This window comes from Lytechinus variegatus, chromosome 15 (assembly GCF_018143015.1).
Source record: "Lytechinus variegatus isolate NC3 chromosome 15, Lvar_3.0, whole genome shotgun sequence".
NCBI classification, from domain to species: domain Eukaryota; kingdom Metazoa; phylum Echinodermata; class Echinoidea; order Temnopleuroida; family Toxopneustidae; genus Lytechinus; species Lytechinus variegatus.
The window spans coordinates 25,408,651-25,480,739 of NC_054754.1; the positions used below are offsets into that span (position 1 = coordinate 25,408,651).

Sequence of the window (72,089 nt, forward strand, 5' to 3'; positions counted from 1 at the left end):
TATATATATATATATATATATTAATATATTTATATACTAGTATATTATCATTTAAATATAAACCGATGAGGATTAACATGAAAGTGATAAACCGCCCTTTCACACGGTAAAAAAAAATTGTAATTTGAATGATGATTCCAGTGAAGACGAATTTTTAGCACGTGTAAAACCAAACTAGAATCGCGAACGCTTATCACAATCACGAAATGAAATTCTACTCCGGAGTGAATTCCAGTTCAGTTTCACTCAATTTCCAGTTGAGTTTCACTCAGATTACGGTACAAATTTTTCATGTGAAAGGCGTGACCTCCAAAACACCTTTTGGGGCGGAGCTCAAGCACTTCCGTAGATAATACAAGCACTCATCGTATCGATGCAGTGCTTTGACTGACAAGTTTAGGACACATATGGTTTTCGAGTGAGCGTGTGAAAGGTCTGATGATACTAAAGACGGATCGCAATCAATACAATGATGATTCAAGATTTGCGTGTGAAAAGGCCCAAATAGGTCTGTGTGATTGTGTAATAATGAGAATTGAAACTAAGGAGTCGGGTGAGAGATGGAAAAGTGGAACACCTGTATCGAGAAGGTATGAAGATGACAAACGAGAATCAGAAGAAAGGAATTCATTTGGTCTAATTTTCATTTACTATCTAATTATTTTGCACGTTGTCAAATGAAAAAGTTAGACCCAGTGGATAGCCAATTTACTCTAAATGGATAATGGGTTGAATGGAAATTAGACCAATGGTAAGAAGATGAGTTGGTTGTAGTCAAACTACATGCAGCATTAGACCATGTTGGGTGACGACAAAAACAATGGTCAAATAGTTTTCATGGTAGAATTAGAATGATGTATTCTTCAATTATTTCTTCAAGTTTTAGAAATGTCTGGCAATCTTGATTCATCATCGCCATTGTCTAATAATGTGATATTCATCGATCGGCATGCCATTTATACAGTATAATTATTTGGATATATTGGAAAATAAAATGGACTTAAATTAATTACTTGGAGATAGACAAGACATTGAACATATTCTGCATCTATACTGTGTCTATACTGTCTTCTTTTCTCTCTTTCCTTTTTTTAATCACTTGACAAATCATTGCAAGAAAAAAAAATTGAAATTTGGTTTCCTCACATTTCTTTTATCTACGAATCAATTTTTGTTTTATAGGCGTATTTGTATGGATTCGGTTTATAATTAAGAACCATGTTTTTTTTTTAATAACATTCATCTCTACAGTGCGTCCCACAAAAAGGAAACCCATTTTCAGAGATAGATTTCACAATTATTAAATATGTTTTTACTATAAATTTGATAACAATAAATACTTAGGCATATCAAAAACGATTTGCGCAGAAACTTACGTGTGAATCCGAATCCTTTTTCATTTCAGGGATCAGTGAGAGAATACAAAAATGATGAGCCAAAATCGTCGAATAAGCACGGTCGTCGTATCACGAACCAATCTTGTCCAATATTTCTGCGCAACCTGGTTTTGACATTAAAATTTCAAAATCATGTTGCTAATTAATGCGCGAAGTGTTTGTCACATGTTAGGTATCAAAATAAGGATGGATAAATGAATTATATAATTATGTAAATTAAATATCATAAGTTATTTGCCTTTGAAGAAAAAGACAATGGAATCCCCGTTTCCTTTTATCTGGGATGCACTGTATATAAAGTACAGTAATTTCAATTAAAGGTACCAAATATATTCAAACTCTAAAAATCAGAATGCAACACAAAACCAATTTTATCTGGTGCATTTTGCTTTTATTCAAAAGATCTTTTGAGATATAAATACATACAAGGTTTTGAAAACATTTAAAGACATAAACTTTGAATGAATGTGACCAAGATACATGAGATTACTCAAGCTAATCCTACTCTGGGTGTCTAGATTTACACATAACAAAAGTATACCATTGCACTGAGTAAACCTAATACTCTTTTTTTCTCACTTATCACAATTAAACTGAGTAATAAAAAATGACACTTTCAGGTCACTCTTTGTGCAATACTTACAAAGATAATAAAAGTAAAAGTTAATGTAATGATTTCGACTAAAAATACCAATTAACAAAATCATAAAATAGATATTGGAACATACAAAAGTGAGATTTTGCCATAGCAATGCCAAAATGGACATTTCAAAGATTAATTATAGCTGTGGATGTGATCATGAAATTAATTATCACAGATTAAATACAAATAACCACTGATTGTTATAAGCAATGAAATACCAACCAAATGATTTGTACAAAAAAATAGTCAATTTGTAATTCCAAAATAAGCAACAAATTCTACCATCATATAGGTTTTTTTTTCTGAGTGATTATCAATGCACACATGTAATGTATATTATCCATGTCAGCAAGAAAGAGAAGCTAGTTATCATAATTTAAGTGATTCGCATACTTTTAACTATATTTCCTTATGATACACATGTAATGACAATTCACCTTGATTTTAATCAATTTATATTCATATTATTGTTCATTCCATAGCTTAGCTTTGATGCAAATGTGAGATCTACATAATCAAAACAGACCAAATTAATTACAAGACAGCAACTGTCACAGTACACAGACACCCCCTGCAATATTAAACAAGAAAACATCAAACCACTAAATATGCAAAATAATCATAAGAACCAAGACCTCCACTCAATTTCCATTTCTTTGAAAGTACTGGGATAAGGCTTTAGTCACCACTCAAGAGCGGCGACCGACCGATAGCCTGCTCGGGCGCCGCTGGAATTTATGCATCGTCGAATGATTTTTGTAGAAGTCGAGCAGGCTGTAAAAATACTTAGCAGTGGCCAAGCAGTGCCCGGTCGATTACCCATTACTCAATGCCAAATCTGGGTCAAATCGGGGAACTTATCTGTTTGGCGTCCGGGCAGTGATTGGCTGAGGACCCACCGAATCCCGGGCGGTCCCCAACCAACCTATTTTTGGGTAATCGTCCATCTGAGCTTGAATTCGCCGCAAGATTATCGACCAATCTCTGACCAGCCAGCGGCCGGCTGATAACGTCGGCAAACGGACGGCGACCAACCGGGCGCCGACCGTATTTCGGGCGGCAAGCAAAAAGTGAGCAGGCACCGCCAGAAATTTAACTCAGCGCTAAATCTTGAGCGGCGACCGAGTGATGCCCCAAAAACCAGTGGTGCCCGGACAGCCGCCGGACGGTGCCCGGGCAAAAATGGCTGAAACTCGCTGCCCAGGCGCAGAGCAGGCTAAATTTTGGAGTTGTGACCTTAGCCTTAATTAACCTTAAACATTTTGAATATTCATCCTTCCATTAGGATTGACATAGACCAAAGGTAGCGAACACGATCAATCAAAGCTGATCTGCCGAACACTTAAAATACATTAAGTTTATGAAGGTCTACATGTAGAATTGATTATCAATTGAGCCAGCATGTCAAAATGTCACTTCAAATGACCATGGCCCGTATTTTGAAGTCAGGTTGAACTTAGACCATGGTCTAACTCTGTGCTAAAATCATGGACAGCCAAAAATGTCAAAATTTTCCTTAAATTGTATATTTCTTATGTTTACTGTGCTCTTTCTTCAGTTGTGAATGGTGAAGAAAGGGATCTTATTTATCTTTCTGCAACAGTTAAGAATGATTTGAGAGAAAAATGAGCTGATACAGTAATTATACTGTTAGAGATTTTTGCCACTATTGGCTATCCATAGTTAAACCACAACTCTAAACCAGAGTTTAAATTAAACCCGACTTCAGAATACGGGCCTGCAGGTTTAAGGCCTGTCAGTCATGAGTGTCATTCTCTTAATTCAAACTGCTATTATAACATTTTCCATACAGATTATCTTGTTAACGCACTACACAATGACAATATGCAGTCAATAAGACTGATGTAATTATACTGTGTATACACAGTGACTCCGCTCGGGGGGGGGGGGGGGGGGGGGGTGCCACACGCGAGTCGTGCTCAACGCAGCAATTTTGTGCTGTGTAAACGCGATCAGTTTGATCCGTGTGCCAAACACAGCTTTTTTTGATCCACCACAATTGTAGGTTTCAGCAGCAAGCCGAGTCAGACTAGTCTATTTTTTCATGTGTAAACGGAAAGCTGTATCGGACCGAATGACTTAGGTCGAACATGGCATATATTTGTGACGTCTATTCTACTTCTGTTCGTGATCCGCGAAATTGCTTTTTTGTTTCAATATAAACACGATCACAGTTGTCCTCTTCGCAGCATTCGACCCTGCTTGAGGATCCAACACTTGAGCCTAGTCGTGTGTAAACAGAGTATTATTGTCTCTATTGCTGTCTATGCAGCTTACTCAACAATACTCTCTTCCATTGAAAGTTCACATTCAAAAGCAACTAGAGATTTCCAAACAAGAGGTCTTAATTGGTTGGTGATTGAGTTGAATAGGTAATTTTTCAGTTGCATTTGAACAAAAACTCTCCTGAACATATTATGAATATTTGAAACTATCATTACATTTAGTTCAATAAAGAGAACACACCCACCGCCCTCACCAATTCAATAAAATCTTAAGAAATCATTAAAAAATGATATGTACCTCAAATACCCAACATAAATCTCACCCAAATCACAATTATATTCGCAGTCCATTTAATCTGAAATAGACTATATACATCAATAAACTACTATATACTACTAAATCCTAGAAATAGTATTATGATATACATATACACAGCTTCACTTTGCTTTACTAAGTGTGTCTACACATGTGGAAATTAATGATGAATAGGGTCGGCACTTGTGTGTGGAAGATATGAATACATTGAACACAAAGACACTTATTGAGCTTCTACACCATCTATCTACAACATCATTGGCACGTTCCACAAAATGACAGAGGGAGAAAAAAAACTTGCTTTCCCCATTTAACTCTGCCTAAATTAAGTAGCATAATCACTCCTCATTATCAAAGCATTTGAATGTCCATTAAAATAAATCATATAACAGAGAAATATTCCTCTTATTTGAGAAGGTAATCTGACTGAGCTTATTCCCCAAAGGACTAGACAATTAAAAAAGGAAGTCTTTAAATAGGAAACATAACCTGCATGGCAATAATAATCTACCTGTAATGACGTAACATGTACAGTCATTGTGCTCCACAAGTTCACCAGTCAAATAGACATTTAATGGAGCACTAATTCAGCAAATTGTTTGGAAATTATATCATCAAATACCTTTTTTCACTTGTAATATTCATCAGCATTACAACAGACACTCAGCCGAATAAACAAAGAAAATCTTATTTCATGTTTTGATACTTATAATCATACACTTGGGTCTCACAGCCCTCAAATATAAAGGCTCCTGAATTGAACTACTGGTCAATGGTGCATCAAATTGAATAAGTTCAAAAATTCAAGGCTTTCAGAGAGAAAAGTAGTTTGAAAAACTTAAATTCTTATTTAGCATAAATCAAAATGATGCTAGGTCAACATTCCTCACTCCCTTGATATGGCAATAATCTATCAATTCCTTAGATGGTCCTATTGGAATACTATACAAATTGTTGTTATCCCATTTGCAACAAGTGGAACGCCTCTGGCAGTCTCGCCTGCATTACGCAATTCGATATAGCAGCAGTGCTGCCTTTGAAAACAGCTAATAAATAATTATTCACAGAAGAAAACACTAATATGATAATGAATTATTTATTTCCATTGATCCAAAATGAACTTTGACCATGTGATCTAAGACATGCCGTAAAACAATCATTCATACTTGATTACCCTTATGTCGACGTTTCATGAGCTAGATCGATAAACTTTCGAAGTTATGATTGCAATTCAAAACATACTCCCAACACGGCTAGAGTTCATTGACCTTTAAATGACCTTTGACCTTGGCCATGTTCCTGAAACATGCACAGGGTATTTACATGTATGGATACATTGCTGCTCTTATGTCCAAGATTCATGAACTAGATCCACAAACTTTTAAAGCTATGATGATAGTTCCACAAATACCCCCAACATTACCAAAGTTTGTTGACCCTAAGTGACCTTTGACCTTAGTCATGTGACCTGAAACTCGCACATGATATTGAGGGATACATGGTTGCTCTTATGTCCAAGTTTCATGAACTAGATCCATAAACTTAGGCCCAAATTCACAAAGGTGGTTTGAAAACCCATGGTTAAGTCCATGGTTTAAGCAGATTTCTTGTATAAATTACGCTTATTTTACTGCGTATATTAAAAAATGTGCGCCTTTGTCACAGTGCGCCACATTGACGCCTGTTGCCGTGGTTATCCATGCTATTTTATTCATGAGTCCACTGTTTTTATTCATGAGTCCATTCTTCAAACAGTGGACTCTTGAATAAAATAGCGTATCTAACCAGGGTAACAGGCGTCAATTTGGCGCACTGTGACACAAGCACGCATCAGCATTGGAATTTTTTATACATGCACCCGATACGCGCTAAAATAAGCGTAATTTATACAGGAAATCTGCATAAAGCATGGATTCAACCGCAAGTTTTCAAAACCACCTTTGTGAATTCAGGCCTTAAAGTTATGACAATTCCTCAAATAACCCCAACATGGCCAAAAGTTGGTTGACCCTAAGTGACCTTTGACTTTGGTCATTTGACCTGAAACTCAGGCAGGGTGAGCAGTAATACTTGATTACCCTTTTATGTCCAAGTTTCATTAACTAGGTCCATATACTTTCTAAGTCATGATGACATTTCAAAAACTTAACCTTGGTCAAGATTTCAATGTTGACGCCGCCGCTGCCGCCGTCGGAAAAGCGCCATCTGTAGTATCGTTCTGCTATGCAGGCGACAAAAAAGTTCACCTTCAAGAAATCATCAATGTGTGAACTGTCTGCCGATACACTAGACTATATTGGGAATTTTGAGATACCATCACTAACGCATGCTCAAGTGCCTCCATTTATATTCAAACATGTATCAATTTTAATAGCCAAATACCAGTTTCTACATTAAAGCTTCTTGATCGTATTCCATGAAAATATAAAAAGTGATATTTACATGTGTAATGCATTGACAAGAAATTAAAGCTTACAATTTGCACATATTTGCTTTTGAGATGAATACTTGGAAGGGAACAGATAACTGGGGAAACATATCTAAAGATGAACCCACTGCCTACAGGAACCAAGCGGGTCCTGTACAAAGTCTATGGGAATAAGAGATTCAAGTAGTCAATGGCTTATTTGGCTAATCTATATCTACTCTGGTTTTATAATTTCATGAACATTCTCATGTAATTACATGATTGAATTGTCAAATTGCAATCAGACATAGGAACACCCTCTTATAATGCATGCTTTACTAATAATCTTACAAAAATATTTCAGAACTTAAAACATTTTCATATACAAAGAAATTACAACGTACAATAGGCTTCCACCAGTCAGATCCGTATCCAATCCCAACAAACAGTTTACAATAAAATATTGTGACATATAACATACACTTTGCTTGAAGGCAATTTAGTGTATTAAGGCAACACTAAATTTAACACATTATTTTTTTAAATTTTGATTTCAAAATATTTTTTTAACATTACAAAATGAAGCTCTCGTCATTTATCATCCCACATTCATGTACTAATACATGCTAGATATTTAAACCCAGAAAGTTGATTTAACAAAACAAGTTTAAATCTCTTTACTTCTAAAATACTTGAATATTAATAAAAAAAAAAACACAATTCATAATTACTTTCACCTATTTTTAACTGAGAAAAAGAAAAAAAAAAAACAGTGAGTGTGTGTGTTGGAGTCTCATCATAAAAAGAACTATGTAAATATATCATAGCTTCAAAGTTTGAATGATCCGTCTTTAATGACGTGATGTGGCGCATAAATAAACATGAAGTACAACAAAAACTGAAAGAAACCACTGGAATGGGCGACATACTTGTTCGTATACATGTACCTCTTCTTAAAACTCCAAGATTGCACTCTCTCCGGATACAAAACTTCATATACTGCATGGGGGGGAATGATGGGAAAGAGATTTTAAAAGGAACATAAATATTAGGATCTATCAAAATTACACTTGTTCTTCGACTTTGAACAATTGGTCAAATCTAATCAAAGGAAAATGTATTTTCCTTCAGTCTAATTTGTCTTAAATCTAATAACACCAACATCTTATTGCTTGTTGTACTCTGAATCCATTACAAAAAGCTATCAGATATCAAAGAAACAGTTCAATTAAAACAAATCAAGGGGGTAAAATTCACATAAACATTTTCTTTCATAAATAAAGTCATTAAAAAGGAAAAAATGAAAGACATCCACAAATAATAAACTTATTTTGTAAACTTTGCAAACCTATCCATGCATCTGTACTTCGGATCACTTGAAATGTTTGACCAATAAATTTTAAATTTTCAATAATAATACTGATAATTTACAGGAACTAGTATCACAAATCTTTAATAGCGATTGAGCGTACAATTGACTTGTAAACATACTTGCACATAATGATCAAAGCAACTAAGCATAAAATAAGCTCTATGACCAAGAATAAAAGCGTGTGTTACCGGGCCTTTGTGTGGGGGTTAACATTACTTGTCACTACGTGCAGCGTTCTCGCCAGTGTATAATACGCATGGTTCAAACACCATGCGTGCGGAAATGGAGACCAAGTGGAACCATGCGTAAAATTTCAGCGACATGCGTGGAAAAATTAAATGGAAATATTCAGAAAAAATAATACACTCCATGAACTCATCTTGGTGATATCAACTTCATTTATCGGGTTGCGCCGAAGTCCCACCAACTTAAGACCACTTACAGGCCTACTACGGCTAGGAAAGTGGCAAGGCGCCCAGCTAGCTCGCGGCTATTGCGGGCATATGACGGCATGGTACGGTCGTTCCGTTGCCCATTCCCCCGTCTGCCCCGCACATCACACCGGCTATGCTCCATGACCTACCGGTAGCTGCGCTTACTGATATGATGGGAGTGGAACTTGGAATAAATGCATTGTATATACAAGGAACATGTACTTGTACTGTGTTTGTCATTTATCCCGCCCTCTATACACACAATGAACGAATAGCAAAGGAGTTGTACTGTGTTTGTCATTTTATCCCGCCCTCTCTGCACACAATGAACGAATAGCAAAGGACTTTGAGAACTGTGCGTGACCGCTATGGTGCATGGATGTTAGGCCTGGGACGATTGTCATTTTTACCATTCAATTATTTCCTGAAAAAAATAATCGAATGATTCGATTGTTCGTCGGGAATCAGGTCTTTTAAGTCACAATAGTTGACCTACTTTATGGTGAAATCTCCATCAAAGTCACATGTTTAGAATAAATGAAAGTAGGACCTTTTTCCCCTTCTCCATGATATTTATATCAAAAGAAACTACATGAAATGAGATTAAAACTTTCAGTTTATTGTTCCAATGAAAATCCTTCCTAAATCCATGCTGGTACTCTGGTATTATGCATGCATCCCTCCAAGTGCCACACCCCTGCATATGAATGAATCAGCCCAGATCAGTCCAAAGTCCAAAGCCCAAAGATGTAAACAACTCATTCATGAACTATTCTTTGAGACTGACCCCAGGTGGAGCATTTCTTGAACAATTTCATCCCTTGCCCACACCATGTCCCCGCCCCACTTGTGGCACTGCCCACGATTCTACACATGTATTTCAAAAAAATATTTTGCAAAATATTTAATTTGAAATACCTTTTAAAATTACGATTTTTTATCATTTGAACCTACATGTATAACTGGGTCTATTTTTGGAGACTAGTCGAGAAAGTACCGGTGAAGACGGGCGCATGTTGGAATGTAGTTTTCATTGTGTGAGGGGGATAGAAAAAAGGTTGCATTATTGTTTTGTAAACATGAAAGGAATTCTCCGGCTCCCACCCTTATCTTTCTCTCTCCCTCACACACACACAGATGGGGAGGGGTCAATTTATTTCTGTCATGACCTCTCCTGATAAGGGAACCACTGCCTTCTTCTTTGTTTCCCAAAAGTTTCATGGGCTATCCGAACGTCCAATCAGCTCAAGTGAGCTTGGTTGTGTGTTTTCTTATTGTTTTGTGCACGCAGACAATGAACTCATTTTGTGTATGGAGGGCAAGGTTGGGTGGGATTAAAAAAAATTCGGAGCGCTTTCATGTTGGTGTAACTGTGAATGTAATACAATCATTGATTATTTTTGAAAAATTATCTCGGTAACATAATTTTTAAACCTGTATGAAGTGTCATCATTGTTTTCTTGTCATTTTGTTATTATTACTTGGGTATTCGAGTTCTCCCAATGTCATAATCGGGATCTGCCAAACATTCGATTTGTGTAAATATTGCTAATCGATTGGTGATTGGCGGCATGCCAATCGAACCATTCGATCAATCGATGTTTACTCCCAGGCCTAGCATTTATGTGCATTTGTGTGGGCTTAAAAATACGCCACAATGGGGCTTCCTTAGCGTCTCTATTTGATGAAAAGGCTGTCGCTTCCGCACCCACCCCCCGGGAGTGGCAGCACAAGTCCCCGACATGGGTGAATTTTTTTTCTGGCGAGAACGCTGACTACGTGTAAAAAAATCTTTTCCGCTGTCAAGAATAACCTTAGCTTTAAAACCACAGCCCTATCAATCAATCATCATATGCAAAATTCTTTTGATCATTTTATATTTCCTGCATGATGCAACTTACTTTGGCTATGGTGTGTTGACTGCTGTAAGGTTCCTAGGGTGGTACCCAATCCCGTCGGTAGCTGTGTAGCTTGGTGCGGTTCTTGAGATGGGTTGCCTCGTGGCCGCATCGCTATGCTGAGCGCTGGCAGGGACGGAGGGCTGGTGGTAGGCGGTCTTGTTATGGTCGTCGACTGGAGAAGGGGTGGAGGCGTGGTCCTTGACGTGTACTACCTTGGTGTCTATGACCTCACAGTCAATTTGCATCATGGAGATGTGATCCTTGGGAGTGTTCCACATTGACTCTAACGACATCAAACAAATTATTACATAATCATAATATTCTACATTTTCAAAGCTTCTATCATGGAGCTTAATTAAAGCAGATACAAACCAGCAGCTATCTCAAGTCCTAAACTACTCAAATCTTGCCAGGTTGCTAACCCATAATGCAACATTCTGCACAGTGTAAGCTTGTAACTCAGGTCCGTTGGAATGAAAACTCACTAATTCACTGCTCAATACATTTATACCTGTAATATTTATGTTTCCAAGTAGGTAAAACAGTAATTTTCCTCCCTAAACAACTTAGTTTCTCTATACAATTAAAATGGCAGGCTAATTTATTCTCCTTATTATTGATAGTCATCTCAATATATATATTTTTAAAGACTAGCTATGTATAACTCGCAGTGAATGAGAGACCATAAACATTTCACCCCCTTATTCAAACTACTGGGTATCCATACGAACTAAAAATGACAGAGCAATTTTGGGGTATTGATATGTAAAGAAGGGGGATTTAGATGTCTGCCCACTGCATGGCCAAGCCCAAATTTGGACAAGACACTTTAATAAGCACCAATATTGTGGAGCATTGTGGCCCAGTGGATTAGTTTCCGGACTTTGAAACAGAGGGTCGTGGGTTCAAATCCCAGCCATGGCGTAGTTTCCTTCAGCAAGAGATGTATCCACATTGTGCTGCACTCAACCTACGTAAGGTGAATGGGTACCTGGCAGGAATTCATTCCTTGAAATGCAGAGAGCTGGAAAGGCTGCTTGAGCTACAGCCAGTGTAATAATATCCAAGTCCTTTGGAAGCACATAGAGACGTTATTCTTAATGTTTTATGTGCTATACAAGAACTGACTATTATTATTATTATTGTTTCACTGTACATAGTGTAATGAAACCACAGCTACATCAGTCAACATTGATTTATACAGTACAAATACTCATTTTTCACTTTCTTGCCTAAAATGTTCTCTTACTCCACTTATTATTTTCAATGACCAAGTTTGGGCAAACCACACTTGTTACAAGTTATATGAAAATAGAAAGTTCTCACCATTAGCAGTGACTGTAGGCATAACAAGAGACATCTTAGGTCTGTGTGTGTTGTTATGAGCAGTAGCTGGCAACAGCAAATGATCCTGAAATATGTATTGACAAACCATATAAGAATGTGTTTATGAGAAGTGACAAAATGCACAAATGTACAAAGAAATAAATCTGACAGTCATTAAAACTGCAGTAATGGCATCACCAACAATCAGCATCAAACTTCATTTATCATTAAAAGAGTCAGTGAAGAAAAATTATAAAGAAGACATCTTTTGATATTTGTGAAATTACAAAGACAATTTCTTCTTCATATTCAAATGAATCACATAACAGATGACATTGATTAATTCAGTTTCCTGGGAACAGTTTCATGACAATTGTAAGCATTGTCAACATCCGGCAGTTACCATAGTAACAGTCAGATGTCTGCACATCTCAGCCAATCAAAACTAAGGAAATCTGTCAGATCAATTTGTCGTATGGCAGTTATTAATGAAACTGAAGACAGTGAAGAGACTTTGAATTTACGAGAATAATTACATTTCTGAAAGACACCACATAGAACGTATCATCCCTCCTATTGAGGGCCTCCAGCAGGTTATCATACGTTCTCTGGAAAAAATGATCGTACAGTTGAAGCGCCCTCTCATCCGACTCCACATGAAGCGCTGGACCTGAACGGAAGCGGCCGTGCTGGGGCTGACGGCGCTTCTTCTTTTTCTTCTGAAACAGTAAACATGGAAAAACTAAGAAATGTAGCCTGGGTGAATCATAAAAAAATGATAATGAAAAATTCAATTCAATTATTTTATTTTCCACTTTCAATTTCATATTTAGAATTATGATACAATTGACATAGTAACATCACATTTGAAGTACATACAAAAATAACATTCTAAAATTACAATAGACAATCATCAAATCGAGATATATAAATAATTGAAAGGGAGGGAGGACCAACTGAAAAGCAGAGCTTGAAAAATGTAGGCCCCCCTTAATGTTGTAATTACGTGTATATAGCAACTGAATTGCTTTTTTGTAAAAACGAAACAAAATAAACAAAATAACACAACAGTATTTACATTATGTAATATTATAATACAAATCATATGCATCATATTTGAAAAAAAAAATTATATATATGAATTATTCACAGTGTATACAAATTATTAAAAATTTCCTACTTAACACTGAATGCTTAATTTGTAATTGATGAATTAAATAACAATTCAGGAGAAATAATTAAAGTCGTTTTTTTAACATTATTGATTTATGGTAGATTGCACAATATCTATATACTGAACTGAGCACTGCAATATATGGTAAAACCTGGAGAATCTAAAAATACTAGTTATTAATAAGATTAACAAATATAAGTAAGTCATAATTAAAGGAGAATCAGGGAAGACTACAAAGGATTCAAGACTTACAAAACCAACATGATAAAATTTGAAAACTTTGAAAACTTTCATTTTATTAAATGGATATAATACCACTAAATTGCTACAATAGCAGGCCAAAAAGATATTTTCAAACATGATACAAGTTTTAAGCCTTGAACTTTATACAAAGCTTGTCAAAGTATATAAATATACCTTCTTTTGTATTTCTTCCTCTTTCTTAGATTTCTTCTGCTCCACGCTTTGTTTTTTAGCCCAGTACTGAAGAACATCTGTCAGCCTGTAATACAACAAATGAAAAGGGAGAAGTAACTGTACATGAATGATTGATTGATAAAATATGCCACCAGAAAAAGAATAATAGAGATTTTGCATCTCCATTTGTATTGTAAAGATAGCTTACAAAAGTGCGTATGACAAATATCCATTTTGGACTATTAACTGAAGTCTGTGTACATAGAAGTAACCTGGTACTTTAATCGGAATGAAAGCAACAGAAAAGCTTGAGAGGGAAAAATCCATTCATCAATCAACAATACATGCTTGTTAATGATTTTGACTAGATTGAAATGAGCTATAAATCAGTATTGAGTCCTACAAACATATGTTATTTCATACTAATATATACTTGCTGGTGGGTGCTTCAATGGCATATGCATCCGTATCACTTCTCATTCTATCATGTCTAATATGGAAAGGACTTGTAAATCAATTTGTTCTGTGACAGTTTCTTTGTTCTGGCTTGAAGAAAAAAAATCTAAATCATAAACCAGTGTCACTTAACCACAATGTCAGTAACTGTTCTTTTCAGCGATAAGTGTCAACAGCATAACAAGATTTTTGCTTGCAGTATGCATTAAGCGAAATAGACTCCGTTCTCATTACGGTTTCTAAAACTAGTTTACTGGAAAGCGATTCAGGAAACCAGTTTGGAAGATTGCTTTGCTAGCATTCCCATTTGATCATCTGAAAGTGGTTTTCCAAACCACTTCTTATAAAGCGGTCTTGTTGCTATGGGAACACTCTCAGTGAGGTCACATGTTTCGCGCGAAATTTGAAACCGCAGCATAAGCATTCTACACAGTGTGTGGAGTAGCGCGCTCAAAATGTGCAAAGATCACTTCCTGAAGAATGGTTCTGTCCTCACGTTAAAACCAGTTTGACGTTAAAGCGATCTTCAAAACTACATCACGAGGTGGTTTTCTAAACCGGCTTAGAAAATTGCTTCAAAGATCGCTTCGACCGTTCTCATTACACGTTAAAGTAGTTTAAGACAGTAGTGAGAATGGTGTCGATGTCCGGAAAAGGAATGTTGGGTAGTACCGTAAGTAACGGTGTATTAACCGCACCTTTTTCTCGGCGGGATAGAAGCAAAAGTCGGGGGTGCGGTTTATACACGGTGACGGGTCTGAGCCGGCCCGCCGTAACCCTTCCCGTACATGTACGATGTATGCCAGTTCACAACACATCGAGTGGCCGGGCGTAGCCGCCCAGGCAATGTCGTTTAGAGGGGTATGAGCCGCGGGTAATGGGAAGCGATTACCGGTATTACGATCTTAATTAAATGTTGTCCATAACAAACGCACCCACCTTCATGACACTAATTTTGACTTTATTCTCGATTCAAAGTAGTGAAGTTCCCTGGCTAATTTAAAAGAGACGCCAAGCATACTCGGTTTGTCACCGATGAGCGAGAGTTGAGTGAGCTTAGAGATTGCGTTGTAATGTGGTTATAGTGCGACTTAAGCTGGCGCTATTCAAAGTCCCGTTTCGCGCCAGCTTTTTTTTTTCCTTCCTGTTTGCTTTTCATAAGATACCATGTAAACCACGCACGAGGGAGACGGCATGAAGCCGTAAAAAACAACTGGAAAAAATGTCAATTTCTTTGTTTCTTGAACCTTCCTGTATTCCCATATCCAAAATTCATGCTAAGACATTAAATTTCTGAAAATGGTAGTGAGGTTGTGATGCAAGAAATGTGAATGTTTCTTCCTCCTACGCTGGGAAAGACACATCATAATTTGATGTACTGGCATGACTGGTACTGTATCGTAGTTTGCAATGTAATAGCAGTGCTGTGTGTGTGCGTGTACACTGTGACTGTGAGGTGAGTGTGTAAGTTGCCAATATTGTCGGGATTGTTCTTTCTTTCTAACATTTGTAGATGAATTGATAAAGAACAGCAGATTTCCGCATACCGGTAATCTCTTTGGATACTTTGAAATCTTAAAATCTTAGATTTTGTTTTTTTTTTTAGTCCAAAGTTGGGGGTGCGGTTAATACACGGGTGCGGTTAATACACCGTTACTTACGGTAATTCGAATTATAGCTCTGAAAAGGACTGTTGGGATATAATTTTTTTCAATGTATAGTTCTTTGTATAATTTTTTTTAAATGTGTCATTGTGATCTGGCGCCCGTTGCAGAAAAAGTTGCGTTTAAACGCAAGCCAAAAAATCAATCGCAAGTCCCAAATGTGGGCTGTTGATTGGTTGAAAATCAGGTTGCGCATGATTTTTAGAGTTGCGATTGATTGCAACTCTTTCTGCAATGGGCTCCTGATCTTATAAAATGATATTACCAGGCAAGTTATTTTCTTCAGTACATTTATTAGAAGAATTGGATTTTTGATCCGGAAACAAACTCAAGACTCTCGATAAGTATATCACGTCATGGTTTCAACATGATGCTGTAAGCCATTCTGATATCATGTATTTGTTTTAAAACCATGAACAAAACACATATAGCACAAACTTTTCATAGATTCCGTTCTATCCAACTTCTACTCTATATCAGCCAAGAGACAAAATAGAAAGGTCTCCCATCCCTGCAACAATTCATGCCGCTTCAGATCTCACAGACTTTGTATGTAAAGTGCAAAAAGTCGCGAAGCTTTGTTAGCCAATGCCAGGGTCTTGTTTAAAAAAGACTTGTTATAATAACAAATGCACAATTTCTAAAACAAATTTATGATTAGCCTATCAGATTGAAGGATTTTAGTAGTATACTACTGTCAGTGCAAATTTGTTATTATACCAACTTTTTTAATCGGCCCTCTAAACTAGCCTTCCATATCAAAATGTCAATCTCATTCACCTGATGGTGTCTGTAACATTCATCTGATGCGGGCAAGACCGGTTACCCTGTGGCAGGAGATAACGGATCTCCTTCATGGTTGCTATGGCAACGTCTGAAGCTGACTGGTTGGCGATGCTCTCCCATAGGTGGACATCTTCCATGATGTCACGAATGGAGGCATGTCTAGGGATGGACTGATTTGATTTGCCATGGAGCTTGGAGTCGTTGGGCATCTCCGAGAAGCCGAGGAGTGCACGACCCGCGTGGCTACCCGTACCATACTCGGAGGCTAAACCCCCATCTTGATTGAAGAGGCTAGATGAGAAAAATAGTAGTACATTAGTACTATTACATAAGACATCTTCATTTCCCCAGAGCAAAATGCGAGGAATCATTAAATAAAATTGTGATATGATATAACATTCAATGATATCTGAAGATTTATTTCCAGTTTGAATACAGATCAGCATTTATTTTTCACAAAGAGTGTTCAAAATAATCTATCAGTATATATCACACAAATGATGGCTCATTTTCTAAGCAGAAAAAGGCTGACTTCAACAATACTCAAACAAATTAAAGTTAACTACAAATAAGATCCCCCCCTCATATAGCGATAAATTGAAGATAATAATAAAATCACATCAGCCAATGATGTTTATATTACCTCAATGGTGAAAGGTTGAATCCAATAATTAAAACTATTCCTAATAGAAAAGTGGCTGTCCTCCCAGGAGATGACAAAACAGATGAATGCATTTTCTTTAGAGTTGTATTCTGTAAAGAATAAACATTACAGAAAAGGAATTGATGTTAGGCATTGAAAGGTTAAAGAATTATAAGAAAGAATTGGCTTTGAGGGCAGAAGATATTCAAAAGTGAACGAGAATAATTGTTAACACAGTGAAATATACAGACCTTGATCTTTTTTTTTCATTACCAAATACAATTTAAATGCAAAGTATAAAGGTTTGCAGGGAACAATTTCTCTGGTATTGCATCACTATTTGCACTCCTTTTTTTTTAAGTGTGCTTCTTAAAAGGTCTTTTTGTGTAGCAGACTTTTACATAGGACTGTACAGAACTTAGTTGAGAGCTTTCCTCTTAGGAACGAAAGTGCTATTCAATATCAGGTAATACTGTAAGCAAAATTGTTCCCTTGTTTGCTCAGTCGGTAGAGCGGGGGATTCGTATTCCAGTGACCCGGGTTCAATTCCCACTTGGTGCGCTAGTGCCCTTTGGTAAGGCATTAATCCTCATTACCAGGTCCTTCAGAGAGGACCTTAAGCCGTCGGTCCTCTGGTTGCTTGCTTACAAGCATCATGCTTTCTTAGCAATCAGGTAAAAAAAAATCACCACCAATCAAACAATTAAACTATTGAACGGTGAAAATATAATTTTTGCACAATCATAATTATCCTATGAAGCCATACTCAACTTGCGAAAGCTTCATGAAACAAACCCTCAAAACATAAATATTTTTATTGCAAAATAATTATATAATATTGACTGGCCTTGAGGGGAACATCAAATATATTGCCAGCAAATGAATCATATTGGCCCGAGTCTTTAGACGAGGGCAATATATTTGATGTTCCCCGAAAGAAGAGCCAGTCAATATTTTTATTATCATCCAAATCAGATATCTAGAGCAAAAATCATGATAATGGGGATATTTCTTTTAAAAATAGAGTTCTATTGTGTCATGTTAATATCGGTCTAGGCTCTGCACTTTACCATTATGACGTACTTGCAAGCGCTCGGATTCAGCGTTGTCTTTATTATGACGTATATTGTTGGTGGGCGGATCCTTATGAAGCGTATCTCTTTATACGCATCCACAAATTCCCGGATGTGAGACCAGGGAAAATACAAAGGTATATTTTGCTTCGTCTCTGCATGCAAAGTAAATACGCGCACTGAGACCGAGGAAAATACAAACAATATACCTACCCTTCCCGATATTCAGAAAATGTAGGGCAATACGGTTTTGTAAATGACCAGCTCAGATGTCTGATACGGGTGATAATGATAAGTATACCATGACTAAATGAAACGTTTAATTCATCAAAAGAATATACCAGCTATCTAACATATGAAGATACAGAGCTCTCTCTAAAAGTTGCATCACAGCATATTTATTCATTATAACAACAGGATAATATACAAGACATTTTGGCAAAGCTAAATCATTGACATCTTACCTCCTTGACCAGTGTTTCCATCTTACTTCTAAGTGATAGATTTTCTGATCTTAACCTCTGGATTTCTTTCTCCATGCTCTGTGCTTTACATTCCAACTCTTGTACATACTGAAACAAACGTAGGTCAAGAGAGAAAACAGAAGGTCAGAGAGAGTGAAAGAGAGAGATTTAGCCCAATAACTGCTTTAGAATATATAAAAATACATTCCTAAAAACATGCATGCAGGCAAAAATTATGCATTGTTTGATTTTGGGGGGCTACTTTTTACTGCATATATTGGGAACATTGGATAAGCTTTAACATTGCAGTAAATGGGGGACTTTCCAGAACTCTCTTTTAATTTCCAAGGCTCTTCTTTAGGGGACAAAATCACCCAAGCAGCATGTGATTTTTCCCCTGCCTACATGTATAATAAAGAGATCAATACGTAACCGTCTACAGAGAGTATCCCTATCATGGCCCGACCATTTTGCATTTGATCATTAAAGAACAAAATAAAATAAAATTCATCATTCAAAGTAAGCAGCGTATTGGTAATAGTTGGTGAAAATCCTTTGAAAATTCATATCAAGAAACCACAATTTCTAACAATCCTGTTTTTAAGATAAAGAATAACTTTGTAAAACTTTTTTTGGTACACAAATGATAGAATTCCTTCTCTTTTTTGAGAAACAACAATCACAAGATGAATCATGTTGCATGTTTTTTCTTTAAAACATAAAAATATTTTTTATAACATAAAAAGATTGGTCATCATTCTTACCTCCTTTTTCTTCTTTCTTGATAAACATGCAGATTCTCTATTTTTGATCATTCTTTGTTGCCTCTTCCATGCCTTTACCTACAATGAAATGAAAGGTAAATGAAAGTAGTTGCAGCATACAATTATTTCATGAGAAAGTCTTTTAAATCAAGGTTAATTGTCAACACATTAATATCATACATGTATATCTGGATCTGGTACATCAATGTTAACTTGTGTTTCTGAAATCATGAAATCTTAGCTCAAAGCTGATCATTCTGATGATCACTAACACAGAAAAGCATATGTGGGACAGTGTATTAATATCACCTGGAAAAATACCCCACATTTGAAGAAATTCTGTGCTTATTTTGCTCTTTTCTCAGCAATTACGCATTTTCTTCCAGAGCCATGTTTGAAAACCATCCGTGAACCCATGGTTTATGCACATTTCTTGCAACTTTACAACTTGATATTTCATGGTATAAAGGTGAAGAATTACTCCTTCAGATGAGCTTTTTTTTTTGCATTTTGAAGACCAAATTACTATTTTGGTTATTTACAGACAACCTTCCCTAGCAAATAATTGTTTGTTTTGGGGTGACTGTTCACAAATATGAATACCCATTTATCACATTGACCAGTGATTTTATTGTGTATAAGTTTGCATTGTCTGTAGTAGCACTGCCAAACATATCAATTTAAGATTAGCAGAAAATTTCTTTCTTCCTTTGTTCTTATGGAAGAAGGCTGCAAAATCAGAAAAAAAGGTTAAATCTGCCAAAAGGCAGATAAATTTCCATGCACATTGTTCACAAAGGGACTCTGGATACAATTTGTAGCAGATAAATTAATTTAATGCTCTCCAAAGTAAATCACATAACTTTATACAATTCTGTGGATCAACTGCAAATTTGTATAAAAAGATGAGAATTTGACTGACATCAGTTCGCCTTATACTTATAATATCTAAGACTTACATCAACATCAGGAGGGCAAGGCTGGGTGACTACTGCTACTGGTTGTGTGGTAGGAGATGGAATGTTGGTGTGAGTAGATACCGGTATAATCTTGGCTTGTTTGGCTGGTGGAGGGGCAGAAGAACCACGCCCTGTTGGTGATGGAGCACTGTGCTTAACAACAATGGCTGGTCTCACAGCAGCTGTTGGATGAAATCAATATTTTATTGTTATAGAAATCATAGAATCATAGGCCCGAATTCACAAAGGTGGTTTTGAAAACCCACGGTTGAGTCCATGGTTTATGCAGATTTCCTGTACAAATTACGCCTAATTTAGCACATACAAAAAATGTCCAATGCTGATGCGCGCTTTTCTCACAGTGCGCCAAATTGACGCCTGTTGCGGTGGTTATCAACGCTATTTTATTCATGAATCCACTGTTTGAAGAGTGGACTCATGAATAAAAACAGTGGAATAATGAATAAAATAGCGTATCTAACCATGGCAACAGACGTCAATTTGGCACACTGTGACAAATGCGCGCATCAGCATTGGACATGTTTTATACACGCGCCCGATACGTGCTGAATTAAGCGTTATTTATGCAGGAAATCTGCCTAAACCATGGACTCAACCGTGGGTTTTCAAAACCACCTTTGTGAATTCGGGCCATAGAATTATGAAAATAGAAATCGGAAGTACAAACACTCCAGAAATTCATTCTGCCCAAATGATCATGGGCCCAGAAGCAACTATCCCTTACATCGTTGAATGCCAAACAGCGGCAATTCCAAACTTTTAACATCTTTTGGTCTGACACGGCAAGAGCTTGAACTCCAAACCTGGTTGTGAGATGGACGCTCTACCAACTGAGCCAGCACACTGGTAAATAATATGTGTTTACACCTTGCCTTATATCTGAATATAATCTCTTCCACTCCACACTGATATCATCATGTTTGAACTCTAGCTGCTGTATCAAGTGCACAGTCCAGGAATTAATCCCAACGGGTACCCATTCACCTCATCTGAGTTGAGTGCAGCAAATCAAATTTCTTAATATCAGACTGGATACTTGGATTTTTAACAATATTCTACAACTATAATAGAACATGGACCTTCAAATGTAAAAAAAAAATGGGAATGACAGGCAGAAAATGGGAAGGGGATATGAGAAATGAAAGATGAAGATTTAGAAAGGACAAAGTAACTGAACATTGGTAGGTCATTACCTGGAATTTGTTTAATAGTAACTGTTGGCTTGGTAGGTGAGTGCATGGATGTTTTTGTAGACACTGGTTCTAGCTTAGGAGCTAGGGGTAACTTCATGGCCCCATTGATAGGCTTGGGTGCGATGGCTACACCCTTCTTGGCACCATTGATTACCCCACTGGCGAGAGACTTGGTGACTTTGTTTGGCAAGTTTCCGTTGGCAATAGTGAAGAAAGTTTGTTGACCCCCGACGGGAGGTGATGGTGAATCTATGCTGGAATCACGGGGTGGTGTAAGGGGCGGAGACTCCAGTTTGATGTGGACATTGGATGGGTCACCAGTCTGTACAATCTATCAAAGATAAGGACAAATATCAGAATGGATGGATGGATTGATTGTACACAAAGTGGTGATTCAAAGTTGTTGGTACTTTTACAAGTTGGTTTAGTACAAGCTTTCATGATACCATGAAAACGCAAAAAGTTTGACTTTAGAAGGTAAACAATCATTAATCAAGTGTATATGTAATGCTATTGTGTATCACAGTCAAGTAGGTACACCCTATACAAGCCTACTCTATCCTATACTTTGATGATCAATAATATAAAGTAGACATAAATCTATAATTTAATAACATAGGGATGGATGCTCAAAGTTACATGACCAAGATTTTTGTATAAAGGAAATATTGGGAGACCTGCCAACCTCTGGGAATGAAAAATTAAAAGGTATTTTCCCCAAAAAGTGTATTTCATAATAAAATGTGTGGCACACTCGCTCATCGCAGTGCTCAAGTTGCATGCAAGCTAAATGCGCACTGCTCTTGCAAATAAAAAAAAAACAAATATGTCTCACCCTGGTTTTAACAAAATAATTGAAAAAAAGTTACCTGAAATTACATTGATCTACATGTAATAACCATATTTGTGTAATTTTTTTCTTTGTTTCTTTTACAAAAACATATTTTTCTAAAGCAAAAACGTACTGCCGTATTTTAGTTGCAAAAATGTAGTGGTTGGCAGGTCTGTATTGTGGTACTGCCTTAACCCTTGCTGCTAACCTTTGGACAATTGAATGCATAGAGAACAAGTTCACAGCTTGACTATGATACCTAATGATCAAATACCCTTTTTAGACAGGCTAAAATTTCCTTAACCCCGTACTATTGGTGGGGCTAAATGGCAATTTAGCCCGACCTATAGTACGGGGTTAAGCTTAGCCCACTTTCGTTTTACACAGCGTTTTTGCAAACTGGGCTAACCCAAGGCTCAACATTAGCGGTGGCCCGGTGGCCCGGGGCCACCAAAAATTCATCTCGGGCAACCATTATTGAAAAAAATGTTAAGTTTTGGTGGCCCGAATCGGGCAACCAATAATTTTCAAAGTAGCGCAATTTTTCTCCCGATTTTGCATGTGTTTATCAACTTTCTACAGTTCAAATTGCAAGCCAATTCGTCATGCGCCTTTTTTGTTAATCTACACACAAATACACACACACAAAGATTGCATAGTCATGACAGTACGTAGGCCTACCGCTAGCATACAGTAACTATTATTCAGCCGGCCGCGCCGGCTGTCTGGCTGAGCTTTGTGTGCATGAAACCACTGCAGCTAGCTAGCTGTGCACGAGCAGACTATTCAGACTCAGGGAGCTGCGATACGAAATGTTACTGCTAAGAAACCTTCCCCAGAACTCTGAAAATCTACGTCAAAGTCACATTTTACACCAATGAAATGCCCTTCTACACCAATGAAATGCCCTTCTACAGTCTGTATTACTGAAACCTGATTATCTGCAAGCATTAAAAGGAGGAATTATGACCTCTCTTTTGACTCAAAAAGACCGATTTCCAAATGCATTAATACACATAAAACACATAGGTGAGTACATCAGAGTCCCATATGTGCATTTGTATGTATGTTGATATTTGGTTTATTTCGAAGCTGTGTCTCTTCTAGCCAAAAAAATAGGCAGCTTCTTTCTTTCTTGTTTACAAATGACTTCTTCAACCACTCTTAAGGAAGTAAATACTTTGGGAAGGGATTTCATTGATATGAAATGTGAATTTTTCCATCATTTTGTCAAATATAGGGAAGGAATTTTCTCACTTTTTTTTTTGCCGTTTTCTCATTTTTTCTTTCATTTTTTTTACAGTGATTAAACCATTTATACCCCTTCCCATTGAATATGCCTGATTAAAGAACATGTTTCTACTGAATAATAATAATAATTTTCCCCATTTTTTGATAATTTTGTCTTATTCATCTTTCTTACATTTTCTTTTGTTTTTTCTCAAATGTTTTTTTCCTGTTCTTTGTTTTTTCTTTCTTCATTTTTTCTTTTGTTTTATTTCACTTATTCATTTTTAAAAATTTTTGATTTCTTTTTTCAGTATACTATTCTAAAAATGATTTTTGTTTATTTCCCCCTTTTACACATTTTTCTAATTCTGCAGCATATTTTTCTGTGATTTTCTCCTGCTATAATATGCTGGAAAAGAGAAAATAAACTGGATTTGGGGCCTGCATAATCTAGGTTTTATGATCAAAAAGGAAGAAAGGAAAAATAATTGTTTTGTAAATCTATCTGAGTTTGCTATATGCACTATTTATTTACTTTTATACCATTATGAGTGTGTGTCGATACGGAGATTAAGAGTCCACAACCTGGGAACAATACAATTCTTTTATTCTCTTTCAATCATTTCATATTTACAATGATAGAACAATTTATACCTGTATATTACCACAAAATAAGCAAAGTAAAATAACAGCAAGCACGATTTACATACAAGATGTACAAAGAATAGTGGTACGTGTTAGTGACTGCAGAATATTTCAATTTGTTTTATTCATTTTAAATTAATGTTTTTCTTTATATTTTTCGGGCCACCAAACTTTACTAATGGGCCACCAAAAAAAATTAATTGAAGGTTTTGGTGGCCCGAACGGGCCACCACCAAAAAAAGTTAATGTGGAGCCTTGGCTAACCCCACCTATAGTACGGGATTATTTGGCCCTGCAAAAAAGCAGGGTTATCCCACCAATTGCGGTGCTAAAAGCAAGAGTACGGGGTAAGATCGCATGTGTAAAACGAAAGTGGGCTAAGCGCTCCCATTCATGCCCCGCAACAGAGCCGGCCCTGATGTCCAATCAGAGGTAAGTATAATGAATATTCATGAACAGCGATCACGGCGATGAAAAAAAAAGCGCGCGCCAGAAGTAAGCGATTTTGGATATGACTCGAATGACCCCTCAGTGCGCTCGTGAATATTCATGAGCTACCAATAGTCCGGGGTTAGCGAGTTTCGTGTGTAAAAAGCAAGCACTCCTTATCCGGGGTTAGCAAAAACAATTTGGCACGTGTGAAAAGGAAAATAAATAGTACGGGGTTAAGGATAGTACGGGGTTAGCGATAGTCCGGGTTAAGAAAATCCTGTGTAAAAAGCCTAAAAGATATTCAAAAAAAAATAGGGAGATCTTCATCACAACATCATTATTTCAGATCTCACTTTTATCTTCTATAATTCCCATTCATTCTTCATGATTCAATCATATTTAGCTCATCAATTTGCACCTTTCCTCTGTTCATTGTTTATTTCAAATGTTCATTCTTTCATTCATTCATTCATTCATCCATCCATCCATCCATCCATCCATTCCATCCATCCATCCATCCATTCATCAGTCTATTCATCTACATGTACTGTACATGAAGTCTGCAAGCATAGACTCATATTTGACACTTTAACCATTTATGACATGTCTGGAATGAAGACTAGAAACCAAACTCTCCCTTTGTGTCAAGACAGACACATTGTATATAGGAGTGAATCTAGTCTCAATACTTCAGACTCTGCATTATGCACAATACGAATTGTGAACACCAAGGGTCTGTCTCTCCCTCTCTCTATCCCCTGTCCGTACACCCCCCCCCCTTGTGTGTCCGTCCATCCATCCATCCATCCATCCATTCATTTATAAATCAAATTAACATTCATTCCCTTATTCATCCATTTTATATTATTAGAGTGAGAGGAGTTACCTGTGATGCTTGGCTAGATTCACTAGAGGAATCTGAAGAGTCTGAAGAGGGTGGGGGTGAGAGGGGCTCACTTTTAATCGGAAATCCATTATCTGAAAGAGAAGATATTTAAGAGGTATGGTGAACGTGGGTTTTCCTTTACACCACACAAAGAAAATACAAGAGAAGTAAGAAATTGAAGTGGAATATCTGACACGATGTGTGTACTTTACATGTAAATAATTTGTAAGGCATGAATGCTTCCACTTGATATTCAAAAGCATTAAGTTATTGGGTGTACATGGAGTATAGATTTTTCTGGGTGCCAGGCTGAAAACCTACATGTACATGTACAACATATATGAGCTGAAACCTTTTATAAACCTTTCACTTACAGATTTGAATTTAAACTTTATCTGCAGTTTAGTAAGATATACCAAAATATCAGAGCTTTAAGTTTTGTAAAATATTTTTCACATGAACATCCATGCAGACAGAAGTGTGCAATGCTCAATGTTGCTTCCAGACTTTGTCTGTTACTTTGGATTGAACAAAACAATTGTGGTTTCTTCATGCATAAAACACACAATTATTAGCCTAGATCGGGTAGATAAAAATCAATAATTCACTACAATGTAAATATTTACAGAGTGGTGGTAATAATACTAAACCCAATATGGTTTGAAATCAATTCTGTTAGCCCATGCTTTATACCACCCTTTAGTAAATGCTACCAGATTAGAGTCAACAGATCAGAGGCACTTAGTGTACAATAAACATACTGGCCTCACTATGAATGCAATTTAGTGTACATTTCGCATAGAGAACTGCACATATATGTATGTAGCACAATTATGAACCAGAGAATCAAGATCCCAAGGCCACAGACCAGCATGAGATTTGAACAAAGTACCCTTAAACTTGGCGTGGGAATACCAGTTGCTCTAAATGTATACGATGTACATTATAAAGAATTGACTGTGATATGGCTATGAGAATGGCATTGTTATACATATGTTGAAGTGCAGGTGCCCAAAACTCGAGTCTCTCCCTTGCTTGATATTTCGCAAATTGACCTGTAAAAGACTGTGTCAGTAATCATTTGTACATCTATCTTGTGCCTTAATTCTCTCATAACAAAACTACTTGTTTAGGAATTTGGCATGTTAAAATCGGGAGATCTCCCTGATATAATGGCATTTGATATAAAGAAAATTAACATAAGATTTTTGAAAATAGAATTATATTGTCCTTTTCATTTACACATGATCCAAGTTTTTTTTTTAATTTAAGGTTACATACATGCACATCTGGAGGTAGTGAGCGTGGCTTTCAATACTCAGAGAATAATAATAGAAGAGAGTGTGGTCGTCATAGATACTAAAAGCATTGCTGATTTTATTGAAGAGTATGGGAGGTGGAGGGGAGTGGCTACATTAAAGATGCATGAAGTACTGAAATGAACACTAAAAGAGCTACATGTAGGAGATAATATTTACATAGTATACATAGTTCATAATCATACAAATAATTTGTTGCTACAATTACTAATACATGTATCAAATCTACACAAAGATTCCATGGTAACAGGGAAAGTGAGAGAACCACATGACAGCCCAGGGCCCTGTCTTACAAAGAGTTGTGATTGATCCAAAACAACGTGTATGGAAAGCCAGCAATATCAACTTTTGGAATGCATGTTTGTTTAAAATATTTTTCGAAATATAATGTAGATTCATACATTTGTTGTTTTCTTGAAAGTTCATTGTGGTTCTCTTTGTTAACAAAGGACATTGTGCAAATTTCCTGGTAAAAAAATATGAAATTGATGGATTTTCATATACATTTGTAGCTGAGATTGATCAAATTAATTGTAATAATAGGCATTTATATAGCGCCATCATGTGTACATGTATTTTGAAATAATCTATTCCGAGGCCATTGTTATGGTCTCACAGGCCTAATTCATTCCCCATAGACTCATGTGTTAAATTGGCACTTTAAAAAATTCATTAAAAATAAGGATGAAATTCGGGGGTCGAATGTTTACTACCAGTGGATAGGATTTATATCTGGCAATCCATATCTGACCAGAAAAGGGTCCCTCGACCGGCTCATTTTAAAAATAAATTGGCGTGTTTGAAGACACCGTCGGGGGGAGCAGATTCATCAACTCAAACAGCAAAATACATGTAGCCCTAATCATTCCGCCAGTCAAAATATAGTCCAAAATTGGTGATATTTCTTCCCAATTAGGGAAAAGGAAGTTCAGTAATTACCAAAAATAGAATCAGTGTTAGATGGACAATCATATGCATACACTTTGTCAATCAGCCATATCAAAATAAATAAAAAATAGCAATGGGTTGGCTCGAATGAATATCTATGGCCTACCACTAGTAATTAGGCCCGTGAGACCTGTATTGTATGGCACATGAAGGTTTCTTTTTAATTTACCTTCCTGGCTTTTCTTCAACATCTGTACACTCACTTTATCACAAAGAAATGCATGAAATATACAGATGTGTTATGTTATGACCATTTCTAATGTTACTCCTAATGTATAGTGCCCTATGGATTTACACACATCCTACATGCCTCTATGTAGCTCAACAATGGATGCAATGTAGGGCCCAAATCCTATAATGCAAATTGTAGATATGAATAGTGTGCATATCTGGATTCAAGATCTGTCCGAAATATAAATACCAGATTCACATGAGTTTAATTAGATAACAATAAAAAGAAATGAGAATCAACATACAAGCATACTATACATTCACATCTTCCTATGACAAGGGCCCAAGCCAGGGTGTAAGAGAAAGAGACAGGGGGTTAGATGGCTTGTATTCTAAATGGATGGGGGCTAGTCTGACTAGAAGTCAGTAAAAGTTGAACAAGATAGCAGTAGAACTCATTCTCAGCCCCCCCCCCCCACATACTAACTATGCTTTTCTCTACCCCCCCCCCTCCCTCTTGAATCCACCACTCTTCAGCCAAATTCTAAAGTTTTCTCTTCTCATTCCCTTCCCCATGAACCAATTTCACAAGCGCAATTGATTCAAGGCCTATCTAATGTGTACTTTATCTCGTGATGGGTGCAATACACGATTTACAGCAGCGCGCTCGTCGGTATACGAAAACACGTACACGACAACATGCAAGCAATTGCCCCAGTGACAAACACACGCACAGCCTACACAGCCTAGCCTAGGTACACAAACACAGAGTTAGTTACTAATAACAACTTGTTACCTGTAGTACCCCCTATGTAGCCTTGTATAGCCATGAAGTTCAGTTTTTGGACCTCTTGATGATTGAAACATGTCTACTAGTAAAAACAATCTGCTACTGAAGAGTTGGGCAGGTATTTCATCCACTAAGGAATTCCCCATGTAATAGGCTATGGTCAAGGTTACCTATAGGTCTCACAGGCCTAATTCATTCCCCATAGACTCATGTGTTAAATTGGCACTTTAAAAAATTCATTAAAAATAAGGATGAAATTCGGGGGTCGAATGTTTACTACCAGTGGATAGGATTTATATCTGGCAATCCATATCTGACCAGAAAAGGGTCCCTCGACCGGCTCATTTTAAAAATAAATTGGCGTGTTTGAAGACACCGTCAGGGGGAGCAGATTCATCAACTCAAACAGCAAAATAGCCCTAATCCTTCCACCAGTCAAAATATAGTCCAAAATTGGTGATATTTCTTCCCAATTAGGGAAAAGGAAGTTCAGTAATTACCAAAAATAGAATCAGTGTTAGATGGACAATCATATGCATACACTTTGTCAATCAGCCATATCAAAATAAAAAAAATAGCAATGTGTTGGCTCGAATGAATATCTATGGCCTACCACTAGTAATTAGGCCTGTGAGACCTTATTATTACCCCAGCTTTAGCTCTAGCTGCCTTCCAGCACTCAGTGCATTCAAGGAATTAATCTTGCCGGGTAACCATTCACCTCGCCTAGGTCAAGTGCAATTTTAACTCTTTTGAAAGGGGGTTTCACAATTGCTTGTACGATCGTTTGCAATCATTTGGTCACAATATATGTTGCACAGAATCGCAACGGTTGTAAGCCGTCGCACCACCAATTGTGAAAGGGGCTTTAGATGGGGCACAGGTGTCAAATCAGCAGGCAATGGGTGTTGGCATTGTCGTTGAAAGCTTAATGTAAATTTCTTTCCAAAACTCTAACCTCCAATGCCTAATCAAAAGTTTACAAAATGATCCAGATCACATAGACATGTAGCTCGATAACACAATACCAATCAAGGTAAATACCAATGTCTTAACTTAATCAATGAAAAAAATTAAACGAATGAAAAAGAAATATGAACAAAATATTCAGTGAACGAAAAAAATCGTAAAAAAAAAATACTAGAAATTTTACTAAGTACTACTACTACTACTACTATTACTACTACTACTACTACTACTTCTACTACTACTACTACTACTACTACTACTACTTCTACTTCGACTATGACTACTACTACTACTACCACTACTACTACTACATGTACTACTACTACCACCACTACCACCACCACCATCACCACCACTACTACTACTACTGCTACCACTTCTACTAATATTAATTCTGTTACTAGTAGAATAATCATAATAATAATACTAATATTAACTGAATAACAAAAAAATCTAAGTATACAAATAAAAAATTCTTGATGGCTAAACTTACTTTCTGTGTAATGTTCCTCATCAGTTAAGCCAAGCCATGTTTTAGTCAGATCAACAACATCAACATCACCAGAGCTCAAACCTCCCGCAAAGCTAATACCAGATAAGAACTCACTAGATCTTGACAAAGCATCCTGGGGAGGGGGCACACAGAAAAGGGAGATGAGGAGAAAAGGGAGATTAGGAAAAAATACATTTATTTTTCTGTCTTCAAGATAATGACAATTGCATTATTAATTCAATTCAATTTCATTTATGTCCCCATAGAAATTAGACTAGCTCACATTATAAACATTTGTAATAAAACATTACATATATATTTTACAAAATTGCATTAGAAAAAAAACAACAAATACCAAGGAAATTCTTTAGGATAATGTTAATGATTTTCCAATAAAGATGTGAAGTACAGGTAAAGACAAAAAGTAAAGAATATTGTCCAGTAGGAAAGAGAACAAATCATATCTATCAACATCCCATTTCTGATCTTCATTCTAATTCTGCATATACCATTACAACCACCATGAACGAAAACATAATCATCACCACCACCACCAACGCAGCCTTTATAACCAGGTTTCACTAATTTGTCAAGTGAAAAACTAAAGGAAACCTGTCCACAAAGACAACTTACCTAAAATAAATATCACAATTTGTCATCCTACAGTTTTTTTATAAAATAAGGTTGCAACGATTTATAAAGCTTACTTCTTCATCCAATCCAGAATTAAAGGCTATATCTTCAGCATCATTCAGATCGTCTGATAAATCCTGAATATGATTTCTATTGTAGAAACCAGGATCACCTGAATTGAACACACACAAAAAAAAGAAATGAAAACTGAGTACAAGATACAGTTCTAAAATTAATTTCATTAAAAAAAATATTTCAAATATCATACTATTTGATTGATCCCTATATCCGCAATGCCAAAATAATACTCTCAATATCACATCGCTTAATTTTTCACAAAATTCCAGTTGAAACACTTGGCAAATGCACTACAAATGTTGCATGTCGCATACGTGCAAGAATGGCCCTGTTGCTGACAAAATACAGATGACAGAAATAACTCTGTCATTTTTGCTTAAAGGGGAATCCAGCCTTGGCCGTAAAATGTTGTGTTGGGAAGGAGAAAAATAAATTTAACAGAATGGTGAAAGTTTGAAAGAAATTGGACAAGCAATAAGAAAGTTATAGCTGCTTTAAAATTGAGATCACTAATACTATGTAGATTTCAAATTGGCAACTGGGTAAGTAAATTATGACAAGGGGCAAGGACAACTTTCCCATAGGCCATGTACTTTATTATCAGGGATTTGTGGTTTTCTCCTAAGTACCCATTCCCCTGGGGCAGTAATCTAAATATAACCCATGTAGTATATTGTTTTATGTCCTCATGAAAGAAAAATATAATTTGAAATAAAACTTTTGGGAAAAATGACATTTTAGCCATAATATGTATTGGAGTACATGGAAGAGTAGTCCTTGCCTTACATCACCATGACATCCCATATGCGGCCAATTTGAAGTCTCCATGGGTATAGTGATTACCAATATTTACAACTTTTAAAAATTCATATCTTTCTTTTCGTTTGTCCAATATTTTTCAAACTTTCACCTATCATCTTGTCTGATTTTTCTTGTCCATATAAAAACAAGTTTTGATTTGGGTTGGATTCCCCTTTAAAGTGGAGATCATGGCTAAGCAGGGATTTGAACTCACAACATGACAATCTTGAGTCCAACTAACCACTAATATTGGGCCTAGGGGAGCCAGTCAAATATATTGCTGTTTTTTTTCCAAAGCTTTTTTTAAAAAGAATAGCCAAACGTGTTTAGGGTGTGTTCTTTTTCCCGGGTCATATTCTGGGGACAACTTGTTTAGGGGCCAAAATGTATTTAAATAAAGCCGTATATTACACCAGGGCCCCGTCTTACAAAGAGTTGCGATTGATCCGATCAATCATAAATATAGATGGCCAGCCAGCAACGTCAACATCTACATAATGCATGTTTGTTCAAAATATTTTCTAAAGTTCTATGATGTATATTGCATTGGATCAATCGTAACTCTTTGTAAGACGGGGCCCAGGACAGACACGTACCTGAATGTATGTTACACTTGGACACTCAAACGTATCAAAACGTGAGCTCAAGAATGAAATGGAAACCAAACAAGAACTTATCTCCATGATCGCGAGAACTATCAATTCAGGGATTTTTAGCCGACAGCCGTACTTGCGCGCTAGAAATGTTCAAAAATCAAAATTTCTTGAAAACTATTGGAATACAGTATCAATATCACGTAAAACTAGTAAAAGGCTACATCGCATCGCGGTCAATCCAGTTCCAAGCGAGCCGCACCGGCGCACTAGTAAAGCTCGCCTTGGCTGGCTGGAGGAAATGCGCCGGTGTCTATCATTCTATGGCATGCATAATGTATTTACGGTATGCGGTAATCAATGATAAGATCGTAGTTTGTCTGTTGTCGAAATGATTCTGAAGCATATATATACTCTCTGTTTTGAGGATGACGGAACAATTATTTCTGATACTGATAGCTAATTTTTCCCCTCAGTCTTTTATTTTATGATTTTTTCTTTGAGGGGGGGCATATTTGAAGAACTTGTGGAATTTACGCGTGTTGCATACGACGCATATTTTCTATTCTAACTGGCGACAATGCGACATCGAACTAGCGGTGTGCAGTTGCACTTGCAGTTGAGACTTGAGTTGAGGTTGAATGCTAATAAAATTGCTATGTCATTTGAAAAGCCAAAGACAAAACAAAGTACAAGGAAATTTGTTCGACTGCTGCGAATCTGCATTAGCACAGGCACTGGAGAGTGGAGCTGGATTTACATGATTTACTAGATTAAACCGATAACGGAGGGGAGGGGGGACGGGTCGGTATATTGCCACTCAAGTGACTCAACAGTCAATCACAATTCACATCCACATTGAATTGGCATTTTTTAGCTAGTAAATAGTATAGTAGGCCCTATACAAATACTCGCAATACGTGTGAGTGGGCATGCCTCTTACTAGACTCACTCACTCAGTCTCGGCTATCCTCACCTCGGCTCAGGCAGCAACCGAGTACGGTACGGTACCGTACCGGTACACACACTACGGTATACACACGGAAATATATATCTCCTACAGACAATACAGTAATTCAAATATTTACGAATAGTATGGGCTTTTCAATATACATAATACTCACCCCAATCCTCAGAGGACAGAAGATTGTCTTCTATAAATTTATCATCTGCATCAGACATTAAATGTAAAGCCATTTTTTAACGTAAATAACTTTAAAGGGTTATATCGTTATGGCTTATGCGATGATTGACACGCCGTGTTATCAGCGAGACTATTCCAAATATGGCGTAGGTACAAGTTATAGTAGTATGTTTATATCTGACATGCCTACTATGACACTATTTTAGAAAATAAATGTTTTTTACTAATTTATATGGAATTTTTACTAATTCATATGGAATGAATTAATTTTTAAATTAATTGATTAATAAAATTATTAACTAAAATACAGCATTTTATATTGCAACATCTGTGCAATAATACTTTTACCCCCATATATCAAAGTGGTCGTTTCCAATTTTCTAATGCCAATCACAAGAGGGCACCAAACCATTGATAACTCTGATTTTTGCCATTTTGCCCAGAATGAGTTGGACTTTAAAGACTGTTTGTAACAATTATTTTTTGACATTCAATTGGAGGAACTATATATAGTCACATAGGCGGATCCGTTGGGGGGCGGCCACTCGAGCCCCTATTGGCAGTGCAAAGAAAAAAAGAAAAAAGGGGGGAAGAAAAAAAAAGAAGGAAAAAGAGAGGAGAAAAAAGGGAAAAGAGAGGAGAAAAAAAACAGAAGGGGCCGGAAACATAAGAATACGAGTGAATAAAATAAGATGAGGGGAAGACTTAGAAAAGAGATGAAGTAACGTTATTTCCCTACATTGTACTCATGTACCATCATTTTTACCCCCATGTATTCACTTATGATTATTTTGGATGTTCTGTTTGTTATTTCCTTATGTAATTTGTTAATTGTAAATAATTGTTTACAGGGGCCCCTAAAAAACAATACAAGTCTGATGGGGCTACCCTGTATAAATAAAACGAAATTTTCCTAGAATATTCCATAAAGTTCTCAAAATATCCCTATTCAGGTCAAATTGTCAAAGTGTATCAGCTATAGAGCTGTACGCTCGCATTTCGATTGGTGAGTTATACCTCTCAATATTGATTTAAAACAAACTACTTAAAATCCCAAACATTTCGATGACAGTAATTTTTTCATCAAACATTTCGCTCGCATTGATTGTTGAAAATATATTAACTCATGCATCTTATTCATAATTACAAAAGTGCTTTAAATGTCCAGTTTTCAGGCCATGATATAGGTTTTCCTGTCCAATTTCATCAGAGTTGGAGTAAAATTAATGAAAGGACGTTCAAATTCGAAATATTTCGTCCACCCTCTGCACACATGGTTAATTTTCATTTATTCAGCATTCAATTCCATTCTATATCATTCCTTTGAATTTTGTAGAAATTCAATTTAGAGAGAAATTCGTTCAAGTCAACGGCTCAATGGTGTCATTTAATTTCGCGACGACGAACTGATCGTTTAATTTCGCCTCAGATACCATTTTCAATTTCATTTATTGGCACACATTTTGCACTTTAAACATCCAAATTCAGAAAAACATGTTTCTGTGTAAATTTTTTATGACGTTATACAATATTTTTTTTCAAACTTTACCCTATCTTTCTATTTTTCTGATCTTTTTAGTTAGAATCATTTTTTTCCATTATGTTTGATAAGGACGTAATTCATGTAACACTTATAGGATATGGTTTAAACGGTTATTCTTTAGTGATTGATGAGTGGGTGCACGGGTGGATCCTGGATTTCGCAAAGGGCCCGGGGCACATTTTCCCGAATTTTGACGAAAAAAGAATAAGGGTATTTCGTCCACAAAAAATAATAATTGTGCCTCCCAAGGGGGGGGGGGGCACGAGCCGGCTGTGCCCTAACCCACCGCCCCCCTGGATCCGTCGTTCTTTATACATGTTCAAAGGTCAAGTCCACCTCAAAAAATGTTGATTTGAATCAATAGAGAAAAATCAGACCAGCACAATGCTGACAATTTCATCAAAATCGGATGTAAAATAAGAAGACATTTCAAAGTTTCGCTTATTTTTCACAAAATACAAATTCGTCTCGCTATTTGTGCTGGCATTAATTTTTGCAAATAAATCAACTCATGAATCTTATTCATGATTACAAAAGTGCTTAGAATATCCAGTTGTCAGGTCTTGAATATCAACAAATTTCACTCAATCATTTGGCTTATTACATTAATAAATATGATAATAAAACTTTCAAGAATTCCTAATAAATTGTCCCTTTTTCAGAAAGGAATACCGACAAGTTTCATATCGCGCTTAGTAATAGGAAGACAGTCATCATTTTCATATGATTACAAATCGTCTTTTAGTCCTATAGAATGTCCAGGTCCTATAGGTCAAAATAATACAGGTTTTCCCGTCCAATTTCATCAGGGTTGCATTTGAATTAATGAAAGGACTTTCAAATTCGAAATATTTTGTCAACCCTCTGCACACATGGTTCATTTTCATTTATTCATCATTTAATTCCGTTCTATATCATTCCTTTGAATTTGGTAGAAATTCAATTTAGGGAGAAATTCGCTCAAATTAATGGCCAAAAGTTGTCATTTAATTTCGCAACGACGAATTGATCGCTTAATTTCACCCAAAAACCATTTTCAATTTCATTAATCGGCACACATATTTGCACAATAAACGTCCAAATTCAGATAACATGTTTCTGTGTTCATTTTTCTTTTATAACGTTATACAATTTTTTTTCTCCAAACTTTTTTTTCTTTTTTCTGATCTTTCAGTTTTAGAATAATTTTATTCCATTATGTTTGATAAAGAGGCAATTCATGTAACACTTATAGGATATGGTTGTGAACGGTTATTCTTTTAGTGATTAATGAGTGGGTGCAGGGGCGGATCAAGGATTTCCAAAAAAAGGGGGGGGCATTTTCCCTAGGAATTTGACAAGCAAAACAGAAGGTTTTTAACCAAAGAATAAGGGACGGTCCACGATTTTTTTTTTAAATTGTGGCTCTCAAAGGGGGGGGGGGGCACGGACACGAGCTGGGTGTGCCCCCCTGGATCCACCAGTGAGTGGGTGGATGACCTCTGCCAATGGTAGGTATTTTTTCATCATCTTGTTCTTTTTTTTATTTCATATTATTAAAAATTATATACTTGTGGGGAAGGGATGGTATTGACCACGATCTATAGTTATGAAAGTGGAACAAGTGGAATGCCTCTGGCCGTCTCACCTGCATCACGCGGTTCAATATAGCAGCAGTGCTGACTTTGAATACTACTCTAACTCGCACAAGATGTTCAGTGATACATGGTTACTCTTATGTCCACTTTTTATGAACTAGACCAATAAACTTACAGAGATATGATGGTTATTCAACAAAAAACCCAACATGGCCAAAGTTCATTGACCTTACATGACCTTTGACCTTGATCATGTGACCTGAAACTCGCACAGGATGTTCAGTAATACTTGATTACTCTTATGTACAAGTTTCATGAATGAGATCCATAAACTTTCAAAGTTATTTTTGATTTTGATTTTATTTTATTTATTTCTGCATTCACATCAATATCAGAATTACAAAATACATATATACAATATTTACAAAGGTAATACATGATTATAACAAAATAATAGTCGCATAGTATAAATATTGTAAATAAATATTAACAAAAAAAGATGTGTTATATATTTTTTCAAAACAAGGTTATAAATGAATGCAGGAGACCGCCATCGTGAGCGATAAGGCTTGATGATGATGGAGGCCTCATAAAAGGTACGTAATAGTTCTTCATTGATCAAGTGGGTGCTGTGCAGGTGTAGGTGCAGGTGCGGCAGAGAGCAGTTGAGATATTAAGTTTAAGAGGGAGCTGCGTAAGATGTAATAATGTTACGTTTAATATTAGCTTTCAAGGAGTAGATTGTTGAACATGATTTGATATTGTCTGGAAGATTGTTCCAAATATCGGGACCGTAATGTCGAATGGATTTGTGGGTTATTAATAATTTGGGGTTAGTGAGGTGTAGGTTTCCAGATATGCGGGTTGGGTAGGAATGGACAGACCTGTTGAATCTAAACATATTATTAAAAGACTGAGGAAGTTGATTATTAAAATACTTAAACATAAATATAGCAATTTGAATCTTATTAATATCAAAGATTTTTAATGTTTTGAGTTTGTGAAACAATGGGTCAGTATGAGCCAAGTAATGTGAGCCTGTACACATACGGATAGCTCTTTTTTGTAGTTTAAATATAGAGTTTAGTTTAGAAGAGCCACAGTTTGCCCAAACGATATTGCAGTATGATATATATGGAAGAACTAACGAATTGTATAATAAGAATAAAGTTTTATGAGGAAGAAGGAATTTTAACTTTGAAATGATTCCAATACTTTTTGAAACGCACATTGTAACATGGTGTATGTGTTGGTTCCAAGACAGAAATTCATCCATAATTACACCCAAAATTTTGAATTGGTTTTCTGTTCTAAAGGCGTACCGTCAATGTTAATGTAAATCGGTGTGATGATATTATGAGATTGATGTCTGAAATACATAAAATGTGTCTTTTTTGTATTTAAAGAAAGTTTGTTGGCCTTAAACCAGTTAGACACCTTGTAAATTTCACGATTTACTACATAGTTTAATGAATTAAGGTCTTGATGAGAATAAAATATATTTGTATCGTCAGCAAATAAGACAAATGACAAAATAGAGGAGGTTTTTATAATATCATTAATATAGAGCAAAAATAAAAGAGGACCTAAAATCGAACCCTGTGGAACACCACATTGAACTAAAAGAGAATCAGAGTCATCATTATTAAAAGTGACATATTGCCTTCGATTATTCAAGTAATCTTTGAACCATAAGAGAGATTGGCCTCGTATTCCATAATGATTGAGTTTGGAGAGTAAAATATCGTGGTTAAGAGTATCAAATGCTTTACTTAAATCGCAAAAAATACCAATTACGTGTTCTTTATTTGCTATGGCATTACTTATTTTGTCATAAATTTGAAGTAAAGCCGAGTCTGTTGAATAATATTTCCTAAAACCATATTGATTCGAATTTAGAATATTGTGTTTGTTGATAAATTTGTAAAGTCTTGTGTATACTATTTTTTCTAGAATTTTTGATATTGTTGGAAGTAAAGAGATGGGACGGTAATTACTTATTTCGTGAGGATTGTCTTTCTTAAAAATTGGATTGACTTTAGCTATCTTAAATAAATCTGGGAAAACGCCTTGAGATAAGGAGTTATTAAATATGTGAGCCAAGGGGCTAGCAAGAGGGTGAATTATTTGCTTAAGTAAAAACATACTGATGCCATCAGACCCAGAAGATCTAGAACTGTGAAGGGTACGGGCAATGTTGACAATTTCAGAAGGGTTCGTTGGGGTTAGAAAAAGAGACTCCTGATTTGGATCTGACAGATAATCTGCAAAATGTGCATTGGGAGTATTTATTTTATTTGCTAATTCGGGTCCGATATTCGTAAAAAAAGAATTGAATGAGTTTGCATAAAGACTGGGATGAAGTATTTTAGATCCATTAAGAGTAATGTTATCATTAGGTGGAGGGTGGGTTTTTGTACCCAAGACTTCTTTAATAATTTTCCAAGTTATATTTGTATTACCACTGGCATTATTTATTTTGTTAGTATAGTGCAATTTTCGGGATATTCGAATCAATTTAGTTAGTTTATTACGATATATTTTATATGTTTTTAAGGAATTATCAGTTGGATTGCGCAAATGGGACTTATAGAGTCGATTGCGTGTCTGTATTGACTTCAGTAGACCTTTTGTTATCCAAGGATTTTGGGGTTTATTACGTTTGGTTTTAGCTTTACCTAAAGGGATATTTTTTTCATAATAATGTTTTAATTTATTATTAAAGTGATTGTAGGCAATATTGGGATTTACTTCATCGTAAACGTCTTCCCAATCTTCTAAAAATAAATCTTGCTTTAATAGTTCTATATTTTGTTTAGATTCTTGACGATAAAAATATTCTTTTTTAGATTTTGGGTAAGATAGTTTACATTTACAAGTTAAAAATATAGGTAGGTGGTCCGAAACTTCAGAACAGAGGATCCCTCCGATAGCTTTGCTATTATGGATGTTCGAAAAAATGTTGTCAATTTGAGTTGATGAATTTAAATCAATTCTGGTGGGTTTATTAATGATAGAAAGGAAGCCAAATGAGTACATCAATTTCATGAAATTAGTTGCATTATTATTATCGATTGATGGCAAGAAGTTAATATTAAAATCACCGAGTAGAAAAATATGTTTGTTTTCATCCCCTATTTTATAAAGAAATTGTTCTAATTCATCATGAAAGAGGTCTGTATTTGAATTAGGGGGTCTATAAACCAATCCTATGATAATGTTTTTGGAACTAGTATTTTCGATCTCTATGAACAAAGACTCTGCATGAGATAATTTTGCATCAGAACGAACTGTGAATTTAAGATTATGTGAAATATAAAAGGCAACACCACCACCTCTTCTTTCTTTACGGTCAGTCCTTATTAAATTATAATTAGGTATTAAAAATATCTGGGGAATTTTCATGTAACCATGTTTCGGTTAAGCCAATTACGGAAAAGGGAAAGTTGTTTAATGAGTGTAAGAGGTTAACTAAATATTCAAAAAAATTTATTTATACTTCGTATGTTTGCATGAAAAAGTGAAATATTGTCTGAAGTATTATTAAATTTGTTTTTAAATTCTTGGGGAGTGTAATATTTGCTATCTTGCGAATTCTCTATAATGATGTCCGGGTAAAGGTATGTGACTCAGACAGGGGGCGTGAAAATGTAAAGTACCGGAGGTTTGGAGAGAGGTCAACTGCAAGTGTGCAAGTGGTGCAGGTGATTGTGTGTGTGCGTGAAGATGTGTTCATGTTTGAAAGTGGTGCTCGTGTATCAGCAATTGGAACATAATATACAAGTACAAAATGAATAAGACCCATCTTGGTCAATGATGAATAGGCAGAAGAGCAAAGCCCGACCACCAAAAAAAAATACAATAAAACAATTTCAGCAGCAATACTTAGAATTAACAAAGGGGGAATCGAGACAAGACATAATTAACAAACAGAGCCTAAATTCAGCTATATCGAACATTTGATTATTTACAGTGGTTTCTATCGGTAAAAAAAAAAAATCTGTTTTGAAAGGACATGAATTGGTATGCTTGAGAGATGAATATCAAGAAAAATGAAAAGAAGGGAAAAAAGCAAACATGATGTCAGATCCATTAGCCAGAAACGATTAGGTTCTCACATCTTATAAAAACAAAATACTGCTAAGACAGTCATAAAACGAACATAAAAGTTTGTTTAAGTTTGCGATCATTTAGAGTAACTGAAGTAAATGTTGAAGTACAAAAAACAAACAAACAATTGATTTAAAGAATGATAAGCACTGTCAAAAAGACTGGTGGGGACGACAAGGTCAGTGACTACACGAACCCGCCAACTATTGTTTAATCGAAAGTTTCATTGAGGAGTGGGAAGTGATCAGTGGTGCATAACCACGCCTTAGTGATTGAAACCTGGGGATGAGATAATGCAAATTGATTACACTGAGTTTACATGAAATGAAGGTACAGTACAAACTTTTAGCATATCTTCACCAGCAGACTACAAGTCAAAAAATGAATTTGGTTATCCGCTTTGAGACAATGCTTAATTGGATAGAGACATTGAGCGTTTGGTACACAAAAGGGTTCGTGTAAATATGGGGATGAATTCGAGGAGTGGCGGGAAAAATACTATATGGAAAAATGTTAAGTACGTGACTAAAGATAATGGTAAAACCATGTAGTAGAAAGAACATATAATGCACAGTTTATACACTTGTATTAGCGTAATCAACATGCATAAAAGGGTAGATTTTTCCCCTTCTGTCTCCCTTTATGATGGTAATTCAACAGATACACCCAATTCGGCCAAAGTTCATTGACCTTTGACCTTGGTCATGTGACCTGAAACGCGCACAGGATGTTCAGTGATACTTAATTACTCTAATTTCCAAGTTTAATGAACTAGACCAATAAACTTTCAAAGTTATGATGGTAATTCAACAGATACCCCCGATTCGGCCAAAGTTCATTGACCCTAAATGACCTTTGACCTTAATCATGAGACCTGAAACTTGCACAAAATGTTCAGCGATGCTTGATTACTATTATGTCCAAGTTTCATGAATCAGATCCATAAACTATCAAAGTTATGATGGGAATTCAACAGATATCCCCAATTCGGCCAAAGTTCATTGACCCTAAATGACCTTTGACCTTGGTCATGTGACGTGAAACTCATGCAGGATGTTCAGTGATACTTTATTAACCTTATGTCCAAGTTTCATGAACTAGGTCCATATATTTTCTAAGTTATGATGACATTTCAAAAACTTAACCTCAGGTTAAGATTTCGATGTTGATTCCTCCAACATGGTCTAAGTTCATTGACCTTAAATGACCTTTGACCTTGGTCATGTGACATGAAACTCTAATAGGATGTTCAGTAATACTTGATCAACCTTATGGCCAAGTTTTATTAACTAGGTCCATATACTTTCTAAGTTATGACGTCATTTCAAAAACTTAACCTCAGGTTAAGATTTGATGTTGACGCCGCCGCCGCCGTCGGAAAAGCGGCGCCTATAGTCTCACTTTGCTTCGCAGGTGAGACAAAAACGAGTTGTTGTTCCGATGATGGTTTTTCAGATGGATGATACATTTCAGTATAATGGTAAACATCCAATTAAGAAGTAAAACCCATTTCCATAATCATTCAAATGAAGTAAAAAAAAAAAAAACGAAAAACACTGTGCATATCCTATAAGTGATCGCATATTAATGATTTTGAATTCCTAAACCTTCGCAAGGAGGGTACCGTTGCGAATTTGAAAACACCTCTTCGGCTATTTGAATTTGATCGATCTTTATACTTGTTTAAATGAAATAACCACGAAATCGCGTGCCAATATGATTAAATTAAATAAAGTATTTGGGTATTTAAATGTTGATCTCATAGGTCATTCGAATTAGTTGCAAATTGAACTATTACATCATTAAATCGGTTGAAATTTTGACGAAATTGGACGGGAAAACCTATAATAAAAATATTAGCTCGTGCTTCGCACTCGCATCATTTAAGTGCTGTCCACATCCACTTCACAATTCCCATACATGGTGCTTAAGATAGTGCTTAAATTTTCCGCTCGAGCTTCGCGCTCGCATTATTGATTTCAATGATAAAAAATGAAATATATTCAGAATGCCCAGATTCTGTCTCTGAAACATGTTTATTAAAATACGAAGCTTTAACTTTGTTCAAAACGTGCTAAATTATCCAGTTTCAGATCAGAAAATAAAAAATTTCTGCCTGTGCTTTGCGCTTGCTTCACTAATGTAGGAAAATACCAAATTGCCCATCTTTTTTCATGATTTACAAAACATGAATAGAGTGTCCCATTTTTAGGTATGAAATCTCAATTTTTTTCAGCTCGCGCTTTGCGCAGGCATCAGTTGTTTAGTTTTATGCTTTATAACGTTTATCTAAAAAAGTGCTTAGAATGTCAATTTTTTAGGTCGGAATGTCAAAAAAATTTCAGCTCGATCGCGTTTCACGCTCGCATAACTAAAAGTTGAAATATGTATCGTCTTAATTACTAACTGCAAATCGTCCTTAGGTCCCTTTTCGATCAAGACAGAGCCCATATTGAAAATTTCTGCTCGTGCTTCGTGCTCGCAGTAATATCTATATAGTTACATACGCATCTTGTTCAGGTTCACAAACATTGCCCAGAATATTCAATTTTCAGGACAAAATACATGAAATTCCAAAACTTTTCAGCTCACGCTTCGCGCTCGCACTATTCAAATAGGGCTTATGAGATTATTACATTTTTAAATGATGTTTTATAAGAATAAAGCTAAGAAATGAATGTTAGGACATCGGCGTTTTACCCCCTCACCCATTTTTCACGACCATAAAAATGGGGAGAAAAGGAAAGGGTTAAGTGTGAAATATAGGCCTATAATTTTTCAAATGTTATGTCAAAATCTATCACAAACTTTGATTTTTGTAATTAGAATGTCAAACTTTTTGCTCGCTCGCTTCGCTCGCAACTTCTTATTAATTTGACGCGATATGCCGTATCAAGCCCCCCTCAAAATTTTTGGCTCATAACGCCACTGAGACAACCCTTTAAAAGAAACAAACAAAAATCAACTTTGATCGGGGAAAATATGGGTGAAAAAGAAATCGGCCCCCCCCCCCATTGGCGGGAGCTGGATTCGCCCCTGCTCCATGATCATGAATAATCTTTTTCTTGTTTTCAAATTTCGAAATCATGTTCGGTTTATTTCCCGTTTATTCCCCCCTTTCGTCTAGGAGTGAATTATCGTTGGAAACAATTCTTCACTGTAGAACGAGGCCTTCGATGAATGGGATCAAGATAAGATGTCGGACACCGATCTCAAATTTACATTTGAGTGATTAACTAGAGATATGAGAGTAAAGATAGAGATATGCTTAATAGAATCAAGTGTTTTATTGATCTCATGACTAATATAACAACAAAAGAATAAAAACAATCAATTTAATAAAGTCCGTGGTGGAGAGTCTAACAGATAGCTTGGAATTTATACAGTTGTAGACAATAATGAACATTCAAATTTCATTTTTTTTTGGATGGTTATGAATTTTTCTTTTCTTTTTAGTGTAATAATAGTCAATATCCAAATATTTTCCCTTGTATGTATGAAAAGCATTAAAGCTTTTCTTTCTGTCTCGGTAAGATAGAGATTAATAGTGAATCGAATCAATTTACATTTGGAATAAATATTTAGGGGACCTTCCCATTAAAGGACAAGTCCACCTCATCAAAAAGTTCACTTGAATAAAAAGGAAAAATCCAACAAGCATAACACTGAAAATTTCATCAAAATCGGATGTAAAATAAGAAAGTTATGACACTTCAAAGTTTCGCTTAATTTCACAAAACAGTTATATGTACATCCTGGTCTGTATGCAAATGAGGAGACTGATGACATCATCCACTCACTATATCTTTTTTATTTTATCATATGAAATATTCTAATTTTCTCCTCTTTGTCAAGTGAAACAACGATTAATTCCTCCATGAACACGTGGAATTAACATTGTGTCATACAATACGGTTCAGTCAAGTTGGTCCTTATTGTCAAATCTGTAAGAAATGAAATATCAGAAACAATAGAAAACAACAGAAATAGTGAGTGAGGGACATCATCGACCGTCTCATTTGCATGTAACTGAATTGTGCAAATCAATGTTTTGTGAAAATTACGCGAAACTTTAAAATGTCATAACTTTCTTATTTCACATCCGATTTTGATGAAATTTCAGCGTTATGCTGGTTTGATTTTTCTCTATTTATTCATATCAACAATTTTTCTGCGGTGGACTTGACCAGTTTTCGGTTACAGATCCCTCGATAACATTTCGATGGTACACTGTAAAAAAAAAGTGAAGTGCTAATTTAGCGCTTACAGTGCTTGTGTAGTGACTGCACTACGAGTGCTGATTTTCTAGTTCCAATTTAAACCAGAAAATCAGCACTCGTATAGTGCAGTCACTATACAAGCACTGTAAGCGCTTAATTAGCACTTCATTTTTTTTACAGTGTATGTTAAGATTCACCCTATAGTTAATTGTTAGGAGGCCCCGGTACCACGCAAATTACAACTTTGTGTAGATATAATTTAATAACATTAAATTACTAGTATATAAAAATGCATATTAAATATATTTATAGCCACATTTCATGAAACCCTTTATCGTTCCTTTCCTTTATGGTCTCTAATAACACAATGATGATTGACATCATTAATTGGTCGAAAATTTGCATTATTACAAATTGGACAGCGTATCCTTTCAATTTATACGTGATGGATGGCGAGAACAATATTTTTGGACACATAACATGACGTATGCAAGGCTGCAATTAGAAGAGCTCACAGAAAAAGAAGCGTTTATCGAAGCGCCTAAATGAAAGATTCTCGGTTATATTCATATGACCATCAATCATGTATTAAAGGAATGATCCAGGCTGAAAGTATTTATAGCTTAATAAATAGAGTAGAATTCACTGAGCAAAATTTCAATTTTAAAGTTTAGCAATATTTTGTGAAAACAGTCGTCATATATATTCATTAGATGGGTTGATGATGTCACATCCCCACTTGTTCTTTTATATTTTATTATATGAAATTAGGTTTATTCAATTTTTTCCTCCAAGAACTAGAAAAATTGGATTGACAACTGATTTCGTGCAATAAATATTTATTGCTGCAACTTATTTCATTATAAGGGAGACATATTATTTACTCAAGTATGAAATAATAGAAAAAATATGATTTTATGTAATAACATAAGAAAACGGGAAGTGGAGATGTGACATCATCAGCCCACCTAATGAATACTCATGACAACTGTTTTCACAAAATATTGCTAAACTTTAAACTTCAATAACTTTATTATTTGTTATCCGATTTTGATGAAATTTTCGGCATATTGCTCAATGAATTATACTCTATGTATTAAGATATAAATATTTTCAGCCCGGACCATCCCTTTAAAGAAATAAATTCTGAATTGGCTAATGCAACTCAGGATCATTTAGGTAATTGTGGCAAATCACATCGCATACTATCTCGAAATCATTGATCCTACATGCGAGTAATGATGATAATAATGAGCTCCAGCATTTTTATTGAAGATGATTTTCAGAAGAACTTGATGATTTAATGATACTTTGGCAATAACCGTTATCATAACCATCATCATCACCATACCATCACCACTACCATCAATATTGATTGGTCTGTTTCTCAAACTTTAAAAAACAATTTTTTTTTACATAATGAAGTGAATCATAACGAAGTACAAGTATCAAGTGCAGACAGTGTAAATTAATTTCTGAAGAGTTTACAGGGGGTAAATTATATAGGTGTGGTAGTCTCTAAAGATAAGAGATCAATTACTACCAGAGTACATTGCAACATTTTTACATCACATGCAGATGAAGAAATCTAGCATCATATTACGAAGCAAGATGAATTAGAAGTAATTATATATTAATCGATAAATTATGTTCTTCTAAACGACGAATGAACTTAATCATTGGTTACGTTTATATACAATGGCACCAAAGACTTCCCTCCACATAATCTATTATCCTAAAAGTGTGATAAGGATCCTAATAGAAATTAATGATCGACTGAAATCTACCACGTTATCAGATATTAAAGCCAAAAGGTTATTGAGGCTTACAGCTCAACAACCTTGCTTTTGTACATATTTTTCAGCGAAAAGATTATTCAATTTTGACCATTATGTTACAATTATATTGCGTTTATTATACACAGACCTTATATAATTGAAGAACAGTGGCACAATAAGAGTGCCACATGAATGGACTTTCAGCCACATAATTATATCTAAATAAATAGAGTAAAATTCACCAATCAACACGCTGACATTTTCATCGAAATCTTACAAGGGATAACAAACTCATGACATTTTTGAAGTATTTTTATTACTTCGGTGACACGGTTCTATGCATGCGTTCATGAATATGCACTTTGGAAGTTGATGATGTCATTCCCCCCTCTTCCATTTTCTCTTGAATTTTATTACATGAAATAATTATCATTTCATAATTTCATACAAGTGTGCATGTTCGATTTTGCGTTGTAACAAAATGAGTTGCAACGGTTGAATTATGAGTCAATCCAGTTTTGTTGTTATTGTTAGAGGACAAAATCTAAATTCTAATGCCATCAGCATCACCTTCGTATTTAAGAAAGTCAATATCAAGGTAAAAACAGTTTCCAATGAAGTGGAATTATAGAGGATTTCTTCATTCATAGTTCAAGCATAGAGCTAGACTAAAATATCAATCAAATCCGGATGAATTTAGTGACTTTGGCAACATGACCTGGAGTGGATGAGGCGAATGAAATTCTTTCGGAACCGTGGGTTTGTCACCGCATAAATGATCGGATTGACCGTCGAGTTCAACCACACGAGGTCCCCCGTTAAAGTGGTGACTAAAGGAGGCACGGAGCCTCTTTCAGAAAAACAATCATACATCTTAACCACAGCAAATGGCATCCAACAGATCACAAAAACAATAACCAACGTACTCAGCATAAGAGCAGCATGTTGGATCCGTGACACCTGGCGATTTTCGTGGATGCGGAATCGAACTGAAGACTTCTTTCTTTGACCAAGCTCTTTTGGATCCAGGTCTAAAGGCTCGTGCCTTTCGTGAGGGTACATACTTACAGATACGACTCTTCCGTCACTTCTTATAGCTGGTATATTCATAAGTACAGATTCCTTAAGAATGTCCTTTGTGGGTGTGGTATCGCGTTCCTTGATATCACATTGGTAATTTTCTCCTCTAGGTTGTTCTAGGGCACCGCTGATTGATGGGACAGTATTTATGAACTCATCGGTTCCGCTTTTTCTTTTATCATGTTCTTCATCGAAATCGTAATGAGATTCGGTGAAACCTTGGTAAATGCTGTTGTCCTGGTTATAGTCTCGGGAGCTGTATCCTTCCATTTTCGTGTTATTCGTTTTATCAATTTCAACGCCACCTGTCTCAGTGGCTATCCGTGTACCATTCCTATCTGCACTAGCTGCAGTGATGACATTTATCTGACTATGGGAGCTGCTTTTCGAATTCCCTCTGAAACGCCTGTGTTGTAAACAAATCCGTATAAATAGTGTGATGTTTAGATACAAAATACAAAACGAGGGCAGTATGACCAGGATGGTGACAATGATCACACCTAGGGAACCATCGACCATCTGGGAAGTGTCGCAGGTTTCCAGAGCATGGTCTACTTCCCCGAAGATTGAGGGCCACGATAACAGAAGTGTAGGGATAACTACCAGGGGTACCAGCCAACTCACCGCGATCATCATCCTTGATCTCCGCGTGGTTTGAAAGGATCGGTATCTCAATTTCTTGATCACTATCCAATACCGATCAAGACTTATGTTGATCAAACTCATTACTCCTACAGTGACAACGAAGTAATCGAACGCCATGTAGAGCTTGCAAAGGGTGTCACCGAGAACCCATCTCTTCAATATTAAGAGTTGCAGGTAAACGGGTATTGATACACACCCGACCATTAGGTCAGCAACGGAAAGACTGAGGATAAATCGATTACCTGGTATATTTCGAATGTTGCGATCCTGACGGTAGGACAGTATGACCAAGGTGTTTCCAGTTATGGTAACGATGATTACCAAGATTCCAACAACCGTTTTCAAGATATCAGACCATGATTGAAAGGCAACTGATGGAATCATCTTGAGAGATAGTGTGGTAGAGTAAGACCCTGTGGGAATGATTGAGGCCATTGATGCGGTTACCAATTGATAGATACCTTGAGTCACTGAGGGTAGCTATTCAGTCGTAGGACAGATGAAAGAGAATCTAAAAATCGTATGAATCCACTTGCATCCTGTTAGGCGGTCGTGTCATTTATTTCTGTCGCCAAAGCTTGTTCTTTTACTTTGCCGATTCACCCGCGCCCAATTATGGACACTAATTGTGCTAATATTAGCAAGCGAACATGCTTTAGTATTCTGAGGCAGAGATAGCTAACTTTTTAGAATGATCCTGAATTTTTTATGAGCGTAATAATCGTCATATTTCTCTCTTTGTCTCTCTCACACATTTATACCTTCAAAATACATACTTTAATATCTTTCTCTCACAGGCACACACACACCCTTTCCTGAATTTTCTTTTTCTCATATACACATGCACACATGATACGCACACACGTCATCATCCCTGCACACTTTAACTCCCTCTCTCTGTCACACACACACACGCTCTCATACACAATCCACCTCTCTCTCATTCACCCACCCCATCACACACGTATACTTTTTAACTCTTTCCTCACGCACACACCCTCAAACACACTTCCCCCACCTCCCCCCCTCTCTCTCCCTCTCCTCATGTGAATTTCCCTGATCTCGCACTTTCATAGGGTACCAACTCTGAATCGGTTGCATTTACGACATCAACATTCGAACACTATTAGTATTAATCATTATGTGAAACATACTTCAAATTTCAAGAAAGAACAAAATATCTTTATTTCCATTGAAAGACTGCTTATTGATTCTTTCCACCAAAGATTCACAAATAGTACTGTATATTTTTTTTTTAAGTGAAACTTGTCGGTATAATTTAGACCCGAAATACAAGATGACACATTTCTCCTTATAAACAAGTGATTAAAAACAAAAGACGTATATGCAATTTATCGTCAGCTCTGAAACTTAGGATGAAACTGGTGATAGAGTTCACCAATTTTCGACATAGAACTCCCAGCCGTTCTTTGTCATGTGATGGATATTGCTATACATTTACTCTGTTATTAAATCCTCCGTAGGTCTGAGATTGAACTCCCCAAATGTTCTTCACTTTCGGGGGGGAGGCACACTTCTGTTTTAACGGCATTTCTTTCATTACGAATTTTAATTTTGACTCTTAAAAGGGGGTACGGGCCGGCTTTGCCCCCCCCCCCCTGTATCCGCCAGTGGATAAATCGTCTTCCCATAATCATTATTATGGCAAAATGCATCAACATGATAAACATGATAAAGATGAACTTTAAGAGTAAAATATTCAGCACTGTGACGTGCATAAAGTAAAAACATGTAAACTAATATTGATTTTTGTTTGTAATCCCCGTCCCCCCAAAAAAACTATTTACAAGTAGACAGTACACTATTTGAAGAAAGGGAATATATGATAATTTTAATAATAACAAAAAGAACAAGAATTTTACTCCAGTATTGACTAGCTTAGAATATTGGGACTGGATATGCAGCTGTAACAATATAAGCATACAAGTAAAATTGTTTTGTTTGAGAAAAATCCCGGAACCGTTTTCTTTTAACACTAAAATGCCTAAGTTCCAATTTTGTGCATTTTTTGTTTTTTTTACAAAATTTAATAGGGCACGTAGAGTACAAATATGATCGACTCTGGGTAGAATAAAACGTACACAGTAAAACATTTGCTCTTATAGTTGTAACTCGTTACTCTTATTGAATGAATGAATGAACGAAATGAACGAATGAATGAATGAAATGAATAAATGAATGGACGAATGAATGTTAGCTTAATAACCACAACCTACAAATCTCTATTTACAAAAGACATTATGTTAAATACACACAGATGGAAGAACAAATATTTCCATGTTTAGATCTTCTGTATGCATAAAGTCAACACTCTAAAACGAACCGAATCTTTCATCTAGATCCTTAACATATTAATTAATTCAGTGTTATTGGCCGATCTGTGAAACGCACTAGATATTTTGTGCGACTAGTGTTCATTCTATACGAATCTGGTCAGGTTTTATCTGAACAAATCCAGTATGACTAAACAATATTCGGGGTCTATTTCTTAGTAGTTAAAAAACTAAGGTAGACGCCCTTGAACCCCCCCCCCGTGCTGACAATATTCCCTTCCTTCATTTATTCATTCCTGACATCAAGTCAATCTTCAATTTCATTGTTTTCACGAGGAGCCTGGCTCTGTCTGTAGCGGGTCCATCGGTCCTGTCCGATACTGAAAGTAGAAAAAAATGAATAATAGACAGAAGGTTATTCTTCGTAATCATCATCATCATTACGGGTACACAGCAACAGATCGAGCGAAAATTCCATGACGCTGTGGTCGGGTGCCGAAACAATACATGATGGGTGTCCAAAATTCGCACACATTAAACAACAAAAAAAATACGCAGGGTAAGATTTTATCACAAAATATTCATATTTTACACAACACAAATTTAACTGATAGGAACCAAATTGATAGAAAGATCGGATATCAAATATTTTTTGACCGAAATTCCTAGAAGGCCATGGAGTATTGCCGATCAGGGGGCCGTTTCATGAAAGGTGTCAGCTCTAACAAGTACCTTTCTCCGACAGTTACCATAGTAACAGTCAGAGGCCAGTGCCTCTCAGCCAATCAAAACCTGGGATTTCACTGAAATTGTCAGCACTGACAATTTAGTCAGTGCTGACCGATGGCTTTGAAAGTTTATTTTCGGATTGATTCTATTCTTACTGTGTAGCAGTCTTGATGTCCATACAGGTGCTGACCCTCATGGTATTGGTCCAGGTAAGGTAGAGAACTTCTTCCCCTCCGCATAGGTGGCACTGTCCAGACCAGCTGGTGGTAGACTTTCCATTGTCAGTTGACACAACGAACCCGAAAGAAGGAAAGTCGCAGTTCTGGTTGGCATAGCCCACCATCACGTTCGGGGCTATCATATCGACATCGAATTATTATTGTTATTATATTTGACTCTCTCACAAATGAAATTCACAGCTTTTGTTAATTGTCCATTCCGAATAATTCTATGAGTACAATACTTAACTCTGTCAAAATATCCAATCGTTATTTAAAACTCACTTCTTTTGTTGTAATACACTGCAAAAAATGAAGTGATAATTTATCACTTACAGTGCTTGTATATAGTGACTGCACTACGAGTGCTGATTTTCTAATTCAAATTTAAACTAGAAAATCAACGGCCGTAGTGCAGTCCCTATACAAGCACGGTAAGTGCTTGCACTTCATTTTTTACAGTGTATAATATGGGTTTATCTTTATTTTTTTTAAAATGTATTCGTTGTGTTTAATTAGTAAGTCAGCCCAGTTACAACTTACCCGCTTTAAACGTTCATACAAAGCTCTCTATAAATATCATCATCATCATAATTATTATTATCATCATCAGCATCGCTATTATCATCATCATCATAATCATTATTATTATTTTCATTATTTGAACTTTGGATCTCATAGAATATATTTGCCATACCCATGAGTATGGTAATAATATGGTTCCATTATGTATGTCCATGTACACATTTAAATCAAATTAGTTAAATCCATCGATTAGTCTTTATTTCTCATATCAATAACGAAGCAAAATTACCGAAAGGACAGTTTATTCTAATATCCTTATATTTTATTTTATTAATATATATGACGAATAATCATTACTGCAAACAAAACAGTCAATCACCCCTTCGACCAACATGAATTTGGCGAATAAATATGATTCTTCTCCGTTTCATATTTCTTTTAAATATATAAAGTAGTATGTATTGTTAGATGCTTACCTACATAGCCGGTAAGTAGTCCGATGTTGTTAGAGTAATGACCAAGTATCATCCCAGTTGAAGTAAGACTGATGGTGATACGATCATTGCATTCATTGTACCATTGCCCCTCCAAATCGCAGTAACCGACTGGTTGAATAAAAGCGAGGACAATTAAAATCACTCAAAATTCTTAAACAAGATTGTAACATCGAATAAATAAAATAATTTGATGTACATTGAAATCATCTATAATCACTTCCAAAATACGACAAAAATATCAGGTTAGGGACTAAGGAAGATCGAATTCTTAAATGCAGATTTGCATTAATTAAACTTATTTGTTCTTAAAATCTTAACTTTAAAGGTACTATTAGAAATCATGATGAAGTCAAATGTGACTTTTTTAACCATGTTTATCATGTTAATGGAAACAAAAGGATTTTTTTTTCTTGCAAAGGAATTTTCATCTGGTGAGAATCATGATCATGGCGATAGTTGAAACATTTTATTAAGCCATAGTCTTCTTGACAACAGAGGACTTTATACTGGAAAGCAAAGTGTAATTGTCGCCAATAAGGGAAATGTACACAGAACTGGTGTTGATTTGAAGTACACACCTTCTTCACAGTTAATTCCAGTGAAACCTTGTCTACACTGGCAGGTATACCGGTTGACTTCATTTAGACAAGTAGCTCCATTCTGACAAGGAAGACTAGCACACTCGTTGATATCTGCCCAAGATGTCAGGGAAATGAGATGGTGGTGAATTCAGAGATACGGGTGGAACATTGTCGGGAAGAAGGTATAACGAGAATGAAAGAGAGTTAAGCAAAGGGGCTCACATTGTACAAGCATTGCTTTTTAGTGGGTCCCTCCATTTCCATCTTAATTTAATTTCTATTGAAAAATAGTAGGCCTATACATATTTGAAACCTACAATGTGTTACCCAAATTGTCTAAGTGTTTTTTTTTCTTTTCATAACATATGTATTATTTATTTTTTTGCAACGGATACAAATATTTATGTTTATATATGGTATACAATTTGTTTTTGTTTGATGGAAGTGAAATAAATAAATTTGAATTTGAATGGGAGAGACAAATATATAGAGAGAAAGATTATGGTGCACGACGACGACGATGATGATGCTGATGAGGAGGAGGAGGATGACAACGACGCTGACAGGAATAACAACTTAAAAAGTAAATGATAATGGGAAAATGATCATAATGATATCATGATAAAATGATGATGATGATGTGATGATAATGGGGAAGAGTAATAGTAAAAGAGGCAAATAATTATTAAAATTAATAACACCCCTTTTCGGCGATTTTGATTAATAATTGGAGTTTTAATCACTGATTTAGCATAAATTCCCTTTCGAAAGCTCATAATCGTTTTGCAGCATTTAAAAATAAATTTTGACATTGAAGGTAAATCCACTCCAAGCCATTCTTTTTTGGAAGAAAATTGAAAATCAGAAGATTATTATAGAGGTTTTTGGCGAAATAGAACCAACGGCACACGTCACGAACAATAAGATAGTTATTAAATGTCAGCCTTGATTCCATTCCATATACCCATATACCTAGGGCTATTTCAAATTGGCCATGAAAGTGATGTCAATGTGCTGGTCAAAATTAAAGTAATCGAAATTTTTGCTCGAGACGAGCTACATTTTATGGGGACATTATGCGGTGTCATCACAGCTATGTTATGATCACCAAGGGGAAAGTTAGTTTGGAAAAGCCCGCATATTCCTTCCTACATGTCATGATGATACCTTCATAATTTAAGATACGGGAAATTCCGTAAAATAATAACCCTTTTGTTCATCCGACCACCATTTTTCTCACGTTTCATTTCACTTTATTAACTGACCATGTCATGGTCAGCTTTACAGACTGTCATACGAACCAGAAATCAGAGGCAGAAAAAAATAATAAAGGACTCACATACAAGGGATCGAGTGTACATACTTGAATGAATAGCCCATAATTATGTAACTGAGTGAGTGTTTATGATAAGATCCCTCGAATCAACCAGTATCAGCGTAATATCTTTATTTTTGTAAACTATAATTCAAATACTTGCCAATTCTTGAGGTCGATCCGCTCGAATCGTAGTTTTACACGTTTATATTATTCTTAGATACTTAAAACAATGTAATGTACATTGCAATATGTTGCACAATTCATGTACGTACCTTCTTGGCAATTTTTTCCAATGAAACCTGGGACACATTCACAAATGTAGTCCAAACCAGAGTTGACACAAGTTGCTCCGTTGTAACATGGTGCAGTTGCGCATGCGTTCAGAGCTGCAAATAAATAAATAAAACAAAACATAAAACATCTTTCAAATATGAACAAAACTATATGTGACATTTAGAGAATACTTTTATCCCTTCTGGAATCGATTGCACTTCTTTGATATCGTGATAATATTATAGTAGAGATGCAATAGAAATATATCAAATAGATTTACGTCAATTTTGAAGAGGCCAGTAGCGAGTCACTTGTACGTGTACATGTGGGGATGGGTTTGTTTTTCTTTTATTTTTGTTGGGTCATCGGACTCAGCATTCCACTCTCTCTCTCTTTTCAACATTTTGTTTACATTTGCATAACAATTCTTACTTCCTTTTATCTTACTCATCCTCATTTCGCAATTCATCTCTGACCCCCCCCCCCCTCGCTGTTAAGATCTTAATGGGTTAATGGGGCTACTGCTCTCTCTTCTTCTCCTACTTTTTTTGAACTTCTTCTTTTTCTCTTTATCATTATCTCTATGTCTTGAATCTGGTCACATCTCTTCGTAATTTATTAATCTCCTTTTCCATTAAAATCGAATTCTTAGACATATATATATATACATGTGTATATACACACAAACGCAATGTGTGTATACGCACTAAAGAAATGAGGATTCAATTTCGCACCGTAAATGAAACACCTGCAGCCTTTTTATTGTGTAAATTGCACCTTAATTGGGGAAAGGTGTACCTTTTGGTATTATTTGCACCAGTACAAGCATGCTCATCCTAAAAAGGTACAAATATGCCCCTGTTAGGGTGCATGATATTTTACGTTTAAAAAGGACCTTCATTATATGGATCATCTCTGCACACCTTTCCGTGTTCAGGATGCTTAGTGTGGAATATATTTACAAAATTACACTCTTTAAACACCTCTAGGGGTGCTGCTATTGTACCAAACCAAAGGGCCCAAATTAAAACCCCAATACTGTCTGTATTATGTTACTTACAAGTCTCGCATCTTTCTCCAGTATACTGAGCTGCACACGAACATGCCCACTCGTTTATACCATCCAAACAGGTCGCTCCATTCTGACACGGATCACTGGCACACTCGTTGATATCTGAAAACGTGATCAAAATGGATTTAGTTCAAGGTTAGTGAACGGGGAGGGCTTCACTCATTTTTTATTGTGGTTTAAATTAGAGATAAAATTGTGTCATTATACCATTTACTTTCTAAAATGACTAAATTGTTAATTCATAGAATTTCCCCTTACATCACAATTTTTAAACACAAATAAATCAATGTTTTAAATTCTTGATTTTGTTTTTCTTCACCTAAATTTCGTAACATAAAAGGTTAGCGAGCGGGCTAATGGTATATGTCTTCTTGCCTGTTTTCTTGTATTGTTCGTTTCACATTAAGTCAATATAATCAGGTAATGCAAAACTTTATATTTTGAAATACACTATTCACCATCTGATATCGTACGATTCGATTTTTAATGACAGTTCTTCAACCATCATAATCATTGGCAAAACCATTGCACAATTTCAAATGCAGGATCTGAAATCTTTCACCAATAGCTGGCCGTTATGCATTTCTGTGCATGCCAAATTAACATCGACCATCAGATTGTTACTCCCGTTTTCGGTCTGGCCTGGCCTGGGTTTGGCAAATGTTTCTTTTAATTTTGATACTGTCCTGTATTCCACGGTTTTGATTTCATTTGTCTTTGTTTGTTTTAAAGGGGAAGGTCACCCTGACGAACGGTTTGTTGTAAAAATAACAGAAAAAATATGAAACATTGGTGGAGGTCTGAGAAAAATCCATTAAAAATTAAAGTTATTAGAATTCATTTTTTAAAATTATTTATAACATCATAACAAACAGCTGCCCCATGTCTTATGTCATATAAAATGCATAAATTTCATTCTTTTATGGTTCTTGATGACTTATTTCTTATTCTCTTTTTAAGAACGGGTTTGAAATTATTTGTGTATTGACATAGTGAAGGTACAATAACAATTTTCGTCATTTTTGAGAATATGACATTTAATTAACTGATTTAAACTGCTCGCATATGACGTCACAAATGAAACCATTAAAATTCTCATAACTTTTTTATCCTTTGATGGATTTTTCTCAAACCTTCACCAATATTTTTTTACGTTTCCTGCTTATTTTACAGTAAACTTTGTCAGGGTGAACTTTACCTTCAAATACTGTTAACGAGGTGAGAATTGTATTACCCCCTACACACACTCGCCCACACCCACCCACATGCACACACGTAATCATGGACCTACTTGTTTCACATCTTACTCCCGTCCATCCGGCGACACAAGCGCATACGTATCCAAAGCTGTCAGCAGTACATGTGCCACCGTTCAAACATGGGTTGCTGCCGCAGAAGTCAAGCTCTGCGTATCACATTTGAAATTTCGAAAAACAATCAAGAGAGAAAAAAAAAGATATGATACAAAGATGTGCAGTCAAAAATATTCGAAAACTACATCATGTACGCAGGGTCCAATTATTAATACATGTGATACTGGTTTTGAAATAAGAGTTCAAAGCTACTAAAATCATTCAAATTCATTTGGTGAAACCTTTTATAGAAATTTTGCATTTTTTTTCCCAACAATTCTTTATGAAAATTATCACTAGGGCTTTTTAAAATGAAATTATGATCATAGTAACGTCGCATTAGGGTATAATTTCCGAGGTAAACAGTCCGCAAAAGTTTAAATTGGTTCATTGGTAATTTGAACCGGTTTTTTTCTTCAATTCTCAATTTTGTTTAAGTTCAGTTCAACAACACCAACATCAACGAAATTCTTACTATAAACAAGATGTCAACTATTAAAATGAATACGATTTGATAAAGAAAAAAGTCTTTTAAAGTTATTCGTCATTCAAGAGTAAAGTAAGCCACACATGCAACATCTCATGTAACAGTTGCTTGGTTCGAGACTGAGCTAATAAGCTATTCAAGGTAATCATATCAAAGTCCTTTGAAAGCGCACTGGGACGTTATGTCATAAGGTGATATACGCTAAACAAGAACTGCGCGATCATTATCATTCAAGAGAATGTGAAATATTTCAGTCATGTTTAAGTACCTACCGATATCACATATCTTGCCAGTATATCCAGATGGACAGATGCATTCGAAATCGTTCATCAGATCCACACATGTAGCGCCATTCAGGCATGGATCGGGGATGCAGTCGTACGTTTCTAAAGACAAAAATAAATGTAATATCTAAATAGCAAGTAGCGAATCTAAGGGTTCATCATAGATATTGGACAGAACCGACGATCCATATTCAGTCTGCCCACCTCCGACAAAGCAGCATACCAAATACAAATTATTAAATACTTTTTCTGTTTTATTACTAATAATTTGTCGATAATGATCAAATGTGCTTGAAAGCTTGAAATACGTTTTAAAATAGGAAATATAAAGTTTTGTGACGTGAAAAGTAGAAAACTCTTTGTATTACAAACTGCAATGTGGGTTGGCATATGCAACCATAAATTATGAAACTAACATTGTTCTACGAATAGGGTCTACAATTTACAGTTCAATGTCGTGGAGCCTATAACTTCTGAGTGCACCAAAATGGTGTTTCCTAGCCTGTGGCGTCGCCTTTTGAGAGTACCGAGTGTCACGGGTTCTGTCAATGTTATAATGCATTTCAAAAGCCACATTCCACTTGGAAACACGGCTAATATTACTGCTTGGCGTTTACGATTTTACCATTGGGGGTCGTCTGTCATTTCACCTTGATTTTTTTTCTGACACGGAGAGCTAAAATTGTATTCATTTGTTTGTCTTGAGCTTTGATTTGCCTTTGGTCATCAAATATTGTTGTACCCAGTTTCAAGCATCCTTGTCATGCTGACATGGGGGACACCAAATTGGAACATTATACACTTATGTTCCACTTGCGCAATCAATTCCACCTTGCCGATGTCCGTCCACGAATGTTCAAGAAAAAAAAACCGGAAATCTGCGGTTCACAGTAAAAACGTTATTAAAAGTTTACAATGAGGTTTACAGTAATGTATTGACTGTTGGTATTAAACATGTAAAAATCAAACCTTGTTGTTAACAAGTTCAAACACTTGGTTAAACTGTTCAATAACTATTATAAAACTCGTTTTGCAAGCAGCATTGTATGGAAAGTTTGAACAGCATTTTTACTCTGTTGGCTCCTCAAAAAGTTGAATACATACGCAATGGAGTAGGGTGACCGAGTCGACCCTGTTTTATTTTGAAATTTAAAGATCTGAGGTTAACCTTTCGCGCATAAAATTTTCTTTAAAGACATGATAATCAAGTGGTGTAGAAAAAAATTATCTTTTTCTCTTCGACTACAGTTAGATAGCGGGTAATTTCAATCATAGACACCTACAGTGGCGTAACTACGGGGGGGGCATGGAAGGGCACGTGCCCCCCCCCCCCCCCCCCCCCATCGGCTGGCCAAAAAAAACGGGGGAAAGGAGAAAAAGAGGGAGAAAGGGAATGAAACGTAATGAGAAAGAAGAAATTATTGTTCCTTAATGTTATATTATAATTACGTTATGTTATATTATTTTACAAAAAGTCATAAATATATGAAACGTAATTTGTTCAGGGCCTATGTGTTCATTGTTCCTGGCGCTCGCGTTGTCTGTTTAACGAGATATATGATACCGTTGAACTAAAACCTTCCGTTTTCAAGTCAATATAGACCAAATGTATTTCCTCTCACTTCGAATTATCATTGTTTTATGTAGTTACATATGCTTCTTTTTCATTATTACTTAAAGTGGTTGCCCCATTTTAAGGTCTTGATATAAAACACTTCCTGTCCGTGTTTACGTTCGCATTAGTGGATTGCTGAGATATGTCTGCTCTTCATGACTTCCTAAAATCTGTCCTTAAAATGTAACTCGTTCTGATCTGAATATCAAAAACTGTCAGCAAATTGGCTAGCGAAATATGCATGGTCTCCGTGAACTCCTGCAAACAAGACTTAGAATTCCCCTCTTCAGTTCTCAATTAAGTAAATTTCCAGCTCGCGCTTCGCGCTCGCAATATTTTGTTAGTGAGATGAGTATGATAATCATGATTACAATGACTACAAAAAGTGCTTTATGTGTTTAGATGTAATTCTAGTAACATCAGTATGCACTTCGAACTCGCATTAGATGACAATGGGGAGATATGTGTACTCTTAATGGATTCCTTAGAAAAATAGTCCTTAAAATATCCATGTTTGGGGTCAAAATATGCAAATATTTCAACTCGCGCTTCGCGCTCGAATAATTTGGCTAGTGATATACATATGGTCTGCGTGAATTCCAACAAACAAACCTTTGAATGCTCATTTTAAGGTCTGAAATTCCTTATTTTTCAGCTCGCGCTTCGCGCTCGAAATATTTGATTAGTGAGATGTGTATGATAATCATGATTACAATGACTAAAAAAAGTGCTTCATGTGTTATAGATGTAATTCTAGTAACATCAGCAGACGCTTGGCACTCGCATTAGATGGCTATGGTGGCACATGTATACTCTTAATGGTTTCCTAAAATATATTTCTTAAAATGTCCCTGTTTGGGGTTAATATATACAACAAATTCAGCTCGCGCATCGCTTGCATTGTTTGTTTAGCAAGACAGGTACGTGTCATGATTCCAAAAATTTGCTTTATAATGTCCCTTTTTAGTTCTGTATATCAAAAAACTTCAGCTCGCGTTTCGCCCTCGCATTATGTGATCAGTGGGATACACTGTCCTTGAAACGTCACTATTTCTTAGGTCAGTATACCTGGCAACTGAGTGCGCTTCGCGCGCTCACTAAGTGACTCAAATTTTTTGCTGGTGCCCCCCCCCCATGCCGTGACCCACGGTACGCCACTGGACACCTAGACGTATATATATATATATATATATGTATATATATCAAGATAAAACCTTTCTCGGGAATCTCAGATCCTACTCTGAGAACCGATTTATAGTTGAATAAATAAAAATGCTTACCTGCCCACACTCTGTAAGTGTAGCCGCCGCTCGTAATACTTGGGTCGGTAAAGACATTAACCCATGCCCTTGATCCCGTGATGTTTACGACGCCATTCAACGGTTGAGTGTTGTTATCAAAGGTGAGGGTGGTGCTGAGCGCTGGATTCACAGTTACACCGGGCCCAATCGCAAGTTCGTCCTTATTCGCTTCGATGGCAAACTTTGAGAATTGTATCTCGATGTACGCAGCGTTCGGGATGCCAATTAAGGTGAAACAGTTTGTGCTGTGGGGAATTTGATCGTAAGACCGCGTTACGTTGTTCTCGAAGACGTGTCCCCCGGGACAAAGAGCTGCATTATGATTTCAGAAATATATAAGAACTGATATACTGAAAAACACAAATCCAAAGTCTGTATCTAACACTCTTTTGCCCTAGGGTTGTTTTGAAATAAATACTAAGATACATCTTTTACTTCCTGTTATCATAATTATGGATTGAATCATTTAAGGTGTACCAATTCGAAAATTATTGTGGTAATTGGCTTTTGGTATATTTATACAAAAATTCTGCAAGTTGCAGGTCACCTAGTTGATGAATTGTCAATGAATTATTTCAGAAAAAAAGTTATGTATGTACTCTAACATTGTCAGTGAGTTTCATGGCATGCTTCTGTAATAAAAAAAATCAATAATTACTATCATACTTTGTATCTGGAGTAGTAAAATGAATACATTTTGTTTTATCTAGGTTAACCCGTAAACCATTAACCTAATACCAATAAAAAAACATACTGATGTCTATGTTCATCTAAAGTGACATCAAATCTGGATCACTGAAAAAAAACATTTGTATCATCCGCAAATATTATAAATGAGAGTACTTCAGAGACATTAGGATGATCATTAGTGTATATTTAAAAAAAATAGGGGTCCCAAAATCGAACCTTGTGGAATTCCAAATGAAATTTGAAGTTTGCTGGCGTGAAAACCATTATAATTTACAAACTATCTTCTGTTATACAAGTAATCCTTAATCCAGTCAAACACTATCCCTCGAATTTCATAAAGTTGTAATTCATTTAATAGTAATTGATGATTGATACAATCAAACGCTTTTGAAATATCAAGATATAGAGTAATGGTATGTTTCTTATTGTCGAGAGCATTGACCAATGAAACTAAGAAGCCAGTGACTGCTAATATGGTTGAATGGACGGACCTAAATCCATATAGAAAATTTAATAAAATTCCATTTTTCTTTCTATGAATGAAATAATAAAATAAAATAGACTTTGAAGAAATTTTCAAAAATACAGGTAACACTGAAACTGGGCGGTAATTTACAGAAAAGATCTTCACGGATCTTTCATACATGTACGTTACCTTAATTAAGGCAATGTGGTATACTAAACCATATTTATTCAAATGACAAGTTGAATACAAAATGAAGTGGTAACATTAATAAGTTGGGATTTTTTTTGCCATCATGGTACTATCTCAACCAGGACTTTTCCCTTAATTAAACTTATGTACTACCTCTAAAAGCTCATATTCTTCTATCGGTTTAAATACATAGATTGAGAAACATGATCTTTAAAGTAACTCAAGCAGTGAGAAATGTTAATATTTGGTGAATAAGTAGATTCAGTTCCAGATTCAAAGTATTGATTGAATCTATTTGCTATTCTTTTTCATTCTTACTAAGACTTCGTTAAAGGCCAGTGAATATTGCTTTATTAGTATCATTATTATTGTTATTATTATTATTATTATAAGAAGAAGAAAAATCAATATAATCATAATGTTTAGAATGATTATGATAATAATCATGATCCTAACAATGAAAGTAATAAAAATGATCTACCTAAAAGATACCATAGGCAAGATAGGAGGAATTAAATGAGGGAGACCAAGGGGTTTATTTCGTGAAAGAATAGACTCGAGCATGTGACGTTAAGGGAAATCGAATATACGTTAACGGGTAATAAAGGCTGGGCAATATGAATAACGAAGTTATGATATTTTAAGGATGTGCATTATTTAAGTGGAAATGTTCTATGCATATCTTTATGAATATTTCATGAGAAAACTGATGATGTCATCCCCAATTGTTCTGTTGCATTTTCTTACACGAAATAGTGTTTATTCAAATTTGGCCTTAAAGTACTAAAAGAAATGGACTGACAAATGATTTAATGTATTAGATATCAACTTCAGCCTACCTAATGAATATTCATGACAACGTGCATACTACTGTTTTTCACAAAATATTACGCAAAGTTTAAAAATTGATAGGTTTGTTATTTGTTATCACATTTGGATGAAATTTTCAGAGTTTGCTCGATGAATTGTATTCCGTTTATCATTTAATAATAACAGCAACAATTAAGATAACAATAATATAATGCAATTGATATAATAACAATAGTAATAATAATACCAGCAATGATAATAATATTAATAATGAAATTGTAATTATTATAATGATGATAACAACAATAACCATAACGTAAATAAGAAGAATAGGAAGAAGATGAAAAAGAAGAATATCAGCAATGAAAATAAAACAAATATAAACGAAATAAGGATATGTGTGATCTAAACATAGCTATCATCGGTAATAGTCCTTTCTAAAGAGTAGGTAAATGGCTCCTCCTGCAATCAAATCCACAGTTTATCATTCAGAAACGGCAATCACAATTCTTTTTTTAGTCTTTGGTATCTTATTGAAGGAATCTGCACGTGTGTGCCTACTCAAGTTACTCATATCAAAATTTAAGAACATTTTGCCACTATGTACTTACTCAAAAAACTACCGACTTCGCAGTCGACTCCGTAGTAATACGGGGGATTTCCACTGTCCGGACACTCGCATATGTATTGGTCTGGGGAAGGTGTACAGACTCCCCTGGCGCACGGGTCAGAGTCACATCCTGCGATAAGTCAAAGGAGAAAGAAAAGCACGATATATTAGATAGTAGAGGTGTCGTCATAATGAGTGTCTTTACACTATTAACACAATAGCTCCATGCTCAAACACGGTGGTTAAAATGAATAGCTCCATGAAATGACGAAAAATAATTACTTTTTCACATTTTTTAATGTAATAGAACAGCTTTTGTATAGCGCATTACACCTTACAAAGGTTTAAATGCGCTTTAGGAGAAAAAGAAAGATGAGGGAAAGCTGCTGGTAATGCTTTGTTAATATTCTTTTCAGTTAAATAAATATGTTTTCAATGCAGTTTTAAATTGCCCAATATTGTGTCAACTTGCCTTAAATTGTGTGGGATGCGCAGCATGCACAACCCCCGTTCGCCATAAACTTTGTCTTAACAATCGGTACGTTATATAAATCCTTATGAAGTGATCTAAGATTTTTTTGCAATACTCTATTCAGAAAATGATGTTGAACATACCTTACTGCTCCACCAATTTAACCCAGTGATCTATTGTCAGGTTAAATTAAATGTAGTTTGTTTAAGAGTGTATGTTTCTAGTCTTATCTTGGGGCGCCCTCATCTTTACCGATAGGATGAAGGCGAACAAATTATTGTCCATCCACGCTTTACCTGATCGGCCACTCGGAGAGCTAAAAGCGGGTCTGATGTAGTTTTGGGGGGAGGAAGTCACAGGGACAGAAGTTTAAGTATATTTAAGGTTTATTTCTAAAAACAAGGTATTGTATACAACTAGGACAAAATAGGTAACATGAGCGCAAACGTGGGGTGAACTTTTTTGGAGTTTTCATGGATATAGACGTGAAATTGGAAAATTCTCAGCATTTTGTGCAATCATGGACAAGATGCCTACCGAAGAGACTCATGAACAGGATATCACCTTTGTCATCCCAGTTGATAATCCATTGCTACGCCAGCAGTGGCCCCAACCCTAATTGTAAAATCCTAGCTCTTCCCCTGCGTGACTAAATACCTAGCTTTATAAACCACGCAGAAAAGCAAGTGCCCTTCAATACAGACTACGTCCATTCAACAACCCAGGTTCTATTATATTTCGAATAATGGAGCCACCCGATGGAAGAGGGGTCACATATAGAGGCTCAAGCTCAAAAATAATTTCTGACAAAATTGCCAAAGGCAGAAATGCTGGCAATTGACAATGGCTAATAACATCTTATCAATGGAGCATGAAAACAATGTTCTCAATTCAAGTTCAATGAATAGAGCAAGTTGAATGTCAACAGCATTATGAGGAAGTTATAACGGTGTCGATGAGTAAGTAAATACGTGGGTGACAGCCTTCAATTAATTGAACAGGGTGATACGATTCTTATTATTCGAAGTGAAATAGTTTGTGATTATAGGCCATCCAAATACCTACTTTAAAGGAACATTCGCCACGTTTACATGAACTACTCAAACATTAAAGTCACTGGAGATGCTGGAGCAACAAAACAAGTGCCCCCCCCCCTCCGAAACTTGTGGAAATTCACTTTACTGTTTCGGAGATAACGGGCAAGATTCCCACACCTAAGACACAAGACAAATCCTTCAAGAGATGACAACTGCCTTGGAAGGTAATGCAGCTGAGGTTATGTAGGCATCGAAAGGAGTGGAATGCAAACAAACAAAATACCGTGTGAGCAAAAAAAACCTGACACCTCACAAATCCCAAATTTGAGGAAAAATATGTCGTGAACACATAATTATCATAATGGCCTTAAAAAGTATGTTCTCCCAAATAATTTGATATCATATTCATGTGGTTTCATGTAGTATGTGTTAACGCTCAGATGATCAAGTGGTATTCTTTGCAGTGATGTAGATTTTGATTTGCGCCAAAATAAGGCGTGACTGCAGTAAATGAATCCAGATACCAATGATGTCATAATCCAACAACAGTTGCATTAACATCCACTTGGAAAACCTTTTCAATAATTTACATTATAATTGTTTAATAAGCACTTTTTAGTATCAATTCTCAAATGAATTTCATTGAAAAGGGATTTGCAAGTATGTTTACTAACTCATGTAGCATTTGGATTCATTCATTACAGTCACGCATTACTTTGGCGCAAGTCAAAATTTACATCACTGCAAAGAATACCTAAGCGTGAAGACAACCCCTAAATATTATTCCAATTTATTTGGAAGAAGATGCTCTTTCCAGCTATATATAATGATTATGCGTTTATTATATATTTTTTTCCTTAAATTGGGGTTTTGTGAAGTTTTTTTTAAAAGTTTTACTCACACGGTAGTAGTCAACAGGAATCCATCATGTCCACTGAAGAGTACAACAAGATTAACTTATCTTGGAAGCATGTTTACAATTGATGCCTATATACTGTAGAGACTGGTGTAACCATCATATGATTCTGGATGGGTAAAACAGTTCCAACAGAACTATCTTAGGAAGATCTTAGGGGGGGGGTTGGGTCACTCACATGGATCGCGTCACCAATGTAAGAATATATAGGAAAAGACGGCTACAGGGCCTCTTATAGTCAGGAGAAGGAAGAAAGGAGGATAATGTTGGCAGATCATATGAAGTCCAAGGAATGCCATCAGTACAGTGCTCCTAGAATTGCAATGGCTTGACAACCAAATTATGGAAGAAAAAAGGGCCGTCCCAAGCACACCCTTGCACGGACTTCCTCAAGGGTTTGGGAAAACCGAAAGTTTCGTCCACTTATGGCCGTACGCATCGGAAACGGGGATTCTTTGCTGATTAATTATCGGTTGGTCTATATATTAGAACAAGGGGTTTAGACCAAGAGTCAGTAAACCCCTTTCCTTAATTGATTGGTTGCCCCTACACTGTGTATTACTCTGGGTAGCAATCGCCGTCTAGGTCGGCAAGTTACAATCACCTGAACTTCCAATAGATTGGTATTAACCTTCAGCGCATACATACGATATTCCGAAGCTTCGTTATTCCGAAGGTTCGGATACTCCGAAAGTTCGTTATTCCGAAGGTTTGTATTTCCGAAGGTTCGTAATTCCGAAGGTTCGTAATTCCGAAGGTTCGTACGTCCGAAAACGAAATGAGGTTCGTAATTCCGACGGTTCGTTAGTCCGAAAACAAAGTGAGGTTCGTAATTCCGAAGGTTCGTTAATCCGAAAACGAAATGAGGTTCGTAATTTCGAAGGTTCGTTAGTCCGAAAACGTAATGATTAACGAACCTTTTTTCGTTTTCGGACTAACGAACCTTCGGAACATCGAACCTTATTTCATTTTCGGATTAACGAACCTTCGGAACAACAAACCATATTTCGTTTTCGGACTAACAAACCTTCGGAACATCAAACCATATTTCGTTTTCGGATTATCGAACCTTCGGAATATCGCCACAAATGTTCGGATTAACGAACCCTTTTACATTTTCGGATTAACGAACGCCGAGGTATAGTCAATTTAAGTGTTTCGGAATTACGAACCTTCGGAATAAAGAACCGTCGGAATTACGAACCTTCGGAATTACGAAGTGTAACCAACTTTCAGTATAGGTCTATCAATATGCCATAGTTTCGGGGGCGTCAGAGAGGGGCGTACGAAATATAACATGCTGATGCCTTTTACCGCAAATGACCTTCATTTTTCCTGTGTTTTCAGTTCAATAGGCCTATTGTTTACATTACAATTGTTGATATGTCCATTCAACTCATCTTAAACATCGGTTGGCCACTCTTTGGTAATTCTCCTGTCTATTTGTTCGGGTGTGAATCATTATTTCGAATCGGATTACTTTATATGTTTTTCTAAGGTTGTTTCGATTCTAACAATATTTTGTCATGTTTACAACGGTGTTCATCCGTATATGTAGCCAAGTGATAGGGGCTCGTCATTTCCTATTAGGGGAGGGGTTGGGGCATAAAAGACCTTTTTTCGTCGACACTAACATCTTTGTAAAAGGACATTCTGCAAATAAATATATTTGCTGGACCTATTTTTGGTCCATGTAAACTGATTGGTTTTCGAAGGTAAATGCAATGGCGCCGGATACAAATTAATAAAGGGAAAGGACACATATACATTCTAAAGAAATTTTTGGGGTTTTTCTGCCGTTTATTCTTTTCTAATCTTGTTCGTAAACTCATCTCTAATCTCGTTGTTATTTCTGAGTTTCCCTAATATAGAAGAGGGCAGGTACTGCGAAACCGTGCATGAACTGGGGAAAGGGCCCCACACACTTTTCGGATTAAACTGCTCAACGTAAAAATTACGTTTAAATTGTGCATATAAGCATGTTCAGTATTTAATCAAAAACATAAATTAATGGAATCCAGAACGCCGAAATGAAAATGAAATTGTTACGTAAGTTCGTTTATAGTATTATAGACCTATTTCATGAATTGACCCCCCCCCCCCTCTTCCCTATCTCTCTCTCCCTCTACATCAATGGTAGGCCTACAACATGATGTTGCATCACACCCTTTGTTTGATTAAGTTTTTATTTTTGTAGTATATTCCACTTTAAATTAGAAGTTTAACCCTATTCAAACTTCAAAGCTACCATCTTTAGAAAAGTATTTTTCTTGATGATTTTTCTTTTATATACAAAAACCTATTGTTTAGAAGTTCATAAATTTTCAAAAACCTTTTCGAGACATAATTGACATTAAAACTTACCATCGAGTTGTGCTGAAACTCCGACTAGGAGACATGCTAAAGCGCCCACGGCTAGGATCGCAGACTGCATTTTAATGACTTCTTACCTGGTCAGAAAGAAAGAAATACAAGCAATGATGCTTGCTGTTAATGACCAAACGAAACGAAGTCCGCGGAGTACGAATACCGAGTGAACTCGTCAGAATCGACCGCACCTTTTTCTCTCGCGTCTCCCTTTCCATGCACTTCAAATGGTCTGTGATTTGTCGACACTCCCTTGTGCTTCTACAGGTTGTACCCCAACTAGGGATTCTTACAAAACCTGTTTTTATCGGCGGGGTTATTGTCACTGATTTCGTACAATGGCGTTAAGCTATTGTTAATATCTGTTAATATCATATCTAAGAGAGGGTTGATTGAGGGGTCGCTTGATCGGTATCGTGCATGTGTATAGAGAAGGGCCTCTTTTCAGAGAGGTCAAATATTTTGCGGGTCGTGCAACATGAATGGAAATATTGAATTATTCAAACTTAAAGAGACAACATCAAGGTCGCTTTTCTATTCGGAAGAAGTAAATAGCTGCATGGTCGTACATAATTGTAGTTCATCCTTGTGCATTCCGAAATATGGACAACAATAATGAAGTTCCAATAGTTCATCCAGAAATTCTTTGAGCTCTCAGATATGTTCTGTAACATCAGATAGAACTGTTAAATGGATCGTTTATAATTCATACATTAACTGGCAAGAACGATAAAAATGTATTTAATGACTGCATAAAATGTTGAATTCGAACTGTTTATATGTATTCTCACAATTGAATGTTGCAATTGTATCCCTATAGACCTATTATAATCGATACAAGGTATCATTGTTTAGCATTTGTAACAATGATAATGAAAAATACTGTCGTTTGCGCCCTGCTGGATACCCATTTAGCTTGAATTATATTGAGAGAATGGAGTGTTATATACAAATTGTTGATTGACGCCTTGCCAAAAGATGTGAGCTCGCGATAGGGTTCGATAACATGATATTCTGAATACAGAATAGAGATTTGATTTGTTTTCAATCTCATTAATGATTTGTCCAGCTTAATGTATAACAGTGACACCAACAAATCTTGACGTTTCAACTTTAGGAATAATGTTATCGTTCAGTTTAACCTCTACGTGATCAAAATCAAAATGCCTAGTGGACTTTTGGAATATCATATACTTGTACATTTTATAGTTAATTGTAAGCTTATTTCAACTAAACCATAGGCAAGCATTTCTAATTCAGTGTTAGCAAGATTACACAATTAATCAAGATTTCTATTAGGATATATGAGAAACGAATGGATTTTTATGAACGGTATAAGTCATTAATAAACAAGAAAATAAAAAGAAGGGGCCAAATAATGACCCTTGGGGCACCCCACATGTCTTGTAGTCCGACTGAATATATCCTGTGCCTTGTTCACGATTGGAAAGGTAACTACAAAAAGGGTCATGTGCAATTCCACACATGTCATTATTATTAAAGGGATACTCCAGGCTGAAGATCTAAATAAATAGAGTAAAATTGACAGAGCAAAATGATGAGAAGTTCATCGAAATTGGATAACAAAGTTGTTCAAACTTAAATTTTAGCAATATTTTGTGAAAACAGTTATATGCACGTCTCACGAATATTCATTAGGTCGGCTGATGGTGTCACATCCCCACTTTCTTTTATGTTATGTTAGTATATGAAATCATAACTGTTTAATTTGTTTTCATACATGTATAAAAGATGTGTCTCCATTATAATGAAATAAGTTGCAGCAATAAATAACTAATGCGATTAATCAGTTTTCAATCCAATTGTATTAGTACTTGGTATTTAAAAAAAAACTAATTTATATAATGAAATACGAAAGAACAAGTGGGGATATGACATCATCAGTTCACTCATTGAATATTTATGAAGACATACCTAGAACTGTTTTACCGGAATAATGCAAATCTGTAAAATTCAATAATATCAATATTTGTTATTCTATTTGGTTCAAATTTCCAGCAATTTGTTTTGTGAATTTTACTCTATTTATTAACCTGGAGTATCCCTTTAACTTTGATAAGAAGATCGTATGATCAATAAATGTCAAAGCTTTTGATAAATCAAATAAATGTTCCGATTGCAAAGGAGTCATGTTCGAAAGAATCAATTATTTTATTTGTTAATTCAAGGAGTGCCAATTTGAGTTGAATAGTTGCCACGGAAACCATATTGTGATTCAAAAACCATTTACTATTTTCAAGAAAATTAGGTTATTTTGTAAATCACTCCAATATTTCTGAAAAACTGTAGAAAAAATAAGATATATGGGCCTATCATTATTAACCTCTCTTTTCTCCCCATTTTTAAATACATGCGTGATTGTGACTATACTCTCTTGTTCTTGAAATACTCCAGTAATAAGTGATAGGTTGCATATAAATATGACATACATGTTTACTGATTGATGGAATAATAATTTTAGGTCGGGAGAACATTCGTCTAGACCAGGGGCCTTGTTATTGTCAAAAACACATGACAATACCTACATATTATTTCCCGTTGACTTACAGGAGACAAAATCAAAGATTTAGAGTTTGGTTCGGGTATGTTCTAAAATCTATTTGACATTGGACAGAAAGATTGGCTAACTTAGAGCCTATTTCAACAAAGAAATTGTTCAATGCATTTGCAATTTGGAGGAAGTCGGTATCGACTTCTCCATCACATATTAAAAACTTGTGGTGTATTCCTAGTTTTATTCAGTATTGATTTGATAAGATTACCAGCGTTTTTGTAGTTGTCAAAGTTGGATTTATAGTAATATTTTTTTTGTTTGACTTGTTTGCTTGTTTAAGAGAATCTTTACATTCGTTTCATTTATGGTTTGTTGTAAAGATCGGCAGACGGAGTCAACATACGGAGCGAAAAGTAAGCCTCTTCTCTTAGCTACTGTGATAATGAATGGATAAAAGATTTTTTAACGAAATGAATGAAATTAAAATCAGCATTCAACTTAATTACATCGACCCATTGTATTCCTGCTTCTTATATCACCTTATTAGTTTCAGGAGTTTATGGGACATGTTTTTTTTTCATGTTTCGTAGGTGACCTCAGTCTCTTCATCCATTTCTGCCCCGTTATGAGACGTGATACAGTTTTTGTGATTGCATTTGGTGATTCTCCATAAACTTTGAAAAAAAATACTTCCAACGATATTCTATTCATGGCACTCCTTAATCTTTTATTCCCATTCTTAACATCCACAGAACAATACAAAGAAAATATGCCACTAGAACAGGGTTTGGCGTTATTCTTCATTGCGGTTTGTTCATTGCCAAAATAATGATCACTATTATCAATCCACACTCTGTCAGTCATGAAGAATGCGTATATCCGTTGAATGGGTATTTAC

General features: G+C 35.9%; 3 protein-coding genes across 3 annotated transcripts; all 3 read right to left on the reverse strand.

Moving 5' to 3' along the window:
* Nucleotides 1-7,581: 7,581 nt before the first annotated feature.
* LOC121428720 (cyclic AMP-dependent transcription factor ATF-6 beta-like) lies at nucleotides 7,582-33,706 on the reverse strand. Its single transcript, XM_041625529.1, has 15 exons — nucleotides 33,601-33,706; nucleotides 31,079-31,176; nucleotides 30,372-30,504; nucleotides 25,682-25,773; nucleotides 21,657-21,987; nucleotides 20,443-20,624; nucleotides 19,484-19,561; nucleotides 18,720-18,827; nucleotides 17,183-17,292; nucleotides 16,534-16,830; nucleotides 13,634-13,718; nucleotides 12,579-12,761; nucleotides 12,043-12,127; nucleotides 10,717-10,999; nucleotides 7,582-8,008 (listed from the first exon to the last, which is right to left on the reverse strand). Exons 1-14 carry the CDS (start codon nucleotides 33,671-33,673, stop codon nucleotides 10,722-10,724), a joined length of 2,133 nt encoding a protein of 710 aa, XP_041481463.1. The 5' UTR covers nucleotides 33,674-33,706; the 3' UTR covers nucleotides 7,582-8,008; nucleotides 10,717-10,721.
* A 13,838-nt stretch (nucleotides 33,707-47,544) lies between these two features.
* Nucleotides 47,545-49,008, reverse strand: LOC121428422 (muscarinic acetylcholine receptor M3-like). Its single transcript, XM_041625022.1, has one exon. The coding sequence runs from the start codon at nucleotides 49,006-49,008 to the stop codon at nucleotides 47,545-47,547; it is 1,464 nt and encodes a 487-aa protein (XP_041480956.1).
* Nucleotides 49,009-49,727: 719 nt separating this feature from the next.
* LOC121428880 (fibropellin-1-like) lies at nucleotides 49,728-68,930 on the reverse strand. Its single transcript, XM_041625755.1, has 11 exons — nucleotides 68,674-68,930; nucleotides 63,886-64,014; nucleotides 61,099-61,431; nucleotides 58,192-58,305; nucleotides 57,372-57,485; nucleotides 56,069-56,182; nucleotides 55,008-55,121; nucleotides 53,415-53,528; nucleotides 52,816-52,944; nucleotides 51,752-51,950; nucleotides 49,728-51,247 (listed from the first exon to the last, which is right to left on the reverse strand). Exons 1-11 carry the CDS (start codon nucleotides 68,741-68,743, stop codon nucleotides 51,175-51,177), a joined length of 1,503 nt encoding a protein of 500 aa, XP_041481689.1. The 5' UTR covers nucleotides 68,744-68,930; the 3' UTR covers nucleotides 49,728-51,174.
* Between the last annotated feature and the right edge of the window lie 3,159 nt (nucleotides 68,931-72,089).

Excerpts from the sequence above, each read along its gene's own strand:
- LOC121428880 (XM_041625755.1), bottom strand. The coding sequence starts at position 68,743 with ATGCAGTCTGCGATCCTAGCCGTGGGCGCTTTAGCATGTCTCCTAGTC. Across the intron at positions 58,306-61,098 it reads CACTTACAGAGTGTGGGCAG|AAACGTACGACTGCATCCCC; the intron begins GTAAGCATTTTT and ends TTTTGTCTTTAG. Across the intron at positions 56,183-57,371 it reads GGGAGTAAGATGTGAAACAA|ATATCAACGAGTGTGCCAGT; the intron begins GTAGGTCCATGA and ends TCACGTTTTCAG.
- LOC121428422 (XM_041625022.1), bottom strand. The coding sequence starts at position 49,008 with ATGGCCTCAATCATTCCCACAGGGTCTTACTCTACCACACTATCTCTC.
- LOC121428720 (XM_041625529.1), bottom strand. The coding sequence starts at position 33,673 with ATGGCTTTACATTTAATGTCTGATGCAGATGATAAATTTATAGAAGAC. Across the intron at positions 30,505-31,078 it reads ATTCTGGATTGGATGAAGAA|GATGCTTTGTCAAGATCTAG; the intron begins GTAAGCTTTATA and ends CCCCCTCCCCAG. Across the intron at positions 13,719-16,533 it reads AATGTTACAGACACCATCAG|GCTGACAGATGTTCTTCAGT; the intron begins GTGAATGAGATT and ends GTTGTATTACAG.